We start from the raw sequence: 72,089 nt of genomic DNA, 5'->3' as shown, positions 1-72,089 counted from the left end.
GGTGGTGCTTGGTTTTCGGGGCCCCATACGCGGCTAGGCTCCCAAAAGGTCCCACACATGTGGTATCCCCGTATTTTGGGGTGCAATTCCACATATAACCATGGCATGTGTGAGCAATATGTCATTTAGTGACAGCTTTTTGTAAAAAATTTTTTTTTGTCATTATTCAATCACTTGGGATAAAAAAATTAAATATTCAATGGGCTCAACATACCTCTTAGCAATTTCGTTATGGTGTCTACTTTCCAAAATGGGGTCATTGGGGGGTTGTACTGCCCTGCCATTTTAGCACCTCAAGAAATGAGGTCAGTCATAAACTAAAATCTGCGTAAATTCAAGAAAATGTACCCTAGTTTGTAGACGCTATAACTTTTGCGCAAACCAATAAATATATGCTTATTGACATTTATTTACCAAAGACATATGGCTGAATACGGTGTTCTTCTGATCCTATTAGTATAGTACTGCAGGCAGCTGCAGTATTTACAAGTTAGGGTAGTGCGTCCTCTGCATAGTGTGCACCTAAAGCTACCTTAAGAAAATTAGTGGTGTTCTTCTGATCCTATTAGTACAGTACCACAGGCATCTGTAGTATTTACAAGTTAGGGTAGTGCGTCCTCTGCACAGTGTGCACCTAAATCTACCTAAACAAAATTAGTGGTGTTTTTCTGATCCTATTAGTACAGTACCACAGGCATCTGTAGTATTTACAAGTTAGGGTAGTGCGTCCTCTGCACAGTGTGCACCTAAAGCTACCTAAACAAAATTAGTGGTGTTTTTCTGATCCTATTAGTACAGTACCCCGGGCAGCTGCAGTATTTACAAGTTAGTATAGTGCGTCCTCTGCACAGTGTGCACCTAAAGCTACCTGAAGAAAATTAGTGGTGTTCTTCTGATCCTATTAATACCACAGGCAGGCAGCTACAGTATTTACAGTTAGTGCACTGTGTCCTCTGCACAGTGTGCACCTAAAGTTACCTGAAGAAAATTAGTGGTGTTCTTCTGATCCTATTAGTACAGTACCACAGGCAGCTACAGTATTTACTGTTAGTGTACTGTGTCCTCTGCACAGTGTGCACCTAAAGCTACCTGAAGACAATTGCTGGTGTTCTCATACTAATAATACTACAGGCAGGCAGTTGATTCTGCTAGCTGCAGTATCAGTATATATATACATCCCAGCTTTGTGCAGCTACATCTCACTGCAGGCCATTAGTATGTCTGGAAGGCCAACAAGGAGAGGCAGACAGTCACAAGCCAATAAAAGAGGGCAAGCAGGCTCTGTGTCTAGAGGCAACAGTGCTGGTCGTGGAGACGGTGCAACCTCATCAGCACGTGGCCGTGGGACACGCTTGTCCTTTTTTTCGGCAGCTGGCCGTATTAAGCCGCAACTTGCGGAAGACTTGGTAGAGTGGATGGCCAAGCTGTCCTCATCCTCCTCATCCTCTCTCACCCATGCTCAGGGTACTTTGTCTGGCAAAGCAGCTGCCAACGCAGCCTCTTCACTTGGCTCAATGGCATCAGTCACTCCTTCCCTAGCCCCACCATGTCCTCCTAAAGGAGTCCCCTGAACTGTTTGACCACAGTGTTGGGTACATGCTCCAGGAGGATGCCCAGCGTTTTGAAGGCTCTGATGATGGTACCCAGCTAGAGGAAGGCAGTAACGTGAGCCCAGAGAGAGGGGGTGCCCAAGAAGGACAGCAATCTGGCAGTCATGTTCCCCCAGCTGCAGCATACTGCCAGCTTTGCTCCAGTGATGAGGAGGGAGGGGATGATGAGGTCACTACAGAAAATTGTGAACCAAAAGAATGCCACGTGAGCACATGTGACGGTGACTGATAAGCAAAATAATAATACATATATGTGTTCAGTTCAAATAAACATCAAAAACAAATTTCAAATATAAAGTCCAAAACACCAAAGAAAAAATCTGTGATATCAGTGCGTAAGCAATGATGAGCAGGTGTTTTCTTGTACGTGCAGAAAAGCTTTAAACCCGGTAGCCTGGTAGATAAATGGACCGTAAAAGACCAGAGGTGCACGGAAGTTTGAAGACAGTGCCAGGACCATCACCAGAAAATATGGAGGCTTACCGGAAGTATTGGCCTGAAATAGCATATGCCATACAGGTCAAAGAGGCTTAGTGACCAACAGGTCTAGATGTATTATCCGGTCAGATGTCTTCATCACACAAACCGTGGGGGGAAGAATTGGTCCGCACGACTTCCACATTAATAGATATACCACCATAGGCCATGCGAAAGATTCGTATTGCATGTGAGGAATGAAAACACTCACATAGTATAATAACGTTTGAACTTGGATTTATTTAAAAAGTAACAGTAAAAACAGACTCACATTTTTTGCAGATAAAATTAGCGTATCAATCGTGTAGCGGTAGTCGTGAGGGGTCCACCCGACATGTTTCAACTAAAAAAGTCGTCTTCTGGGGTGAAGACGACCCCAAAAGACGACTTTTTTAGTTGAAACATGTCAGGTGGACCCCTCACGACTACCGCTACACGATTGATACGCTAATTTTATCTGCAAAAAATGTGAGTCTGTTTTTACTGTTACTTTTTAAATAAATCCAAGTTCAAATGTTATTATACTATGTGAGTGTTTTCATTCCTCACATGCAATACGAATCTTTCGCATGGCCTATGGTGGTATATCTATTAATGTGGAAGTCGTGCGGACCAATTCTTCCCCCCCACGGTTTGTGTGATGAAGACATCTGACCGGATAATACATCTAGACCTGTTGGTCACTAAGCCTCTTTGACCTGTATGGCATATGCTATTTCAGGCCAATACTTCCGGTAAGCCTCCATATTTTCTGGTGATGGTCCTGGCACTGTCTTCAAACTTCCGTGCACCTCTGGTCTTTTACGGTCCATTTATCTACCAGGCTACCGGGTTTAAAGCTTTTCTGCACGTACAAGAAAACACCTGCTCATCATTGCTTACGCACTGATATCACAGATTTTTTCTTTGGTGTTTTGGACTTTATATTTGAAATTTGTTTTTGATGTTTATTTGAACTGAACACATATATGTATTATTATTTTGCTTATCAGTCACCGTCACATGTGCTCACGTGGCATTCTTTTGGTTCACATTGTAATTTTGTGATGTCATTTAATGCTTAGTTTTTTATATTGTTTATATTTAACAATAGCGCCACACTTTGAATTTTCTGTTGTTATTTTTGTCCCTGAGTCTACGGGTGTGTTGGCTGCTTCTTTAGTTTGCTTTTAGCGTAGCGCTGTACCACATTTTACAAAAAAGATGATGAGGTCACTGACTTAATGTGGGTGCCTGATAGGAGAGAGGAGGAGGAGGCACATCACCAACGAGGCAGGATGCCCTCCAGGGGCCAGCTTAAGGGCAGCACACTGACTGCATCACACTGCAGAGCTCCACATGTGCAGGGCGCTGCTGTCTAAAAGTTCTTTGGTGTGTGCCTTTTTTGAGATGAGTGCATCAGATCCCACCGCTGCTATTTGCAACATATGTCTCAAGCATATCTCTCCTGGCCAAAACATCTCCCACTTGGGCACCACATGCTTGACCAGACATTTGTTGACCTGCCATGCAGTTCATTGGCAAGCGTATCTAAAAGACCCACACCAAAGAACAAAGAGGGCTTCTCCTTGCTCCTCATCAGCTGGGATCCTCTCTGAGACCTGCACTGAGAGGAATGAAGATGTAGAATTAGGTGTGTCACAGCCAAGTACTTGGGGGCAATCTGCTATCGGTACACCGACGTCAGATTGTACCAGGCAAATTTCCCTGTCCCAGCTGCTGCACCGCCGAAAGAAGTTCGCTCCCAGCCATCCACATGCCCATCGATTGAATGCTAGCTTGGCTAAATTGCTAGCACTTCAACTGCTGCCTTTTCAGTTGGTAGACTCTGTCCCCCTCCGTGAGTTTGTGGAATGTGCGGTTCCTCAGTGGCAGGTTCCCAAACGCCACTTTTTCTCACGGAAGGCGATTCTGGCTCTCTACCGGCATGTGGAAGGCAATGTCCATGCCTCGCTGGACAGGGCGGTCAGCGGTAAGGTGCATATTACCGCTGACTCATGGTCCAGCAGGCATGGACAGGGACATTACCTATCTTTCACCGCGCACTGGGTGACTCTTCTGGCAGCTGGGAAGGATGCAGGACAAGTTGCAGTAGTGTTGGAGATTTGTTCTGTCACCACGCCTCCAAAATACTACTAGTGGTGATTCTGCCACACCTCTCTCCTCCACCCCCTCCTCTTCTTCTTCCTCCATGGCCTCTTCCTGTGCTGATTTTACTTTGGACCCAGCGGTGCTCCGTAGGCGTTCAAGGGGCTACGCAAGCACGCAGGCCAAAAGATGTCATGTGGTGCTTGAGCCGTTGTGCTTGGGGGACAGGAGCCACACTGGGGCAGATATTCTGTCAGCTCTGCAGGGGCAGGTTCAGAGGTGGTTGATGCCATGCCAGCTTAAGGCAGATATGGTGGTTTGCGACAATGGCACCAACCTCCTCTCCACCCTCCGACGGGGACAACTGACCCATGTGCCCTGTTTGGCTCACGTGCTTAACTTGGTGGTGCAGCGGTTCTTGGGCAGGTACCTGGGCTTACAGGATGTCCTGAGGCAGGCCAGGAAAGTCTGTGTGTATTTCTGCAGGTCATATAATGCCAGTGCTTGGCTGGCTGACCTCCAAAAGGAATTTAACCTGCCCAAGAACCGCCTAATCTGTGACATGCCCACCAGGTGGAACTCAACGTTGGCCATGCTGCAGTGACTGCACACGCAGCAGAGGGCCATCAATGAGTACCTGTGCGACTATGGCACCAGGACAGGGTCAGGGGAGCTTGTTTTTTTTCCCCACGCCAGTGGGCCATGATCAGGGATGCATGCACTGTCCTGTCACCATTTGAGGAGGCCACGAGGATGGTGAGCAGTGACAGTGCAGGCTTCAGTGACACTGTCCCCCTTGTCCACCTGTTGGAGCACACGCTGTGTGGAATAATGGACAGGGCACTTGAGGCAGAACAGAGGCAGGAAGAGGAGGACTTCCTTAGCTCTCAAGGCCCCCTTTATCCAGACAGTGTTCCTGCATGCCCGCTGATCACACAGGAAGAGGAGGAGGAGGAAGGGGAGGATTGTGTCAGCATGGAGGTGGAGCCTGGCACTCAGCATCAGCAGCAGTCTTTAAGGGATCATTTACAGTCCAAAGAAACCCATGAACTTGTACGTGGCTGGGAGGAGGTGGTTGCAGATCATGTCATCCTTAGTGACCCAGAGGACTTTGGACTGAATGCCTTAGCAAACCTACGCTGCATGGCCTCCCTGATCCTGCAAAGCCTGCGTAAGGATACTTGTATTCGTGGTATCAAGGAGAGAGATCAATACTGGCTGGCAACCCTCCTTGATCCACGTTACAAGGGTAAGGTCCTTATCTTGCCGTCACAGAGGGAGCAGAGGATGAAATGAAATCTTCGGGAGGCCTTGCAGAAAGGTCTGTGCAACGCGTTCCCAGAGATTGGGAGGTTACAAACTCCTGTTCCTGGACAACGTGTTGCTGAGGATTCGGTCAGTCAAAGAAGGAGCGGTGGAGAAGGTGGCCGTCTGACCGATGCGTTCAGACAATTTTTTAGTCCGCAGCCCCAAGGTATGATCGGTTCCAGCAACCATCGCCAGCGTCAGTTTTACATGGTGCAGGAATACCTAGGGGTAAGATCTGACTTGGACACCTTTCCCACCGAAAATCCTCTGGGTTACTGGATCTTGAGGATGGATCACTGGCCAGAGCTTGCACAGTATGCAATTGAGCTACTGGCCTGTCCTGCATCCAGCGTTCTTTCGGAACACACATTCAGTGCTGCTGGAGGCTTTGTAACCGATCACAGGGTGCGTCTGTCCACCGACTCGGTCGATCGACTGACCTTCATAAAAATGAATCAGTCTTGGATCACCACCAGCTACTAAGCACCTGATGCTGATGTAACCAAATAATTTTTTTTGAAATGTCAGATCCCTTCAAGACTGCCTATGTTGATGCTGAGTGACTATTCTGTTTTGCTGAGTGACTATCCTCTTCCTCCTCAATGATCACGCTGATAGCTTGTAAGAATATTTTTGGTTCTGGGCGCCGCCACCAGTGGCTAAGGCCCAATTTTTCAGCCCCTGTTTACAATTTTTGATGCAATACTTTGCAGCAGGGCTCGTTCCTGCGCTCCGACTAGAGTATATGTGAGGGGTTGCAGTGTTGTGGCACCAGCACCAGTGCCTAAGGCCCAATTTTTCTGCCCCTGTTCAACAGGGGCATGTAATTACAATTCTTGATCTAATATTTCACAGCAGGGCCCTGTGAGGGTTTACAGTGTTGTGGCCACAACAACACCTAAGGCCCATATTTCTGCTGAGTATATAGGGCAGGCCCCTACTTTCAAACATCCAACTTACAAACAACTCCTACTTGCAAATGGAAGGAGACAACAGGAAGTGAGATGAAATCTACCCCTAGAAAGGGAAATTCTCTCCTGTAAGAGTTAATATGGGAAAAACATTTCTCCTTTCCACTGATGCTTTATCACCAACCCTTGTTTCACTAAAAACCCCAAATTGTCAAAATCCAATTGTCATTGGGACAGAAAGTGAGGTGAAATCTTCTGAAGAGGAGCACAGACAGCAAAACAAATGTCACAGGGGTGATAACCCTTCCCTATGTTTTCTAAAAAGCTTAAAAATAGATTTTTTGGCTGGAGCTACACTTTAAAAATGTACCAGTTCAAAATTACAAACAGATTCTACTTAACAACAAACCTACAGTCCCTGTCTTGTTTGCACCGCCTGTATACTGCTGTTCAGAGTATATAGGGCCTGGTGGCCCCACACCTTTCCTTTTTTAAATTTGGGTGCGGGGTTCCCCTTAATATCCATACAAGACCCAAAGGGTCTGGTAATGGACTGGGGGGTACCCATGCCGTTTGTCTCACTGATTTTCATCCATATTGCCAGGACCCGACATTACATTAAAGCCACAAGCAGTTTTATATGACTTTTATTACTTTAAAAAGGTCATTTTGTGCAGGGACTGTTCTAAACACGGGAAACACGCGCCACTTTACAGGCATACTATAGACACCCCCAGGTACGATATTTAAAGGAATATTTCACTTTTTTTCACTTTAAGCATCATTAAAATCACTGCTCCCGAAAAAACGGCAGTTTTTAAAAGTTTTTTTGCATTGATACATGTCCCCTGGGGCAGGACCCGGGTCCCCAAACCCTTTTTAGGACAATACCATGCAAATTAGCTTTCAATGGGGTTCTAACATTCGTGCAAATTTTCGGTCCATTTGCAGGTTCTGGTACAAACTGAACCGGGGGGTGTTCCGCTCATCCCTAGTGGCGATGTGTTGCATCAGAATCCTCACAAATTCGCTGTATTGTAATTCTCCGTCTTGGTTTTCATCCAAAGATTCAAAAGTCTTTATAACAAAATCCAGATCCTGATCCTAAGAAGCAGGAGTGTAACTAGAAATAGCAGGGCCCCAAAATGTGGTTTGGGGGCCCCCCTGCAAACAGCCCCCCCCCACAGCTGTCCTAGTGTCATTGCAGCGTGACCTGTGCCACATATAGCGTGACCTGTGCACAATGCAGCGTGACCTGTGCCCAATGCAGCGTGACCTGTGCACAATGAAGCGTGACCTGTGCCCAATGCAGTGTGACCTGTGCCCAGTGCAGTGTGACCTGTGCCCAATGCAGCGTGACCTGTGCCCAATGCAGCGTGACCTGTGCCCAATGCAGCATGACCTGTGCCCAATGCAGCGTGACCTGTGCCCCATACAGCGTGACTTGTGCCCAATGCAGCGTGACCTGTGCCCAATGCAGTGTGACCTGTGCCCCATACAGCATGATCTGTGCCCCATACAGCATGACCTGTGCCCCATACAGCATGACCTGTGCCCAGTGCAGCGTGACCTGTGCCCAATGCAGCGTGACCTGTGCCCAATGCAGCGTGACCTGTGCCCAATGCAGCGTGACCTGTGCCCAGTGCAGCGTGACCTGTGCCCCATACAGTGTGACCTGTGCCCCATACAGCGTGACCTGTGCCCCATACAGCGTGACCTGTGCCCCATACAGCGTGACCTGTGCCCAATACAGCATGACCTGTGCCCAATGAGAGCGTGACCTGTGCCCAATGCAGCGTGACCTGTGCCCAATGCAGCGTGACCTGTGCCTAATGCAGCATGACCTGTGCCCAATGCAGCGTGACCTGTGCCCAGTGCAGCGTGACCTGTGCCCCATACAGTGTGACCTGTGCCCCATACAGCGTGACCTGTGCCCCATACAGCGTGACCTGTGCCCCATACAGCGTGACCTGTGCCCAATACAGCATGACCTGTGCCCAATGAGAGCGTGACCTGTGCCCAATGAGAGCGTGACCTGTGCCCAATGCAGCGTGACCTGTGCCTAATGCAGCATGACCTGTGCCCAATACAGCATGACCTGTGCCCCATGCAGCGTGAACTGTGCCCCATACAGCGTGACCTGTGCCCAATACAGCGTGACCTGTGCCCAATACAGCATGACCTGTGCCCAATGCAGCGTGACCTGTGCCCAATGCAGCGTGACCTGTGCCCAATGCAGTGTGACCTGTGCCCAATGCAGCGTGACCTGTGCCTAATACAGCATGACCTGTGCCCCATACAGCATGACCTGTGCCCCATACAGGGTGACCTGTGCCCAATGCAGCGTGACCTGTGCCCAATGCAGTGTGACCTGTGCCCCATACAGCATGATCTGTGCCCCATACAGCATGACCTGTGCCCCATACAGCATGACCTGTGCCCAGTGCAGCGTGACCTGTGCCCAATGCAGCGTGACCTGTGCCCAATGCAGCGTGACCTGTGCCCAATGCAGCGTGACCTGTGCCCAGTGCAGCGTGACCTGTGCCCCATACAGTGTGACCTGTGCCCCATACAGCGTGACCTGTGCCCCATACAGCGTGACCTGTGCCCCATACAGCGTGACCTGTGCCCAATACAGCATGACCTGTGCCCAATGAGAGCGTGACCTGTGCCCAATGCAGCGTGACCTGTGCCCAATGCAGCGTGACCTGTGCCTAATGCAGCATGACCTGTGGCCAATGCAGCGTGACCTGTGCCCAGTGCAGCGTGACCTGTGCCCCATACAGTGTGACCTGTGCCCCATACAGCGTGACCTGTGCCCCATACAGCGTGACCTGTGCCCCATACAGCGTGACCTGTGCCCCATACAGCGTGACCTGTGCCCAATACAGCGTGACCTGTGCCCAATGAGAGCGTGACCTGTGCCCAATGAGAGCGTGACCTGTGCCCAATGCAGCGTGACCTGTGCCTAATGCAGCATGACCTGTGCCCAATACAGCATGACCTGTGCCCCATGCAGCGTGAACTGTGCCCCATACAGCGTGACCTGTGCCCAATACAGCGTGACCTGTGCCCAATACAGCATGACCTGTGCCCAATGCAGCGTGACCTGTGCCCAATGCAGCGTGACCTGTGCCCAATGCAGTGTGACCTGTGCCCAATGCAGCGTGACCTGTGCCTAATACAGCATGACCTGTGCCCCATACAGCATGACCTGTGCCCCATACAGGGTGACCTGTGCCCAATGCAGCGTGACCTGTGCCCCATACAGCGTGACCTGTGCCCAATGCAGCGTGACCTGTGCCCAATGCAGCGTGACCTGTGCCCCATACAGCGTGACCTGTGCCCCATACAGCTTGACCTGTGCCCCATACAGCGTGACCTGTGCCCAATGCAGCATGACCTGTGCCCAATGCAGCGTGACCTGTGCCCAATGCAGCGTGACCTGTGCCCAATACAGCATGACCTGTGCCCCATACAGCATGACCTGTGCCCCATACAGCGTGACCTGTGCCCAATGCAGCGTGACCTGTGCCTCATACAGGGTGACCTGTGCCCAATGCAGCGTGACCTGTGCACCATACAGCGTGACCTGTGCCCAACGCAGCGTGACCTGTGCCCAACGCAGCGTGACCTGTGCCCCATACAGCATGACCTGTGCCCCATACAGCATGACCTGTGCCCCATACAGTGTGACCTGTGCCCAATGCAGTGTGACCCGTGCCCCATACAGCGTGACCTGTGCCCCATACAACATGACCTGTGCCCCATGCAGCGTGACCTGTGCCCCATGCAGCGTGACCTGTGCCCCATATAGCATGACCTGTGCCCAATGCAGCATGACCTGTGCCCAATACAGCATTGCCTGTGCCGAATACAGCCTGGTCTGCCTGTGCCCCATACAGCCTCACCTGTGCAGAGGAAGAGGCAAGCCACCCAGATCAGCAGAGAGCTGAATTGCCAGATGTAATAGCTTTCATTTGAATTTCCCGTCTTCCTGGGGCTCATTGTCACATAGCCCCACCTCTTGGACTGACGCCTTTGATGACGTCACACGTCCCGCATTGGATTGGCGTTCTGTCTATCAAAGGCGCCGGGCCAAGAGGTGGAGCTATGTGACGTGAGCCCCGGGAACACTGGAAGTTCTAATGAAAGCTATTGCATCGGGCAATTCAGCTCTCTGCTGATCCGGGTGGCTTGCCTCTTCCTCTGCACAGTAGGGATGAGCCGAACACCCCCCTGTTCGGTTCGCACCAGAACATGCGAACAGGAAAAAAGTTCGTTCGAACATGCGAACACCGTTAAAGTCTATGGGACACGAACATGAATAATCAAAAGTGCTAATTTTCAAGGCTTATATGCAAGTTATTGTCATAAAAAGTGTTTGGGGACCTGGGTCCTGCCCCAGGGGACATGGATCAATGCAAAAAAAAGTTTTAAAAACGGCCGTTTTTTCAGGAGCAGTGATTTTAATAATGCTTAAAGTCAAACAATAAAAGTGTAATATCCCTTTAAATTTCGTACCTGGGGGGTGTCTATAGTGTGCCTGTAAAGGGGCGCATGTTTCCTGTGTTTAGAACAGTCTGACAGCAAAATGACATTTTGAAGGAAAAAACTCATTTAAAACTACCCGCGGCTATTGCATTGCCGACAATACACATAGAAGTTCATTGATAAAAACGGCATGGGAATTCCCCAAAGGGGAACCCCGAACCAAAATTAAAAAAAAAAAATGACGTGGGGGTCCCCCTAAATTCCATACCAGGCCCTTCAGGTCTGGTATGGATATTAAGGGGAACCCCGGCCAAAATTAAAAAAAAAAAATGACGTGGGGTTCCCCCTAAATTCCATACCAGACCCTTCAGGTCTGGTATGGATTTTAAGGGGAACCCCGCGCCAAAAAAAAAAAAAAAAACGGCGTGGGGTCCCCCCAAAAATCCATACCAGACCCTTATCCGAGCACGCAACCTGGCAGGCCGCAGGAAAAGAGGGGGGGACTAGAGTGCGGCCCCCCTCCCTCCTGAACCGTACCAGGCCACATGCCCTCAACATTGGGAGGGTGCTTTGGGGTAGCCCCCCAAAACACTTTGTCCCCATGTTGATGAGGACAAGGGCCTCATCCCCACAACCCTGGCCGGTGGTTGTGGGGGTCTGCGGGCGGGGGGCTTATCGGAATCTGGAAGCCCCCTTTAACAAGGTGACCCCCAGATCCCGGCCCCCCCCTGTGTGAAATGGTAAGGGGGTACATAAGTACCCCTACCATTTCACGAAAAAAGTGTCAAAAATGTTAAAAATGACAAGAGACAGTTTTTGACAATTCCTTTATTTAAATGCTTCTTCTTTCTTCTATCTTCCTTCATCTTCTGGTTCTTCTGGCTCTTCTGGTTCTTCTGGTTCTTCCTCCGGCGTTCTCGTCCAGCATCTCCTCCGCGGCGTCTTCTGTCTTCTTCTCCTCGGGCCGCTCCGCACCCATGGCATGGGGGGGAGGCTCCCGCTCTTCTCTTCTTCTTTTCTTCTTTTCTTCTTTTCTTCTCTTCTTCTCTTCTTCTCTTCTTCTTCATTTTCTTCTCCGGGCCGCTCCGCAATCCATGCTGGCATGGAGGGAGGCTCCCGCTGTGTGACGGCGCTCCTCGTCTGACAGTTCTTAAATAACGGGGGGGGCGGGGCCACCCGGTGACCCCGCCCCCCTCTGACGCACGGTGACTTGACGGGACTTCCCTGTGACGTCACGGGGAATGCCACAGGGAAGTCCCGTCAAGTCACCGTGCGTCAGAGGGGGGCGGGGTCACCGGGTGGCCCCGCCCCCCCCGTTATTTAAGAACTGTCAGGCGAGGAGCGCCGTCACACAGCGGGAGCCTCCCTCCATGCCAGCATGGATTGCGGAGCGGCCCGGAGAAGAAAATGAAGAAGAGAAGAAGAGAAGAAGAGAAGAAGAGAAGAAGAGAAGAAGAGAAGAGCGGGAGCCTCCCCCCCATGCCATGAGGAGAAGAAGACAGAAGACGCCGCGGAGGAGATGCTGGACGAGAACGCCGGAGGAAGAACCAGAAGAACCAGAAGAGCCAGAAGAACCAGAAGATGAAGCAAGATAGAAGAAAGAAGAAGCATTTAAATAAAGGAATTGTCAAAAACTGTCTCTTGTCATTTTTAACATTTTTGACACTTTTTTCGTGAAATGGTAGGGGTACTTATGTACCCCCTTACCATTTCACACAGGGGGGGGGCCGGGATCTGGGGGTCACCTTGTTAAAGGGGGCTTCCAGATTCCGATAAGCCCCCCGCCCGCAGACCCCCACAACCACCGGCCAGGGTTGTGGGGATGAGGCCCTTGTCCTCATCAACATGGGGACAAGGTGTTTTGGGGGGCTACCCCAAAGCACCCTCCCAATGTTGAGGGCATGTGGCCTGGTACGGTTCAGGAGGGAGGGGGGGCCGCACTCTTGTCCCCCCCTCTTTTCCTGCGGCCTGCCAGGTTGCGTGCTCGGATAAGGGTCTGGTATGGATTTTTGGGGGGACCCCACGCCGTTTTTTTTTTTTTTTTTTGGCGCGGGGTTCCCCTTAAAATCCATACCAGACCTGAAGGGTCTGGTATGGAATTTAGGGGGAACCCCACGTCATTTTTTTTTTTTTAATTTTGGCCGGGGTTCCCCTTAATATCCATACCAGACCTGAAGGGCCTGGTATGGAATTTAGGGGGACCCCCACGTCATTTTTTTTTTTAATTTTGGTTCGGGGTTCCCCTTTGGGGAATTCCCATGCCGTTTTTATCAATGAACTTCTATGTGTATTGTCGGCAATGCAATAGCCGCGGGTAGTTTTAAATGAGTTTTTTCCTTCAAAATGTCATTTTGCTGTCAGATTGTTCTAAACACAGGAAACATGCGCCCCTTTACAGGCACACTATAGACACCCCCCAGGTACGAAATTTAAAGGGATATTACACTTTTATTGATTGACTTTAAGTATTATTAAAATCACTGCTCCTGAAAAAACGGCCGTTTTTAAAACTTTTTTTTGCATTGATCCATGTCCCCTGGGGCAGGACCCAGGTCCCCAAACACTTTTTATGACAATAACTTGCATATTAGCCTTTAAAATTAGCACTTTTGATTTCTCCCATAGACTTTTAAAGGGTGTTCCGCGGCATTCGAATTTGCCGCGAACACCCCAAATTGTTCGCTGTTCGGTGAACTTGCGAACAGCCAATGTTCGAGTCGAACATGAGTTCGACTCGAACTCGAAGCTCATCCCTACTGCACAGGTGAGGCTGTATGGGGCACAGGCAGACCAGGCTGTATTGGGCACAGGCAATGCTGTATTGGGCACAGATCACAGCCTGCCTCTTCCTCTCATCTCTCTTCCCCTGGCTGGGAGACTGTGCTGGCGGTGCTCTCATCCTCACCGGGCCCCACTTGGCTGCGGGCCCCATAGCGCCCGCATGGGTCACTATGGTGGTAGTTACGCCCCTGCTGAGAAGACACAAAGTATCATTCCTCCATTATACTGAATACACAACGTTACATTGCACCCTTTTCATCCACCGAGCCTGGGAACTGCAAAATAGAAAGGGGGCTTCTCTGCTGAATAGTTCTCCTGGGGCCCCAGAACAATGACACCCTGATACTTGGGGGTCCCAGAACAATGACACCCTGACATTTTGGGGCCCCAGAACAATGACACCCTGACATTTTGGGGTCCCAGAACAATGACACCCTGACACTTGGGGGTCCCAGAACAATGACACCCTGACACTTGGGGGTCCCAGAACAATGACGCCCTGACACTTGGGGGCCCCAGAACAATGACACCCTGACATTTTGGGGTCCCAGAACAATGACACCCTGACACTTGGGGGTCCCAGAACAATGAAACTTGGGGGTCTATATTATAATGTAAATGGTTTTTCTTGCTTTGAGAGTATTCAGCTTCAGATATTCCTTCAGCGCATTTGCTTTTATAGCTTTCGTATTTCCTTCCTTGTTTAAGATCTTATTAAATTCTTCCACCAAACTCTGTATACTCCTCTCCGGAAACAGGACCTGTACAAACATATGAGGAGGTTCCATCATCTGATCTCCAACCTCCCCATCCACTAATATTATTATTATACATTTATATAGCACTGACATATACCGCAGTGCTGTAAAGAGATCACTGAGCCAATCACATCAGTCTCTTTACCAGAGGAGCTTACACTCTAATGTCCCCTCCCCCACAGTCACAGTTTTCTATGCCTCCTATTATAACAATTGTATTATTGTCCTCAGCAATGAGGAAAGGTAGGTACTCCCTCTAGTAACGGGGAGAGGTAGGTACTCCCCCTGGTAATCAGGAAAGGTAGGTACTCCTGGTAACGAGGAGAGGTAGGTACTCCCCTTGTATAACGAGGAAAGGTAGGTACTCACCTTGGTAATGCAGAGAGTTAGGTACTCCCCCTGGTAACGAGGAGAGGTAGGTACTCATCCTTGTAATGAGGAAAGGTAGGTGCTCATCCTTGTAATGAGGAAAGGTAGGTACTCATCCTGGTAGTGAGGAAAGATGAGCACAACTTTTTTTTTTCAGGGTATGTAAACCTATGAGCACAACTGTGTGTGTGTATATATATTTTATATATAAAAGGGAATATTGTATTATATATGATAAAATAATATATAATAATCTGTATAGAAAGAAAAATTATATATAAAGGGGTTATAACATAAATAATAATCTGTATAATAATATATACAATATATAGGGGCCACAAAAGGGGTGTCCGTGACTTCAAGGCACATTCCATTTAAAGGGAGACCTCACTGACTGTGTCGGGGTTCAAGGTTTGCCCACTGAGGGGCTCACACTTCCAAACTGCTCTGATAATCCCCTAGTTTCCCCCCCTTTTCTAAACCTTCCATCTTTTGAAGGGCTCCCCGAGTCTGGGAAAATCCAGTGTTCCTGGATCCTAGCTTCGCCCACTGGATGATGTCACCAGAGCCTGCACCCTGAACCAAAAAGCACTATAACAGTCCTGCTGAATTCACTGGTGTAGTGGATTTTATAAATGCACTGGATGGGTCCTTTCTGACTAGAGCATAGGTGCAGAACTTGCTGGAAAACCTTCATCCGGCAATTGGTTTTCCTCAGCTGCCAATGGGAATGAAGGAGTGCCACGAGGTATGGATGGGGGCGTATAGTCATGGTATGATCCATTGTTCCCCCCCACTGGTTGGAGGTTGTCACATTAATTAATGATGTAATGAGGATAGGGGGGAGGGGCACCTAAAACTTTCAGCATTGAAATGCGCCCCCTAGAGCGTGGTGCCTGAGGTTTCATCATGGGTCAGGTGCGTCGCGTCTACGCCAAAGGCAGTGCCACCAACATTGACAGCAGCGGTGTTCCAAGTGGTCGCTTCACTTAGGCTTGGTCCGCCCCATTGCGGCGTGGGAACGTGCGCTTTACCACAATGCAGTGCCAAGAACATGTTGCATGTCGAAATGCCACAGCACCATTCACATCTGTGCATTACTGGTACATGTGCGCAAAGTGTGAATGCGCAAAAAAAAGTTAAAGAATTGTTTATGGCACCCTAAAAGCGGGCAGCAGACGTGTGTTTTTTGTGTGCAACAAAATGCGTATCGAACTCGCCAAAAATGTGCGGTAAAACTAGTGCGGAGCTTGACACCTAAAAAGGTGCGGGGGTTGGATAGGAAGGAAGGAGCGCCCGGTGTCTACAGAAATGCAACTGCCATAGTATGGTTCATAGGTGTTTAATATCAGTGGTAACATGAACATCAAGCCAACGCGTTTCGGGGGAAAGGACTCCTCCTTCTTCAGGGCTGCATACTAGTGGATGGGAGTGATTCCCAGGATGGGTACATTAGTCAGAAGATTTTAGAAAGCCGGGGGTGCCGGCTATAGGTGCAGGGACAGCAATGAAAAGGGGCGGGGGCATTTTTGGCTCGTTTGTTGCATGCAGGGCGGGTCATTCAAGTGAACTGGCTGCCCTATGTGCTCTGGCGGGATGGTGGAAACCTGTGGAGTGCCCCTTTTACCATAAACAGACAAGGAATGTGAGAGAGGTGACGGCCACCACGTGAGATTTTGGGGTATTCGAGTTTTTTCTGCAGCCAAACACCTAGAAGAGTGGCATCCCAGCCATATGCCCAGACCACAGGACCGTACCACATTGTGGCCACTAGGTGGGGCTGAGTATCATAGAGAATAAGTATTCTCATCAGCTCCATCCAGTGTGAATGGGAGGATATCTGCATTATGGCCACTAGATGGCGCTGAATATAATAGGGAACAAGTATGCTCATCAGCACCATCTATTCTGCATGGGGGAATACCACATTATGGCCACTAGATGGCGCTGAGTATCATAAAGAATAAGTATGCTCATCAGTAGGGATGAACCGAACAACACCCTGTTCGGTTCGCACCAGAACTTGCGAACAGGCAATACATTCGTTCGAACACGCGAACACCGTTAAAGTCTATGGGAAACGAACATGAATAACCAAAAGTGCTCATTTTAAAGGCTTATATGCAAGTTATTGTCATAAAATGTGTTTGGGGACCTGGGTCCTGCCCCAGGGGACATGGATCAATGCAAAAAGAAGTTTTAAAAACGGACTTTTTTTGAGAGCAGTGATTTTAATAATACTTAAAGTGAAACAATAAAAGTGTAATATTCCTTTAAATTTCGTACCTGGGGGTGTCTATAGTATGCCTGTAAAGGGGCGCATGTTTCCCGTGTTTAGAACAGTCTGACTGCAAAATGACATTTCAAAGAAAAAAAGTCATTTAAAACTACTATCGCTAGTGCCGGCTATAATGAATTGTCGGTCCAGCAATACACATAAAAACAGCATGGAATTTCCCCACAGGGGAACCCCGAACCAGAATTAAAAAAGAAAATGGCGTGGGGTCCCCCTCAAAATCCATACCAGACCCTTATCCGAGCACACAACCTGGCAGGCCGCAGGAAAAGAGGGGGGATGAGAGAGCGCCCCCCCCTCCTGAACCATACCAGGCCACGTGCCCTCAACATTGGGAGGGTGCTTTGGGGTAGCCCCCCAAAACAACTTGTCCCCATGTTGTCCCCGGGCAAGGGTTGTGGGGGTCTGCGGGCAGGGGGGACCCCCAGATCCCGGCCCTCCTGTGTGAATTGGTAATGGGGTATAAATGTACTCCTACCATATCACAAAAAAGTGTCAAAAGGGTTAAAAAACACAAGAGACGGTTTTTGACAAGTCCTTTATTAATTTCTTCTTCTTTCCACTTCTTCCATCTTCTTTCTTCTGGTCTTCCTTCAGTGTTCTTCTTCTTCCTCCATCTTCTCTATCATCTTCTCTATCTTCTTCTTCCTCCACTCTTCTCGTCCTGCATCTTTCCCTGGCTCCTTCTCTGCTCTGTTCGCACGATCCGCCTCAGTTGGAGTCTTCCACCGTGTGACGCTTTGGTTCTTCTGACACTTCTTATATAATGGAGGGCAGGGCCACCCAGTGGCCCTGCCCTCCTCTGACGCACGGGGACTTCACGGGGACTTCCCTCTGGCTTTCCCCGTTTTGTCAGAGGGGGCGGGGGGTCACGTTTACCTAACTGGGTGATCCCGCCCCCTCTGACAACACGGGGAAAGTCACTGGCAAGGGTTGTGGGGATGAGGCCCTTCTCCCCATCAACATGGGGACAAGGTGCTTTGGGGGGGCTACCCCAAAGCACCCTCCCAATGTTGAGGGCATGTGACCTGGTACGGTTCAAGAGGGGGGCACTCTCTCCCCCCCTCTTTTCCTGCGGCCTGCCAGGTTGCATGCTCGGATAAGGGTCTGGTATGGATTTTGAGGGGGACCTGTGGGGAATTCCCATGCTGTTTTTATCAATGAACTTTTATGTGTATTGCTGGACCGACAATTCATTATAGCCGGCGCTAGCGATAGTAGTTTTACATGACTTTTTTTCCTTTAGAAATGCCATTTTGCTGCCAGACTGTTCTAAACACGGGAAACATGCGCCCCTTTACAGGCATACTATAGACACCCCCCCAGGTACGAAATTTAAAGGAATATTACACTTTTATTGTACTTTAAGCATTATTAAAATCACTGCTCCTGAAAAAACTGATGTTTTTAAAACTTTTTTTGCATTGATACATGTCCCCTGGGGCAGGACCCAGGTCCCCAAACACTTTTTATGACAATAACTTGCATATTAACCCTTAAAATTAGCACTTTTGATTTCTCCCATAGACTTTTAAAGGGTGTTCTGCGGCTTTCGAATTTGCTGCAAACACCCCAAATTGTTCGCTATTCGACAAACGGGCGAACAGCCAATGTTCGAGTCGAACTCATGTTCGACCCAAACATAAAGCCCATCCCTACTCATCAGCGCCATCTAATGTGAATTGGAGGAATACCGCATTATGGCCATTAGATGGCACTGAGTATCATAGGGAACAAGTATGCTCATCAGCACCATCTATTCTGAATGGGGGGAATACCACATTATGGCCACTAGATGGCACTGAGTATCTTAAGGAATAAAGTACACTCCTCAGCTCCATCTTGTGGTCATAATGATGTACTTTCCCCATCCACACTTTTTTTGGCACAGTTAGCCGAATTCAAGTTTAAAATAAGTCCAGACATAATTGTTTTTAAATGGGGAGCAAATGTATTAATTTATTATATAGCTGACCCCCCCCCCCACCCACCTTTGAACTGCACAATGAAGAACTATTTTGAGGTTCTGATCTCTGAATATGAAGAACAAATAACTTTCTCAGTGAAAAGCCTCAGAAAGAAGCTGCCATGATATAATTGCATGTTAGGTTGGGGGGGCAGCAACGTCCTCTGAGAGCAATTATACAGCATTATGTGGTCTGCAATCACTTCCATCTAAAGCTTCTCCCATTGATGATGACAGAAATCGGTCTGTTAGAATATTACAGATCCTCGGCTTTCATGGTCGCCCTTCTCTGGTTTACTAGATGTCATCAATATCCATATTCTGTGTCAGCATTGGATTGGATGACAGCCAGAGAACCGGCAACTTCTGGTTCACTTTAATGCTCCGAGGCTCCAATGCTGATGACGTGTCCCCACCCACCGACGCGTTTTACTCATTATGAGGCAAGTGAGCTGAGCATGGATATGAAACTTCATACGTAACGTTGGCACCAAACTGGCGTCAGATTCTGCGGACGGAGAGATTGTTTTAATTGCTCAAATTTATTATAATTATTATAGAAAAAAATCGGACAAAACTCCACCCTATAGCTCAATGAATGGAAGGATAATGGGCCGACTCAGAGAGAGAGACTCTGAGGCCATCTAGTGGTCAGTATGCAGAAGGCAGAAACCCTGTGTGGGGGAATATACAGTATATACCTCTCATTATATAGAGGAATCAACTATATTATATATACAGTATATACCTCTCATTATATAGAGGAATCAAATATATTATATATACAGTATATACCTCTCATTATATATAGGAATTAACTGCGGTATATGTCAGAGCTATATAAATGTATAATAATAATAGTGTGTGACTGTGGGGGAGGGGATATTAGAGTGTAAGCTCCTCTGGTACAGAGAATAATGTGATTGGCTCAGTGATCTCTGTACAGCACGGCGCTATATGTCAGAGCTATATACATACATATACATATTTGTATATATATATATATATATATATATATATATATATATATTTGAACAGCACATAGCTCGGTTGTAGTTTTGTACCAATGTAAGGTTATATATAAAGTAGAACAGCAGAGGGCGATGTTGTAGCATTGAATTACTGTAAGGTTATATATTAAAAGAGCCAAATACTGTCCATGATCATTTCTTTTTATTTGCAGTTACATTTTCAGGACACCCCTTTATCTTCTCAGTCCAAGCTGTACACTAGAACAGCAGAGGGCGCTTTTGTAACTTTGTACCAATGTAAGGTTCTATATAAAGTAGAACAGCAGAGGGCGATGTTGCTGCATTGAATAGTTTTTGGGTTTATATAATACAGCTGAGAACTTATGTGACAAACAGAGGGTACAACTCTTGCTGCAGCCATTACAGCTCCCAGTACCTGAAACATGTTAGGATTAGGAAGCCATGTAAAGTGCTGTAATAAGATTGGCTCATAGAGCAGAGCCCTCCCACTGTCATCCTGATTTCTGGTTCTCAGAATATGGAACAATACTAAATTATAATTTCTTTTGTCTGCAGAGATCCATTTATGGTTCTTGTTTCTGATTGGTTTCTGTGAGTTGATGGCTATTTCCACTCTTTTATATGAAGTCAGAGAAATAAACCAATAAAATCATTCGTAGGAAGCTGACCAGACGTAATGAGCTAAACAATATTTTTAGCACAAATACTGCAGACGAGACGAACATCATTTTCAAAAATTGTTACATTTATTGAAAGATTGCACAATCGTTGAACTCAGTAAATATTGCCCCTCCCCCTCCACCCAGGATGCTACTTTGATGGCATTGTGGTAAATGCCTTACCAAGCGGATTTACTTGGCGATGGCATTGGCCATGAAGCCCAATAAATGCATGAATTCCTCGAAAGTCACCTTCTTATCGTTGTTATCATCCATATTACTGAAGATTTCCTTCAGTTCATCATTCTTCACACGTCCCTGTAAGACAGAATTAGGGCACATTTTCATTTTAAATTTATTTTCTTTTTAATGATATTTTCCCACAGTAGTTTGTGTCTCTGCCCCTCCCACAATGGGGAGATTTCCTGCAGTAGATTGTGTCTCTGCCCCTCCCACAATGGGGAGATTTCCTGCAGTAGTTTGTGTCTCTGCCCCTCCCACAATGGTGAGATTTCCTGCAGTAGATTGTGTCTCTGCCCCTCCCACAATGGTGAGATTCCCTGCAGTAGTTTGTGTCTCTGCCCCTCCCACAATGGGGAGATTTCCCTGCAGTATTTTGTGTCTCTGCCCCTCCCACAATGGTGAGATTTCCTGCAGTAGTTTGTGTCTCTGCCCCTCCCACAATGGTGAGATTTCCTGCAGTAGTTTGTGTCTCTGCCCCTCCCACAATGGGCGGGATTTCCCTGCAGTAGTTTGTGTCTCTGCCCCTCCCACAATGGGCGGGATTTCCCTGCAGTAGTTTGTGTCTCTGCCCCTCTCACAATGGGGAGATTTCCTGCAGTAGTTTGTGTCTCTGCCCCTCCCACAATGGGGAGATTTCCCTGCAGTAGTTTGTGTCTCTGCCCCTCTCACAATGGGGAGATTTCCTGCAGTAGTTTGTGTCTCTGCCCCTCCCACAATGGGCGGGATTTCCCTGCAGTAGTTTGTGTCTCTGCCCCTCCCACAATGGGGAGATTTCCCTGCAGTAGTTTGTGTCTCTGCCCCTCCCACAATGGGGAGATTTCCCTGCAGTAGTTTGTGTCTCTGCCCCTCCCACAATGGGGAGGTTTTTTGCTCAGTGACACTCCCACAGCTTTCAGTGAACGTCTAATCTTGTAATCACGTGAGACAAATGTAAGGATGTGATTGGCTGCCCTCTGTGGTGTCCCCACCAATAGGTGTCACTTACAAAGAATGTGGGGAATTCGGCTCTGACCATGTCATACATCTTGTCGGTGCTAATCGTGTTCTGGTCTCCGCTACTCTTAGAGGCGTAACTGTGAAATTTCTTCACAATCAGGGCCAGGATATCGTCCAACATCAGGTTATCATCCTGGAAAGAGAAGAAAATGAGCGATCCCAACGAGATCCACCGAGATCACCAACCCCTCCCACAGTGAGGCCGGGGGAGAGAGACAGAGGGTGGGGTTACTGGGAGAGGGAGGGGTTACTGGGAGAGGGCGGGGTCACTGAAAGAGAGTGGGGTTACGGGGAGAGGGTGGGGTTATGGGGAGAGGGCGAGGTTACTGGGAGAGGGCATGATTACTGGAAGATAGGGTGCCCACATGTCCCGGATTGCCTGGGACAATCCGGCAATTAGCAGGTCTGTTCCGGGTCCTGGGCACCCTCATTCCGGGACAATACAGTGTCCCGGAATTGCCCTGGGACGATCTGTCACTGTCTCAGCCTGTGGTGGACCCCTTGCTGGCAGAGACCCTATTAACTTGATTCATCACCCGCTGGCTCAGTGAGCGAATAGTGCCGCTAAAACTTCAGTAAAGCGGTGCTAAAAATAGTGCCGCTTTACCGCTGACGCCCGGGCGTCGGCAGTGTGAAAGGGGTCTTATCCTCAGCCTTTCATGTTCTGCCACTTTTTCACCTACTAGTCCTCTGTATTCCAAGCAATCCTCTCAGCAGTGGCCCATCTCTTATCTGCAATGATCACAGCCTCAGAATCTTGCCAGCATTCCATTCTTTGCTCCTTCAACCTGCCAGGATTTTTTTTTCTCCACTGCAACGGTGTAACTACAGGGGTCGCCATTGCAACCCAGCCTCATACTCCAGCTTCCCTCTAAACCTGTATAGGAGGGGTGACATATAGAAGAACTGATGCCCTCCATGTTCTTCTCACAGCCACTGAATGCCTGCAGGTGGTAAAGGAGGAAAAGCGGGCATACAGTGGCTGCAAGAAGAACATGGAGGGCATCAGTTCTTCTATATGTTGCCCCTCCTATACAGTTTAATTCTGCTGCCCACAGGTCCCTCAACGTTCTCCTGGCCCCTCTGTGATCTTCTCCAGCAACTTCTCTGCTCTCTCCCACCCCCCCTTCTCCAACCCCCTGCTGTCTTCTGGTCCCACCTGTGCTCTTCTTCAGTCCCCCACCCCTGCTGTTCTCCAGACGCCCTTGAGCTGTTCTCCGCCCCCCTGCTGTTCTCCACTCCCCTCCTGTGCTGTTCTCTGATCTGAGGTCTGTTGTAAGCTTATATTATTATATGTATATAGATGGACTGAGGAGGGTGACAGGGACAGTGAACAGGAAAAAGGTAAAAAGGGCCCCTCCCCCCAGCACATTTATAAACCTCCACCTCTCTAATAGCACAAGTGGAAGGGAGGGGGTCAGTACTGTGGGGGGGTCTATACTTAGTGGAGAGGGGGGTACGTACTGAGGGAGGGGGTCTATACTTAGTGGAGAGGGGGGTACATACTGAGGGAGGGGGTCTATACTTAGTGGAGAGGGGGGTACGTACTGAGGGAGGGGTGTCTATACTTAGTGGAGAGGGGGGTACGTACTGAGGGAGGGGGTCTATACTTAGTGGAGAGGGGAGGTACATACTGAGGGAGGGGTGTCTATACTTAGTGGAGAGGGGGGTACGTACTGAGGGAGGGGGGTCTATACTTAGTGGAGAGGGGGGTACGTACTGAGGGAGGGGGGTCTATACTTAGTGGAGAGGGGGGTATGTACTGAGGGAGGGGGGTCTATACTTAGTGGAGAGGGGGGTACATACTGAGGGAGAGTTGTCTATACTTAGTGGAGAGGGGGGTACGTACTGAGGGAGGGGTGTCTATACTTAGTGGAGAGGGGGGTACGTACTGAGGGAGGGGTGTCTATACTTAGTGGAGAGGGGGGTACGTACTGAGGGAGGGGTGTCTATACTTAGTGGAGAGGGGGGTACGTACTGAGGGAGAGTTGTCTATACTTAGTGGAGAGGGGGGTACGTACGGAGGGAGGGGGGTCTATACTTAGTGGAGAGGTGGGTACGTACTGTCTATACTTAGTGGAGAGGGGGTACGTACTGAGGGAGGGGGGTATGTACTGAGGGAGGGGGGTCTATACTTAGTGGAGAGGGGTACGTACTGAGGGAGGGGGGTCTATACTTAGTAGAGAAGGGGGTACGTACTGAGGGAGGGTTGTCTATACTTAGTGGAGAGGGGGGTACGTACTGAGGGAGGGGGGTCTATACTTAGTGGAGAGTGTGACAGACCTAGCCAGAACAGAGGCTGTTGGAGAGGACTGTATGCAAGCCTGTTGCCTTTTGATTATGGGCCCTGGATTTTCAATGGAACAATACTCTTTGTGAGGTGAATGAGAAATCCAGGCTGAACTGTACTAATCGGACTCAGTCGTGTATATATGTATATATTGTATGGGGACTCCTAACTGTAGATTTGTGTCCCTGAAGAGGGAGGGGGGATTCCTCCAGCAGCCCCCTGCTGATAAGACTGATTCATTCTGTTGGGACACATCCTGTGAGGAGATGCTGGTGTCATCAACTCCAACTACCTGTGTTTATGTTAATTGAATGAGCTGATGACATTGTCACCTAGGCTGTATAAAGGATTAGATAATTAGCTCATGTTAATTAAGTTACAGTTGTATTGTTAGAGGAGGTTCCAACGGCATATAAAGTCTTGTAATTGCCGGTGGAACTTGGTAGCAAAAAGCAAGTGTCGCCTTGTTTGTGCTCAGAGAGGTTGGGATATCTGTATACAGACTGGGAGGAAGTGGTATATGACGGAAGCACTCAAGCGGAGTGTGGGACCTTCCGTGACAGAGAGGGGGGTACGTACTGAGGGAGGGGTGTCTATACTTAGTGGAGAGGGGGGTACGTACTGAGGGAGGGGTGTCTATACTTAGTGGAGAGGGGGGTACGTACTGAGGGAGGGGGTCTATACTTAGTGGAGAGGGGGGGTACGTACTGAGGGAGGGGGGTCTATACTTAGTGGAGGGGGGTACAAACTGAGGGAGGGGGTCTATACTTAGTGGAGAGGGGGTACGTACTGAGGGAGGGGGGTCTATACTTAGTGGAGAGGGGGGAACGTAGTGAGGGAGGGGTGTCTATACTTAGTGGAGAGGGGGGTACGTACTGAGGGAGGGGTGTCTATACTTAGTGGAGAGGGGGGTACGTACTGAGGGAGGGGGTCTATACTTAGTGGAGAGGGGGGTACGTACTGAGGGAGGGGGGTCTATACTTAGTGGAGAGGGGGGTATGTACTGAGGGAGGGGGGTCTATGCTTAGTGGAGAGGGGGTACTTACTGAGGGAGGGGGTCTATACTTAGTTGAGAGGGGGTACGTACTGAGGGAGGGGGGTCTATACTTAGTGGAGAGGGGGGTACGTACTGAGGGAGGGTTGTCTATACTTAGTGGAGAGGGGGGTACGTACCAAGGGAGGGGGGTCTATACTTAGTGGAGAAGGGGGTACGTACTGAGGGAGGGGTGTCTATACTAAGTGAAGAGGGGGGTACGTACCGAGGGAGTGGGGTCTATACTTAGTGGAGAGGGGGTACGTACTGAAGGAGGGGGGTCTATACTTAGTGGAGAGGGGGGTACGTACTGAGGGAGGGGGGTCTATACTTAGTGGAGAGGGGGGTACGTACTGAGGGAGGGGGGTCTATACTTAGTGGAGAGGGGGGTACGCACTGAGGGAGGGGGGTCTATACTTAGTGGAGAGGGGGGTATGTACTGAGGGAGGTGTGTCTATACTTAGTGGAGAGGGGGGTACGAACTGAGGGAGGGGGTCTATACTTAGTTGAGAGGGGGGTACGTACTGAGGGAGGGGGTCTATACTTAGTGGAGAGGGAGGTACGTACTGAGGGAGGGGGTCTATACTTAGTGGAGAGGGGGTACGTACTGAGGGAGGGGGGTCTATACTTAGTGGAGAGGGGGGTACGTACTGAGGGAGGGTTGTCTATACTTAGTGGAGAGGGGAGTACGTACCGAGGGAGGGGGGTCTATACTTAGTGGAGAGGGGGGTACGTACTGAGGGAGGGGGGTCTATACTTAGTGGAGAGGGGGGTACGTACTGAGGGAGGGGGTCTATGCTTAGTGGAGAGGGGGGTACGTACTGAGGGAGGGGGTCTATACTTAGTGGAGAGGGGGGTACGTACTGAGGGAGGGGGGTCTATACTTAGTGGAGAGGGGGGTACGTACTGAGGGAGGGGGGTCTATACTTAGTGGAGAGGGGGGTACGTACTGAGGGAGGGGGTCTATACTTAGTGGAGAGGGGGTACGTACTGAGGGAGGGGGGTCTATACTTAGTGGAGAGGGGGGTACGTACTGAGGGAGGGGTGTCTATACTTAGTGGAGAGGGGGGTACGTACTGAGGGACGGGTGTCTATACTTAGTGGAGAGGGGGGTACGTACTGAGGGAGGGGGTCTATACTTAGTGGAGAGGGGGGTACGTACTGAGGGAGGGGGATCTATACTTAGTGGAGAGGGGGGTCCGTACTGAGGGAGGGGGTCTATACTTAGTGGAGAGGTGGATCCGTACTGAGGGAGGGGTTTCTATACTTAGTGGAGAGGGGGGTATGTATTGAGGGAGAGGGTCTATACTTAATGTAATAATAAAAATACATTTCAAGCATGGTGTTGGGATGGGGGTCTATACTTAGTAGGGAGGGGGGTCTATACTTAGTGGAGAGGGGGTACGTACTGAGGGAGGGGGGTCTATAATTAGTGGAGAGGAGGGTCTGTACTGAGGGAGGGGGGTCTATACTTAGTGGAGAGGGGGGTACGTACTGAGGGAGGGGTGTCTATACTTAGTGGAGAGGGGGTACGTACTGAGGGAGGGGGGTCTATACTTAGTGGAGAGGGGGGTATGTACTGAGGGAGGGGTGTCTATACTTAGTGGAGAGGGGGGTACGTACTGAGGGAGGGGGGTCTATACTTAGTGGAGAGGGGAGTACGTACTGAGGGAGGGGGTCTATACTTAGTGGAGAGGGGGGTACGTACTGAGGGAGGGGGGTCTATACTTGGTGGAGAGGGGGGTACGTACTGAGGGAGGGGATCTATACTTAGTGGAGAGGGGGGTCTGTACTGAGGGAGGGGGGTCTATACTTAGTTGAGAGGGGGGTACGTACTGAGGGAGGGGGTCTATACTTAATGTAATAATAAAAATACATTTCAAGCATGGTGTTGGGATGGGGGTCTATACTTAGTAGGGAGGGGGGTCTATACTTAGTGGAGAGGGGGTACGTACTGAGGGAGGGGGGTCTATAATTAGTGGAGAGGAGGGTCTGTACTGAGGGAGGGGGGTCTATACTTAGTGGAGAGGGGGGTACGTACTGAGGGAGGGGTGTCTATACTTAGTGGAGAGGGGGGTACGTACTGAGGGAGGGGTGTCTATACTTAGTGGAGAGGGGGGTACGTACTGAGGGAGGGGTGTCTATACCTAGTGGAGAGGGGGGTACGTACTGAGGGAGGGGTGTCTATACTTAGTGGAGAGGGGGGTATGTACTGAGGGAGGGGGGTCTATACTTAGTGGAGAGGGGGATACGTACTGAGGGAGGGGGGTCTATACTTAGTGGAGAGGTGGCTATGTACTGAGGGAGGGGGTCTATACTTAATGTAATAATAAAAATACATTTCAAGCATGGTGTTGGGATGGGGGTCTATACTTAGTAGGGAGGGGGGTCTATACTTAGTGGAGAGGGGGGTACGTACTGAGGGAGGGGGGTCTATAATTAGTGTAGAGGAGGGTCTGTACTGAGGGAGGGGGGTCTATACTTAGTGGAGAGGGGGGTACGTACTGAGGGAGGGGTGTCTATACTTAGTGGAGAGGGGGTACGTACTGAGGGAGGGGGGTCTATACTTAGTGGAGAGGGGGGTACGTACTGAGGGAGGGGTGTCTATACTTAGTGGAGAGGGGGGTACGTACTGAGGGAGGGGGGTCTATACTTAGTGGAGAGGGGAGTACGTACTGAGGGAGGGGGTCTATACTTAGTGGAGAGGGGGGTACGTACTGAGGGAGGGGGGTCTATACTTGGTGGAGAGGGGGGTACGTACTGAGGGAGGAGATCTATACTTAGTGGAGAGGGGGGTCTGTACTGAGGGAGGGGGGTCTATACTTAGTGGAGAGGGGGGTACGTACTGAGGGAGGGGGTCTATACTTAATGTAATAATAAAAATACATTTCAAGCATGGTGTTGGGATGGGGGTCTATACTTAGTAGGGAGGGGGGTCTATACTTAGTGGAGAGGGGGGTACGTACTGAGGGAGGGGGGTCTATACTTAGTGGAGAGGAGGATCTGTACTGAGGGAGGGGGGTCTATACTTAGTGGAGAGGGGGGTACGTACTGAGGGAGGGGTGTCTATACTTAGCGGAGAGGGGGGTACGTACTGAGGGAGGGGTGTCTATACTTAGTGGAGAGGGGGGTACGTACTGAGGGAGGGGTGTCTATACTTAGTGGAGAGGGGGGTACGTACTGAGGGAGGGGTGTCTATACTTAGTGGAGAGGGGGTACGTACTGAGGGAGGGGGGTCTATACTTAGTGGAGAGGGGGGTACGTACTGAGGGAGGGGGGTCTATACTTGGTGGAAAGGGGTTACGTACTGAGGGAGGGGGATCTATACTTAGTGGAGAGGGGGGTCCGTACTGAGGGAGGGGGGTCTATACTTAGTGGAGAGGCGGGTACGTACTGAGGGAGGGGTGTCTATACTTGGTGGAGAGGGGGGTACGTACTGAGGGAGGGGGATCTATACTTAGTGGAGAGGGGGGTCCATACTGAGGGAGGGGGGTCTATACTTAGTGGAGAGGGGGGTACGTACTGAGGGAGGGGGGTCTATACTTAGTGGAGAGGGGGGTACGTACTGAGGGAGGGGGGTCCTTACTTAGTGGAGAGGGGGGTACGTACTGAGGGAGGGGGGTCTATACTTGGTGGAGAGGGGGGTACGTACTGAGGGAGGGGGATCTATACTTAGTGGAGAGGGGGTCCGTACTGAGGGAGGGGGGTCTATACTTAGTGGAGAGGGGGTCCGTACTGAGGGAGGGGAGTCTATACTTGGTGGAGAGGGGGGGTCCGTACTGAGGTAGGGGGATCTATACTTAGTGGAGAGGGGGGTACGTACTGTGGGAGGGGGGTCTATACTTGGTGGAGAGGGGGGGGTCCTTACTGAGGGAGGGGGATCTATACTTAGTGGAGAGGGGGGTCCGTACTTAGGGAGGGGGTCTATACTTAGTGGAGAGGTGGATCCGTACTGAGGGAGGGGTTTCTATACTTAGTGGAAAGGGGGGTATGTACTGAGGGAGGGGGTCTATACTTAATGTAATAATAAAAATACATTTCAAGCATGGTGTTGGGATGGGGGTCTATACTTAGTAGGGAGGGGGGTCTATACTTAGTGGAGAGGGGGGTACGTACTGAGGGAGGGGGGTCTATAATTAGTGGAGAGGAGGGTCTGTATTGAGGGAGGGGGGTCTATACTTAGTGGAGAGGGGGGTACGTACTGAGGCAGGGGTGTCTATACTTAGTGGAGAGGGGGTACGTACTGAGGGAGGGGGGTCTATACTTAGTGGAGAGGGGGGTACATACTGAGGGAGGGGTGTCTATACTTAGTGGAGAGGGGGGTACGTACTGAGGGAGGGGTGTCTATACTTAGTGGAGAGGGGGGTACGTACTGAGGGAGGGGTGTCTATACTTAGTGGAGAGGGGGTATGTACTGAGGGAGGGGGGTCTATACTTAGTGGAGAGGGGGGTACGTACTGAGGGAGGAGTGTCTATACTTAGTGGAGAGGGGAGGTACGTACTGAGGGAGGGGTGTCTATACTTAGTGGAGAGGGGGGTACGTACTGAGGGAGGGGTGTCTATACTTAGTGGAGAGGGGAGGTACGTACTGAGGGAGGGGTGTCTATACTTAGTGGAGAGGGGGGTACGTACTGAGGGAGGGGTGTCTATACTTAGTGGAGAGGGGGGTACGTACTGAGGGAGGGGTGTCTATACTTAGTGGAGAGGGGAGGTACGTACTGAGGGAGGGGTGTCTATACTTAGTGGAGAGGGGGGCACGTACTGAGGGAGGGGGGTCTATACTTAGTGGAGAGGGGGGTACGTACTGAGGGAGGGGGTCTATACTTAATGTAATAATAAAAATACATTTCAAGCATGGTGTTGGGATGGGGGTCTATACTTAGTAGGGAGGGGGGTCTATACTTAGTGGAGAGGGGGTACGTACTGAGGGAGGGGGGTCTATAATTAGTGGAGAGGAGGGTCTGTACTGAGGGAGGGGGGTCTATACTTAGTGGAGAGGGGGGTACGTACTGAGGGAGGGGTGTCTATACTTAGTGGAGAGGGGGGTACGTACTGAGGGAGGGGTGTCTATACTTAGTGGAGAGGGGGGTACGTACTGAGGGAGGGGTGTCTATACCTAGTGGAGAGGGGGGTACGTACTGAGGGAGGGGTGTCTATACTTAGTGGAGAGGGGGGTATGTACTGAGGGAGGGGGGTCTATACTTAGTGGAGAGGGGGATACGTACTGAGGGAGGGGGGTCTATACTTAGTGGAGAGGTGGCTATGTACTGAGGGAGGGGGTCTATACTTAATGTAATAATAAAAATACATTTCAAGCATGGTGTTGGGATGGGGGTCTATACTTAGTAGGGAGGGGGGTCTATACTTAGTGGAGAGGGGGGTACGTACTGAGGGAGGGGGGTCTATAATTAGTGGAGAGGAGGGTCTGTACTGAGGGAGGGGGGTCTATACTTAGTGGAGAGGGGGGTACGTACTGAGGGAGGGGTGTCTATACTTAGTGGAGAGGGGGTACGTACTGAGGGAGGGGGGTCTATACTTAGTGGAGAGGGGGGTACGTACTGAGGGAGGGGTGTCTATACTTAGTGGAGAGGGGGGTACGTACTGAGGGAGGGGGGTCTATACTTAGTGGAGAGGGGAGTACGTACTGAGGGAGGGGGTCTATACTTAGTGGAGAGGGGGGTACGTACTGAGGGAGGGGGGTCTATACTTGGTGGAGAGGGGGGTACGTACTGAGGGAGGGGATCTATAATTAGTGTAGAGGAGGGTCTGTACTGAGGGAGGGGGGTCTATACTTAGTTGAGAGGGGGGTACGTACTGAGGGAGGGGGTCTATACTTAATGTAATAATAAAAATACATTTCAAGCATGGTGTTGGGATGGGGGTCTATACTTAGTAGGGAGGGGGGTCTATACTTAGTGGAGAGGGGGGTACGTACTGAGGGAGGGGGGTCTATACTTAGTGGAGAGGAGGATCTGTACTGAGGGAGGGGGGTCTATACTTAGTGGAGAGGGGGGTACGTACTGAGGGAGGGGTGTCTATACTTAGTGGAGAGGGGGGTACGTACTGAGGGAGGGGTGTCTATACTTAGTGGAGAGGGGGGTACGTACTGAGGGAGGGGTGTCTATACTTAGTGGAGAGGGGGGTACGTACTGAGGGAGGGGTGTCTATACTTAGTGGAGAGGGGGTACGTACTGAGGGAGGGGGGTCTATACTTAGTGGAGAGGGGGGGTACGTACTGAGGGAGGGGGGTCTATACTTGGTGGAAAGGGGGGTACGTACTGAGGGAGGGGGATCTATACTTAGTGGAGAGGGGGGTCCGTACTGAGGGAGGGGGGTCTATACTTAGTGGAGAGGCGGGTACGTACTGAGGGAGGGGTGTCTATACTTGGTGGAGAGGGGGGTACGTACTGAGGGAGGGGGATCTATACTTAGTGGAGAGGGGGGTCCATACTGAGGGAGGGGGGTCTATACTTAGTGGAGAGGGGGGTACGTACTGAGGGAGGGGGGTCTATACTTAGTGGAGAGGGGGGGTACGTACTGAGGGAGGGGGGTCCTTACTTAGTGGAGAGGGGGGTACGTACTGAGGGAGGGGGGTCTATACTTGGTGGAGAGGGGGGTACGTACTGAGGGAGGGGGATCTATACTTAGTGGAGAGGGGGTCCGTACTGAGGGAGGGGGGTCTATACTTAGTGGAGAGGGGGTCCGTACTGAGGGAGGGGAGTCTATACTTGGTGGAGAGGGGGGGTCCGTACTGAGGGAGGGGGGTCTATACTTAGTGGAGAGGGGGTCCGTACTGAGGGAGGGGAGTCTATACTTGGTGGAGAGGGGGGGTACGTACTGTGGGAGGGGGGTCTATACTTGGTGGAGAGGGGGGGGTCCTTACTGAGGGAGGGGGATCTATACTTAGTGGAGAGGGGGGTCCGTACTTAGGGAGGGGGTCTATACTTAGTGGAGAGGTGGATCCGTACTGAGGGAGGGGTTTCTATACTTAGTGGAAAGGGGGGTATGTACTGAGGGAGGGGGTCTATACTTAATGTAATAATAAAAATACATTTCAAGCATGGTGTTGGGATGGGGGTCTATACTTAGTAGGGAGGGGGGTCTATACTTAGTGGAGAGGGGGGTACGTACTGAGGGAGGGGGGTCTATAATTAGTGGAGAGGAGGGTCTGTACTGAGGGAGGGGGGTCTATACTTAGTGGAGAGGGGGGTACGTACTGAGGCAGGGGTGTCTATACTTAGTGGAGAGGGGGTACGTACTGAGGGAGGGGGGTCTATACTTAGTGGAGAGGGGGGTACATACTGAGGGAGGGGTGTCTATACTTAGTGGAGAGGGGGGTACGTACTGAGGGAGGGGTGTCTATACTTAGTGGAGAGGGGGGTACGTACTGAGGGAGGGGTGTCTATACTTAGTGGAGAGGGGGTATGTACTGAGGGAGGGGGGTCTATACTTAGTGGAGAGGGGGGCACGTACTGAGGGAGGGGTGTCTATACTTAGTGGAGAGGGGGGTACATACTGAGGGAGGGGTGTCTATACTTAGTGGAGAGGGGGGTACGTACTGAGGGAGGGGTGTCTATACTTAGTGGAGAGGGGGGTACGTACTGAGGGAGGGGTGTCTATACTTAGTGGAGAGGGGGTATGTACTGAGGGAGGGGGGTCTATACTTAGTAGGGAGGGAGGTCTATACTTAGTGGAGAGGGGGGTACGTACTGAGGGAGGGGTGTCTATACTTAGTGGAGAGAGGGGTACGTACTGAGGGAGGGGTGTCTATACTTAGTGGAGAGGGGGTATGTACTGAGGGAGGGGGGTCTATACTTAGTGGAGAGGGGGGCACGTACTGAGGGAGGGGTGTCTATACTTAGTGGAGAGGGGGGTACATACTGAGGGAGGGGTGTCTATACTTAGTGGAGAGGGGGGTACGTACTGAGGGAGGGGTGTCTATACTTAGTGGAGAGGGGGGTACGTACTGAGGGAGGGGTGTCTATACTTAGTGGAGAGGGGGTATGTACTGAGGGAGGGGGGTCTATACTTAGTGGAGAGGGGGGCACGTACTGAGGGAGGGGTGTCTATACTTAGTGGAGAGGGGGTATGTACTGAGGGAGGGGTGTCTATACTTAGTGGAGAGGGGGTATGTACTGAGGGAGGGGGGTCTATACTTAGTGGAGAGGGGGGTACGTACTGAGGGAGGGGTGTCTATACTTAGTGGAGAGGGGGTATGTACTGAGGGAGGGGGGTCTATACTTAGTGGAGAGGGGGGCACGTACTGAGGGAGGGGGGTCTATACTTAGTGGAGAGGGGGGTACGTACTGAGGGGGGGGTGTCTATACTTAGTGGAGAGGCGGGTACGTACTGAGGGAGGGGTGTCTATACTTGGTGGAAAGGGGGGTACGTACTGAGGGAGGGGGATCTATACTTAGTGGAGAGGGGGGTCCGTACTGAGGGAGGGGGGTCTATACTTAGTGGAGAGGCGGGTACGTACTGAGGGAGGGGTGTCTATACTTGGTGGAGAGGGGGGTACGTACTGAGGGAGGGGGATCTATACTTAGTGGAGAGGGGGGTCCATACTGAGGGAGGGGGGTCTATACTTAGTGGAGAGGGGGGTACGTACTGAGGGAGGGGGGTCTATACTTAGTGGAGAGGGGGGTACGTACTGAGGGAGGGGGGTCCTTACTTAGTGGAGAGGGGGGTACGTACTGAGGGAGGGGGGTCTATACTTGGTGGAGAGGGGGGTACGTACTGAGGGAGGGGGATCTATACTTAGTGGAGAGGGGGTCCGTACTGAGGGAGGGGGGTCTATACTTAGTGGAGAGGGGGTCCGTACTGAGGGAGGGGAGTCTATACTTGGTGGAGAGGGGGGGTCCGTACTGAGGGAGGGGGATCTATACTTAGTGGAGAGGGGGGTACGTACTGTGGGAGGGGGGTCTATACTTGGTGGAGAGGGGGGGGTCCTTACTGAGGGAGGGGGATCTATACTTAGTGGAGAGGGGGGCACGTACTGAGGGAGGGGTGTCTATACTTAGTGGAGAGGGGGTATGTACTGAGGGAGGGGTGTCTATACTTAGTGGAGAGGGGGTATGTACTGAGGGAGGGGGGTCTATACTTAGTGGAGAGGGGGGTACGTACTGAGGGAGGGGTGTCTATACTTAGTGGAGAGGGGGTATGTACTGAGGGAGGGGGGTCTATACTTAGTGGAGAGGGGGGCACGTACTGAGGGAGGGGGTCTATACTTAGTGGAGAGGGGGGTACGTACTGAGGGAGGGGGATCTATACTTAGTGGAGAGGGGGGTACGTACTGAGGGAGGGGGTCTATACTTAGTGGAGAGGGGGTACGTACTGAGGGAGGGGGGTCTATACTTAGTGGAGAGGGGGGTACGTACTGAGGGAGGGGTGTCTATACTTAGTGGAGAGGGGGGTACGTACTGAGGGACGGGTGTCTATACTTAGTGGAGAGGGGGGTACGTACTGAGGGAGGGGGTCTATACTTAGTGGAGAGGGGGGTACGTACTGAGGGAGGGGGATCTATACTTAGTGGAGAGGGGGGTCCGTACTGAGGGAGGGGGTCTATACTTAGTGGAGAGGTGGATCCGTACTGAGGGAGGGGTTTCTATACTTAGTGGAGAGGGGGGTATGTATTGAGGGAGAGGGTCTATACTTAATGTAATAATAAAAATACATTTCAAGCATGGTGTTGGGATGGGGGTCTATACTTAGTAGGGAGGGGGGTCTATACTTAGTGGAGAGGGGGTACGTACTGAGGGAGGGGGGTCTATAATTAGTGGAGAGGAGGGTCTGTACTGAGGGAGGGGGGTCTATACTTAGTGGAGAGGGGGGTACGTACTGAGGGAGGGGTGTCTATACTTAGTGGAGAGGGGGTACGTACTGAGGGAGGGGGGTCTATACTTAGTGGAGAGGGGGGTATGTACTGAGGGAGGGGTGTCTATACTTAGTGGAGAGGGGGGTACGTACTGAGGGAGGGGGGTCTATACTTAGTGGAGAGGGGAGTACGTACTGAGGGAGGGGGTCTATACTTAGTGGAGAGGGGGGTACGTACTGAGGGAGGGGGGTCTATACTTGGTGGAGAGGGGGGTACGTACTGAGGGAGGGGATCTATACTTAGTGGAGAGGGGGGTCTGTACTGAGGGAGGGGGGTCTATACTTAGTTGAGAGGGGGGTACGTACTGAGGGAGGGGGTCTATACTTAATGTAATAATAAAAATACATTTCAAGCATGGTGTTGGGATGGGGGTCTATACTTAGTAGGGAGGGGGGTCTATACTTAGTGGAGAGGGGGTACGTACTGAGGGAGGGGGGTCTATAATTAGTGGAGAGGAGGGTCTGTACTGAGGGAGGGGGGTCTATACTTAGTGGAGAGGGGGGTACGTACTGAGGGAGGGGTGTCTATACTTAGTGGAGAGGGGGGTACGTACTGAGGGAGGGGTGTCTATACTTAGTGGAGAGGGGGGTACGTACTGAGGGAGGGGTGTCTATACCTAGTGGAGAGGGGGGTACGTACTGAGGGAGGGGTGTCTATACTTAGTGGAGAGGGGGGTATGTACTGAGGGAGGGGGGTCTATACTTAGTGGAGAGGGGGATACGTACTGAGGGAGGGGGGTCTATACTTAGTGGAGAGGTGGCTATGTACTGAGGGAGGGGGTCTATACTTAATGTAATAATAAAAATACATTTCAAGCATGGTGTTGGGATGGGGGTCTATCCTTAGTAGGGAGGGGGGTCTATACTTAGTGGAGAGGGGGGTACGTACTGAGGGAGGGGGGTCTATAATTAGTGTAGAGGAGGGTCTGTACTGAGGGAGGGGGGTCTATACTTAGTGGAGAGGGGGGTACGTACTGAGGGAGGGGTGTCTATACTTAGTGGAGAGGGGGTACGTACTGAGGGAGGGGGGTCTATACTTAGTGGAGAGGGGGGTACGTACTGAGGGAGGGGTGTCTATACTTAGTGGAGAGGGGGGTACGTACTGAGGGAGGGGGGTCTATACTTAGTGGAGAGGGGAGTACGTACTGAGGGAGGGGGTCTATACTTAGTGGAGAGGGGGGTACGTACTGAGGGAGGGGGGTCTATACTTGGTGGAGAGGGGGGTACGTACTGAGGGAGGAGATCTATACTTAGTGGAGAGGGGGGTCTGTACTGAGGGAGGGGGGTCTATACTTAGTGGAGAGGGGGGTACGTACTGAGGGAGGGGGTCTATACTTAATGTAATAATAAAAATACATTTCAAGCATGGTGTTGGGATGGGGGTCTATACTTAGTAGGGAGGGGGGTCTATACTTAGTGGAGAGGGGGGTACGTACTGAGGGAGGGGGGTCTATACTTAGTGGAGAGGAGGATCTGTACTGAGGGAGGGGGGTCTATACTTAGTGGAGAGGGGGGTACGTACTGAGGGAGGGGTGTCTATACTTAGTGGAGAGGGGGGTACGTACTGAGGGAGGGGTGTCTATACTTAGTGGAGAGGGGGGTACGTACTGAGGGAGGGGTGTCTATACTTAGTGGAGAGGGGGGTACGTACTGAGGGAGGGGTGTCTATACTTAGTGGAGAGGGGGTACGTACTGAGGGAGGGGGGTCTATACTTAGTGGAGAGGGGGGTACGTACTGAGGGAGGGGGGTCTATACTTGGTGGAAAGGGGTTACGTACTGAGGGAGGGGGATCTATACTTAGTGGAGAGGGGGGTCCGTACTGAGGGAGGGGGGTCTATACTTAGTGGAGAGGCGGGTACGTACTGAGGGAGGGGTGTCTATACTTGGTGGAGAGGGGGGTACGTACTGAGGGAGGGGGATCTATACTTAGTGGAGAGGGGGGTCCATACTGAGGGAGGGGGGTCTATACTTAGTGGAGAGGGGGGTACGTACTGAGGGAGGGGGGTCTATACTTAGTGGAGAGGGGGGTACGTACTGAGGGAGGGGGGTCCTTACTTAGTGGAGAGGGGGGTACGTACTGAGGGAGGGGGGTCTATACTTGGTGGAGAGGGGGGTACGTACTGAGGGAGGGGGATCTATACTTAGTGGAGAGGGGGTCCGTACTGAGGGAGGGGGGTCTATACTTAGTGGAGAGGGGGTCCGTACTGAGGGAGGGGAGTCTATACTTGGTGGAGAGGGGGGGTCCGTACTGAGGTAGGGGGATCTATACTTAGTGGAGAGGGGGGTACGTACTGTGGGAGGGGGGTCTATACTTGGTGGAGAGGGGGGGGTCCTTACTGAGGGAGGGGGATCTATACTTAGTGGAGAGGTGGATCCGTACTGAGGGAGGGGTTTCTATACTTAGTGGAAAGGGGGGTATGTACTGAGGGAGGGGGTCTATACTTAATGTAATAATAAAAATACATTTCAAGCATGGTGTTGGGATGGGGGTCTATACTTAGTAGGGAGGGGGGTCTATACTTAGTGGAGAGGGGGGTACGTACTGAGGGAGGGGGGTCTATAATTAGTGGAGAGGAGGGTCTGTATTGAGGGAGGGGGGTCTATACTTAGTGGAGAGGGGGGTACGTACTGAGGCAGGGGTGTCTATACTTAGTGGAGAGGGGGTACGTACTGAGGGAGGGGGGTCTATACTTAGTGGAGAGGGGGGTACATACTGAGGGAGGGGTGTCTATACTTAGTGGAGAGGGGGGTACGTACTGAGGGAGGGGTGTCTATACTTAGTGGAGAGGGGGGTACGTACTGAGGGAGGGGTGTCTATACTTAGTGGAGAGGGGGTATGTACTGAGGGAGGGGGGTCTATACTTAGTGGAGAGGGGGGTACGTACTGAGGGAGGAGTGTCTATACTTAGTGGAGAGGGGAGGTACGTACTGAGGGAGGGGTGTCTATACTTAGTGGAGAGGGGGGTACGTACTGAGGGAGGGGTGTCTATACTTAGTGGAGAGGGGAGGTACGTACTGAGGGAGGGGTGTCTATACTTAGTGGAGAGGGGGGTACGTACTGAGGGAGGGGTGTCTATACTTAGTGGAGAGGGGGGTACGTACTGAGGGAGGGGTGTCTATACTTAGTGGAGAGGGGAGGTACGTACTGAGGGAGGGGTGTCTATACTTAGTGGAGAGGGGGGCACGTACTGAGGGAGGGGGGTCTATACTTAGTGGAGAGGGGGGTACGTACTGAGGGAGGGGGTCTATACTTAATGTAATAATAAAAATACATTTCAAGCATGGTGTTGGGATGGGGGTCTATACTTAGTAGGGAGGGGGGTCTATACTTAGTGGAGAGGGGGTACGTACTGAGGGAGGGGGGTCTATAATTAGTGGAGAGGAGGGTCTGTACTGAGGGAGGGGGGTCTATACTTAGTGGAGAGGGGGGTACGTACTGAGGGAGGGGTGTCTATACTTAGTGGAGAGGGGGGTACGTACTGAGGGAGGGGTGTCTATACTTAGTGGAGAGGGGGGTACGTACTGAGGGAGGGGTGTCTATACCTAGTGGAGAGGGGGGTACGTACTGAGGGAGGGGTGTCTATACTTAGTGGAGAGGGGGGTATGTACTGAGGGAGGGGGGTCTATACTTAGTGGAGAGGGGGATACGTACTGAGGGAGGGGGGTCTATACTTAGTGGAGAGGTGGCTATGTACTGAGGGAGGGGGTCTATACTTAATGTAATAATAAAAATACATTTCAAGCATGGTGTTGGGATGGGGGTCTATACTTAGTAGGGAGGGGGGTCTATACTTAGTGGAGAGGGGGGTACGTACTGAGGGAGGGGGGTCTATAATTAGTGGAGAGGAGGGTCTGTACTGAGGGAGGGGGGTCTATACTTAGTGGAGAGGGGGGTACGTACTGAGGGAGGGGTGTCTATACTTAGTGGAGAGGGGGTACGTACTGAGGGAGGGGGGTCTATACTTAGTGGAGAGGGGGGTACGTACTGAGGGAGGGGTGTCTATACTTAGTGGAGAGGGGGGTACGTACTGAGGGAGGGGGGTCTATACTTAGTGGAGAGGGGAGTACGTACTGAGGGAGGGGGTCTATACTTAGTGGAGAGGGGGGTACGTACTGAGGGAGGGGGGTCTATACTTGGTGGAGAGGGGGGTACGTACTGAGGGAGGAGATCTATACTTAGTGGAGAGGGGGGTCTGTACTGAGGGAGGGGGGTCTATACTTAGTTGAGAGGGGGGTACGTACTGAGGGAGGGGGTCTATACCTAATGTAATAATAAAAATACATTTCAAGCATGGTGTTGGGATGGGGGTCTATACTTAGTAGGGAGGGGGGTCTATACTTAGTGGAGAGGGGGGTACGTACTGAGGGAGGGGGGTCTATACTTAGTGGAGAGGAGGATCTGTACTGAGGGAGGGGGGTCTATACTTAGTGGAGAGGGGGGTACGTACTGAGGGAGGGGTGTCTATACTTAGTGGAGAGGGGGGTACGTACTGAGGGAGGGGTGTCTATACTTAGTGGAGAGGGGGGTACGTACTGAGGGAGGGGTGTCTATACTTAGTGGAGAGGGGGGTACGTACTGAGGGAGGGGTGTCTATACTTAGTGGAGAGGGGGTACGTACTGAGGGAGGGGGGTCTATACTTAGTGGAGAGGGGGGGTACGTACTGAGGGAGGGGGGTCTATACTTGGTGGAAAGGGGGGTACGTACTGAGGGAGGGGGATCTATACTTAGTGGAGAGGGGGGTCCGTACTGAGGGAGGGGGGTCTATACTTAGTGGAGAGGCGGGTACGTACTGAGGGAGGGGTGTCTATACTTGGTGGAGAGGGGGGTACGTACTGAGGGAGGGGGATCTATACTTAGTGGAGAGGGGGGTCCATACTGAGGGAGGGGGGTCTATACTTAGTGGAGAGGGGGGTACGTACTGAGGGAGGGGGGTCTATACTTAGTGGAGAGGGGGGGTACGTACTGAGGGAGGGGGGTCCTTACTTAGTGGAGAGGGGGGTACGTACTGAGGGAGGGGGGTCTATACTTGGTGGAGAGGGGGGTACGTACTGAGGGAGGGGGATCTATACTTAGTGGAGAGGGGGTCCGTACTGAGGGAGGGGGGTCTATACTTAGTGGAGAGGGGGTCCGTACTGAGGGAGGGGAGTCTATACTTGGTGGAGAGGGGGGGTCCGTACTGAGGGAGGGGGGTCTATACTTAGTGGAGAGGGGGTCCGTACTGAGGGAGGGGAGTCTATACTTGGTGGAGAGGGGGGGTACGTACTGTGGGAGGGGGGTCTATACTTGGTGGAGAGGGGGGGGTCCTTACTGAGGGAGGGGGATCTATACTTAGTGGAGAGGGGGGTCCGTACTTAGGGAGGGGGTCTATACTTAGTGGAGAGGTGGATCCGTACTGAGGGAGGGGTTTCTATACTTAGTGGAAAGGGGGGTATGTACTGAGGGAGGGGGTCTATACTTAATGTAATAATAAAAATACATTTCAAGCATGGTGTTGGGATGGGGGTCTATACTTAGTAGGGAGGGGGGTCTATACTTAGTGGAGAGGGGGGTACGTACTGAGGGAGGGGGGTCTATAATTAGTGGAGAGGAGGGTCTGTACTGAGGGAGGGGGGTCTATACTTAGTGGAGAGGGGGGTACGTACTGAGGCAGGGGTGTCTATACTTAGTGGAGAGGGGGTACGTACTGAGGGAGGGGGGTCTATACTTAGTGGAGAGGGGGGTACATACTGAGGGAGGGGTGTCTATACTTAGTGGAGAGGGGGGTACGTACTGAGGGAGGGGTGTCTATACTTAGTGGAGAGGGGGGTACGTACTGAGGGAGGGGTGTCTATACTTAGTGGAGAGGGGGTATGTACTGAGGGAGGGGGGTCTATACTTAGTGGAGAGGGGGGCACGTACTGAGGGAGGGGTGTCTATACTTAGTGGAGAGGGGGGTACATACTGAGGGAGGGGTGTCTATACTTAGTGGAGAGGGGGGTACGTACTGAGGGAGGGGTGTCTATACTTAGTGGAGAGGGGGGTACGTACTGAGGGAGGGGTGTCTATACTTAGTGGAGAGGGGGTATGTACTGAGGGAGGGGGGTCTATACTTAGTAGGGAGGGAGGTCTATACTTAGTGGAGAGGGGGGTACGTACTGAGGGAGGGGTGTCTATACTTAGTGGAGAGGGGGGTACGTACTGAGGGAGGGGTGTCTATACTTAGTGGAGAGGGGGTATGTACTGAGGGAGGGGGGTCTATACTTAGTGGAGAGGGGGGCACGTACTGAGGGAGGGGTGTCTATACTTAGTGGAGAGGGGGGTACATACTGAGGGAGGGGTGTCTATACTTAGTGGAGAGGGGGGTACGTACTGAGGGAGGGGTGTCTATACTTAGTGGAGAGGGGGGTACGTACTGAGGGAGGGGTGTCTATACTTAGTGGAGAGGGGGTATGTACTGAGGGAGGGGGGTCTATACTTAGTGGAGAGGGGGGCACGTACTGAGGGAGGGGTGTCTATACTTAGTGGAGAGGGGGTATGTACTGAGGGAGGGGTGTCTATACTTAGTGGAGAGGGGGTATGTACTGAGGGAGGGGGGTCTATACTTAGTGGAGAGGGGGGTACGTACTGAGGGAGGGGTGTCTATACTTAGTGGAGAGGGGGTATGTACTGAGGGAGGGGGGTCTATACTTAGTGGAGAGGGGGGCACGTACTGAGGGAGGGGGGTCTATACTTAGTGGAGAGGGGGGTACGTACTGAGGGGGGGTGTCTATACTTAGTGGAGAGGCGGGTACGTACTGAGGGAGGGGTGTCTATACTTGGTGGAAAGGGGGGTACGTACTGAGGGAGGGGGATCTATACTTAGTGGAGAGGGGGGTCCGTACTGAGGGAGGGGGGTCTATACTTAGTGGAGAGGCGGGTACGTACTGAGGGAGGGGTGTCTATACTTGGTGGAGAGGGGGGTACGTACTGAGGGAGGGGGATCTATACTTAGTGGAGAGGGGGGTCCATACTGAGGGAGGGGGGTCTATACTTAGTGGAGAGGGGGGTACGTACTGAGGGAGGGGGGTCTATACTTAGTGGAGAGGGGGGTACGTACTGAGGGAGGGGGGTCCTTACTTAGTGGAGAGGGGGGTACGTACTGAGGGAGGGGGGTCTATACTTGGTGGAGAGGGGGGTACGTACTGAGGGAGGGGGATCTATACTTAGTGGAGAGGGGGTCCGTACTGAGGGAGGGGGGTCTATACTTAGTGGAGAGGGGGTCCGTACTGAGGGAGGGGAGTCTATACTTGGTGGAGAGGGGGGGTCCGTACTGAGGGAGGGGGATCTATACTTAGTGGAGAGGGGGGTACGTACTGTGGGAGGGGGGTCTATACTTGGTGGAGAGGGGGGGGTCCTTACTGAGGGAGGGGGATCTATACTTAGTGGAGAGGGGGGCACGTACTGAGGGAGGGGTGTCTATACTTAGTGGAGAGGGGGTATGTACTGAGGGAGGGGTGTCTATACTTAGTGGAGAGGGGGTATGTACTGAGGGAGGGGGGTCTATACTTAGTGGAGAGGGGGGTACGTACTGAGGGAGGGGTGTCTATACTTAGTGGAGAGGGGGTATGTACTGAGGGAGGGGGGTCTATACTTAGTGGAGAGGGGGGCACGTACTGAGGGAGGGGGGTCTATACTTAGTGGAGAGGGGGGTACGTACTGAGGGGGGGGTGTCTATACTTAGTGGAGAGGCGGGTACGTACTGAGGGAGGGGTGTCTATACTTGGTGGAAAGGGGGGTACGTACTGAGGGAGGGGGATCTATACTTAGTGGAGAGGGGGGTCCGTACTGAGGGAGGGGGGTCTATACTTAGTGGAGAGGCGGGTACGTACTGAGGGAGGGGTGTCTATACTTGGTGGAGAGGGGGGTACGTACTGAGGGAGGGGGATCTATACTTAGTGGAGAGGGGGGTCCATACTGAGGGAGGGGGGTCTATACTTAGTGGAGAGGGGGGTACGTACTGAGGGAGGGGGGTCTATACTTAGTGGAGAGGGGGGGTACGTACTGAGGGAGGGGGGAGGGGGGTCCTTACTTAGTGGAGAGGGGGGTACGTACTGAGGGAGGGGGGTCTATACTTGGTGGAGAGGGGGGTACGTACTGAGGGAGGGGGATCTATACTTAGTGGAGAGGGGGTCCGTACTGAGGGAGGGGGGTCTATACTTAGTGGAGAGGGGGTCCGTACTGAGGGAGGGGAGTCTATACTTGGTGGAGAGGGGGGGTCCGTACTGAGGGAGGGGGATCTATACTTAGTGGAGAGGGGGGTACGTACTGTGGGAGGGGGGTCTATACTTGGTGGAGAGGGGGGGGTCCTTACTGAGGGAGGGGGATCTATACTTAGTGGAGAGGGGGGTCCGTACTTAGGGAGGGGGTCTATACTTAGTGGAGAGGTGGATCCGTACTGAGGGAGGGGTTTCTATACTTAGTGGAAAGGGGGGTATGTACTGAGGGAGGGGGTCTATACTTAATGTAATAATAAAAATACATTTCAAGCATGGTGTTGGGATGGGGGTCTATACTTAGTAGGGAGGGGGGTCTATACTTAGTGGAGAGGGGGGTACGTACTGAGGGAGGGGGGTCTATAATTAGTGGAGAGGAGGGTCTGTACTGAGGGAGGGGGGTCTATACTTAGTGGAGAGGGGGGTACGTACTGAGGCAGGGGTATCTATACTTAGTGGAGAGGGGGTACGTACTGAGGGAGGGGGGTCTATACTTAGTGGAGAGGGGGGTACATACTGAGGGAGGGGTGTCTATACTTAGTGGAGAGGGGGGTACGTACTGAGGGAGGGGTGTCTATACTTAGTGGAGAGGGGGGTACGTACTGAGGGAGGGGTGTCTATACTTAGTGGAGAGGGGGTATGTACTGAGGGAGGGGGGTCTATACTTAGTGGAGAGGGGGGTACGTACTGAGGGAGGGGTGTCTATACTTAGTGGAGAGGGGAGGTACGTACTGAGGGAGGGGTGTCTATACTTAGTGGAGAGGGGGGTACGTACTGAGGGAGGGGTGTCTATACTTAGTGGAGAGGGGAGGTACGTACTGAGGGAGGGGTGTCTATACTTAGTGGAGAGGGGGGTACGTACTGAGGGAGGGGTGTCTATACTTAGTGGAGAGGGGGGTACGTACTGAGGGAGGGGTGTCTATACTTAGTGGAGAGGGGGGTACGTACTGAGGGAGGGGGTCTATACTTAATGTAATAATAAAAATACATTTCAAGCATGGTGTTGGGATGGGGGTCTATACTTAGTGGAGAGGGGGGTACGTACTGAGGGAGGGGTGTCTATACTTAGTGGAGAGGGGGGTACGTACTGAGGGAGGGGTGTCTATACTTAGTGGAGAGGGGGTATGTACTGAGGGAGGGGGGTCTATACTTAGTGGAGAGGGGGGCACGTACTGAGGGAGGGGTGTCTATACTTAGTGGAGAGGGGGTATGTACTGAGGGAGGGGGGTCTATACTTAGTGGAGAGGGGAGGTACGTACTGAGGGAGGGGTGTCTATACTTAGTGGAGAGGGGGTATGTACTGAGGGAGGGGGGTCTATACTTAGTGGAGAGGGGAGGTACGTACTGAGGGAGGGGTGTCTATACTTAGTGGAGAGGGGGGTACGTACTGAGGGAGGGGGTCTATACTTAATGTAATAATAAAAATACATTTCAAGCATGGTGTTGGGATGGGGGTCTATACTTAGTAGGGAGGGGGGTCTATACTTAGTGGAGAGGGGGGCACGTACTGAGGGAGGGGGATCTATACTTAGTGGAGAGGGGGGTACGTACTGAGGGAGGGGTGTCTATACTTAGTGGAGAGGGGGGTACGTACTGAGGGAGGGGTGTCTATACTTAGTGGAGAGGGGGTATGTACTGAGGGAGGGGGGTCTATACTTAGTGGAGAGGGGGGCACGTACTGAGGGAGGGGTGTCTATACTTAGTGGAGAGGGGGGTACATACTGAGGGAGGGGTGTCTATACTTAGTGGAGAGGGGGGTACGTACTGAGGGAGGGGTGTCTATACTTAGTGGAGAGGGGGGTACGTACTGAGGGAGGGGGGTCTATACTTAGTGGAGAGGGGGGTACGTACTGAGGGAGGGGGGTCTATACTTAGTGGAGAGGGGGGTACGTACTGAGGGAGGGGTGTCTATACTTAGTGGAGAGGGGGTATGTACTGAGGGAGGGGGGTCTATACTTAGTGGAGAGGGGGTATGTACTGAGGGAGGGGGGTCTATACTTAGTGGAGAGGGGGGTACGTACTGAGGGAGGGGTGTCTATACTTAGTGGAGAGGGGGGTACGTACTGAGGGAGGGGTGTCTATACTTAGTGGAGAGGGGGTACGTACTGAGGGAGGGGTGTCTATACTTAGTGGAGAGGGGGTACGTACTGAGGGAGGGGTGTCTATACTTAGTGGAGAGGGGGGTACGTACTGAGGGAGGGGTGTCTATACTTAGTGGAGAGGGGGTATGTACTGAGGGAGGGGGGTCTATACTTAGTGGAGAGGGGGGCACGTACTGAGGGAGGGGGGTCTATACTTAGTGGAGAGGGGGGTACGTACTGAGGGAGGGGTGTCTATACTTAGTGGAGAGGGGGTACGTACTGAGGGAGGGGTGTCTATACTTAGTGGAGAGGGGGGTACGTACTGAGGGAGGGGTGTCTATACTTAGTGGAGAGGGGGTATGTACTGAGGGAGGGGGGTCTATACTTAGTGGAGAGGGGGGCACGTACTGAGGGAGGGGGGTCTATACTTAGTGGAGAGGGGGGTACGTACTGAGGGAGGGGGGTCTATACTTAATGTAATAATAAAAATACATTTCAAGCATGGTGTTGGGATGATATAAGTGCTAAAACCAGCCATTCACCCGACAAATCACTCGCCGACGAAATGCCGTCAACCAGGAGACTACGTTCAACACAAAGCTCCCCGATCTCACTACCAGCCGGACTCCTCTTCATCAATTGTTATTTTAGCCCTCCAAGTATCATAAAACACAAAAGCCATGGAGCTTCCTCTGCTCTGCTTGGCCCTGGCACAAAGTCTGGGGGGGTGTCAGGTACAAAGTCTGGGGGGGTGTCAGGCACAAAGTCTGGGGGGGTGTCAGGCACAAAGTCTGGGGGGGTGTCAGGCACAAAGTCTGGGGGGGTGTGAGGCACAAAGTCTGGGGGGGTGTCAGGCATCAGGTCCGCCCATCTGCTGCTTTGTGTTGCCAAATAAAATGTAATGAATATCTTATTGTTTGATTTTAGTGACTTTGGTTCCGCCTTGTCCTCTCTCTGCTGTCTATAGGTGGGCGTTTCTCTCCGGTTGCTCCGCCTCCTCTGCAGCAGCCAGGGGGCGGCTAACATTTTTCTAATTGTGTCCATCCAGTCTTGTGATTTACACTGCGTGCTGCGTAGCTGAAGGGGGAGGGAGTGACACCACTATCTGCAGCTCTGAGACTCCCTGTGAGATTTGGATTCCTGTAACACTCCCCATTGCCCATCACACTGCCCCCAGCACCTGAAACATGTTAGCTTGTCAGCATTATGCAATGATTCTGTAGATTTCAAGCTTCACTATTTACTGCAGACTCAGATCCTTCTGTGAGATCTTCACCCGATCGTCTGGAATGGTTTATCTCATTCGACAGTCAATAAACAACAATATTTGTTCAGCCAATCACAGGTCACTGAGATCAGACTAGCATACGATGAGCTCTGATTGGCTGCCTGAGCTGCATTCTTACTAAAGATTTCAATATTCAAAGCTCTCCGGCGGATGTGTCGTGTTCTGTAAATAGCGGAAGGGACGCCGACCCCCAATTATTATCTCATGTCTCCTATGTGCCTATGAAAGGACACCACGGGGGTGGGGAGGGGGAGGGGATAACATGAGTGGAGGGCGGAGATCCCTATATATGGATTTTGTTACATCTTTAATCTGCATCTGTGCAAAATTGTATTATTATTGTTTTATTATCAATATTTGTATTATTATTAATATTGTAATATTTTGTATTATTGTATTGTTGTTGATTTTATCATGTTAATATTAATAGCATCATTATTTATATTATGTTTAATATTATATAATTGTTATTAACATTATTATTGTTTTTTTATTATTATTATTATCAATATTTTTATTCAGTTTTTTTTATTATTATTGTATTATCGTTGTTATAATATTTTTGTATTATATTATATTATATAATAGTTTTTAAATTTTTTTTTTATTATTATCAATAGTTGTATTAGTAATATTGTATTTTTTTAATTATTGTATTACCATTGTTGCTGTAGTATTGTGTTTTAATATTAATAGCATTATTATCAATATTTTTTATTATATAATTATTTTTTATTGTTTTTATTGTTATCAATATTTTTATGAATTTTGTAGTATTTTTATGATTGTATTATCGTTGTTATTATTTTTTTATATGATATAATTGTTGTTTTTATCATTATCAATATTTTTATTAGTAACATTGTATTTTATTTTATTATTGTATTATCATAGCTGTATTTTTATTATGCTATAATATTAATATCATTGTCAATATTTTTAATATTATATAATTAATATTATCATTATTGATATTATTAAAATCATTTTTAATTCTTTTTGTAGTATTTCTTATTATTGCATTATTGTAAATATTATTTTTAATATTATATAATTATTTTTTTATTAACATTATTATCAATATTTTTTTTTTTTTTTTTATTATTGTTGTACTATTTTATTATGTTGTAATAATATCATCATTATCAATATTTTTGATATTATATAATTGTTGTTTTTATTATCCATATTTTTATTATTGTATTATCGTTATTATTATTATATTATGTTGTAATATTATCATTATTATCAATATTATTTTTAATATTATATAATTGCTGTTGTGGGTTGGTTTGTTTGTTTGTTTAATTTTTATAATTTATCTATATTTTTTATTTATATATTTTTTTCATTATATTTTTGTTATCTTATTATTTTATTATGTTTTAATATTATCGATATTATATAATATTATTGTTATTATCATTATTAATATTTTTTATTATTAATATTGTAGTTTTTTTAATTATTATTTTGTATTGTCCTTGTTAATAAAATCATTTATTATTATGTTGTAATATTAATATCATTATCAATATTAGTTTAAATATTTTATTGTTATTATTTTTCTATTTGCTCGGCTGGCAAGAAATTGGCTTCTACAGGGTGTAATATTCATGGCGTCATAAATGTAAACTATGTCTACCTCTGACTAGGGATGAGCCGAACACCCCCCTGTTCGGTTCGCACCAGAACATGCGAACAGGCAAAAAATTCGTTCGAACACGCGAACACCGTTAAAGTCTATGGGACACGAACATGAAAAATCAAAAGTGCTACTTTTAAAGGCTAATATGCAAGTTATTGTCGTAAAAAGTGTTTGGGGACCCGTGTCCTGCCCCAGGGGACATGGATCAATGCAAAAAAAAGTTTTAAAAACAATAAAAGTGTAATATCCCTTTAAATTTCGTACCTGGGTGGTGTCTATAGTGTGCCTGTAAAGGGGTGCATGTTTCCTGTGTTTAGAACAGTCTGACAGCAAAATGACATTTCAAAGGAAAAAAAGTCATTTAAAACTACTCACGGCTATTAATGAATTGCTGGTCCGACAATACACATAGAAGTTCAATGATAAAAACGGCATGGGAATTCCCCACAGGGGAACCCCAAACCAAAATTTATAAAAAAATAACGTGGGGGGTCCGCCTAAATTCCATACCTGGCCCTTCAGGTCTGGTATGGATATTAAGGGGAACCCCACCAAAATTAAAAAAAAAAATGGAGTGGGGTCCCCCCAAAAATCCATACCAGACCCTTATCCGAACACGCAACCTGGCAGGCCGCAGGAAAAGGGGGGACGAGAGAGCGCTCCCCCCTCCTTAACTGTACCAGGCCACATGCCCTCAACATTGGGAGGGTGCTTTGGAGTAGCCCCCCAAAACACCTTATCCCCATGTTGATGAGAACAAGGGCCTCATCCCCACAACCGGTGGTTGTGGGGGTCTGCGGGCGGGGGGCTTATCGGAATCTGGAAGCCCCCTTTAACAAGGGGACCCCAAGATCCTGGCCCTCCCCCCCGTGTGAAATGGTAAGGGGGTACAAAAGTACCCCTAACATTTCACAAAAAAATGTCAAAAATGTTAAAAATGACAAGAGACTGTTTTTGACAATTCCTTTATTTAAATGCTTCTTCTTTCTTCTTTCTTCTGTCTTCTATCTTCCTTCGGTTTCTTCTTCCATCTTCTTCTTCTGGTTCTTCTTGTTCTTCTGGTTCTTCATCCGATCTTCTCATCCGGCATCTTCCTCAGCGGCGCCTTCTTCACTTCATCTTCTTTCCTCGGGCCGCTCCGCATCCACGATTGGACGGGAGGCTCCCGCTGTGTGACACTTCTCCTCTTCTGACGGTTCTTAAATAACGGAGGGCGGGTGATCCCGCCCCCCCTCTGATGCACGGGGACTTTCCTGTGGCATTCCCCGTGACATCAGAAGGGGGTGGGGTCACCCGCCCTCCGTTATTTAAGAACTGTCAGAAGAGAAGCGTCACACAGTGGGATCCTCCCGTCCAAACGTGGATGCGGAGCGGCCCAAGGAAAGAAGATGAAGTGAAGAAGGCGCAGCTGAGGAAGATGCCGGATGAGAAGAGCAGATGAAGAACCAGAAGAACAAGAAGAACCAGAAGAAGAAGATGGAGGAAGAAACAGAAGGAAGATAGAAGAAAGAAGATAGAAGAAAGAAGAAGCATTTAAATTAAGGAATTGTCAAAAACTGTCTCTTGTAATTTTTAAAATTTTTGACAGTTTTTTGTAAAATGGTAGTGGTACTTTTGTACCCCCTTACCATTTCACACAGGGGGGGCGGGATCTGGGGGCCCCCTTGTTAAAGGGGGCTTCCAGATTCCGATAAGCCCCCCCGCCCGCAGACCCCCACAACCACCGGCCAAGGGTTGTGGGGATGAGGCCCCTGTCCTCATCAACATGGGGATAACGTGCTTTGGGGGGCTACCCCAAAGCACCCTCCCAATGTTGAGGGCATGTGGCCTGGTACAGTTCAGGAGGGGGGGCGCTCTCTCGTCCCCCCTCTTTTCCTGCAGCCTGCCAGGTTCCGTGCTCGGATAAGGGTCTGGTATGGATTTTTGGGAGGAATTGTCAAAAACTGTCTCTTGTCATTTTTAACATTTTTTTGTGAAATGGTAGGGGTACTTTTGTACCCCCTTACCAATTCAGCCGGTGTGGTACCTGTTATAATTTGATGCCCAATATATACCCAGACAGGACAGCGCCACACCCAGGGGAGCCACCTGATGAGAGATGAGCCAAGGATTTGGGGAGGAGGTATCGCCCTTCCTCCTCCTCCTCTCCTCATTGGCTCCCCTCTCCTCACAAACTCTCCGAAATATTAGTAAAACTATTCAGGTTGTGGTCCCTTAGGGGAAGAATTTGTGGGTAGTGTTGAGTACTCAGGGGTTCTCATCCATGTAGGTTTGGAGGTTCTGGGGTAGTCCAGGTGGAAAGGAGAGGACTGGTTTTCATTTGGCATCTGGCTGAGAGAGATTGAGCCGGGTGAGCTTAGGACTAAGCCATGGTTGGTGGGCTGCAAAAAAAACCTCCTTGGAATCCCTGAAGCCAACGGGGAAACCCCAAAACCCCAGGAGGGGCCAGTATGGTGACGGTGAACCTTTGGCTTGTTCTACAATTTTGAAGCAGGGTTATCGACTATCTCGTGTTTTCTATTTGCTGAAGATTGTAGTGATATAGTATAGTAGGTAGATAATTAATTAGTAGTTATTATAATGATGATGTAAGTAATCTTTCCACAGCAACCCAATTCTTCCAGAGAGATGCACTTTATTGAATTCCAACACAGAACAAAGTCTTGCAACAGATGATAAAATCCAATAGAGTAAATATGACAATGTTAGTAAATATCCGAGCCTTCAGAGTCCCATGTTTCCTAGACCTGTGCCTTCATAATCACAGACCCCCAGTGAATAGACTGAACGCCATGTTATATTCACTATACACTGAATGGCTGAGCAATTTGATTGGCCGTTTCCATTTAGGCCTTTGATCTGCTTCTGTCTTTCAGAGTGACAGACAATGACCCCTCGCCGTAAACAGCTGTCCTCATAAACTGCCCTAATTTGTATTCTTGTATATTAACATCAATGAGTATTTATGTAATTAGATTAACAGATACCAATGTGGCCTGCCTAGAATGGACTTGTCCTAGAATGCCAATGACGTCACTCCCCACACGTCGCTCTAATGAAAATCCATTGAACAGCTGATGACTCCAGGAGAGGCCGGCTGTACAAGACAAGTCCGCCCCCCTGATCACATCATTGACATTATCCCCTCTGTTTAATTAACCTTTTCAGATGTGGGTCTCTTAGAATGTTTCCTCCAATTGGCTCTTCAACCTGTCCCTCAGGGTGGCTCATAGTATCCCCATTGGAGTACTTCTATCGTAAGTGGAGGGGAATTTGTTTTTTTCTCTTTTGTCCTGCTTATTTTCTATTTTGGGCCCTTTAGTCCCCCTTACCTACCTCCGTCCCCCTTATCTGTGGGGGGTGTATAGGGGGTTTGTCTTCATTGTACAATTTTTTGTCCTCTTTTTGATTATGGATCCGATTACAACTTCTACCATATCATTCGTTGAAAGGTAGTCTCATCATTAGTTCATATTTCTCCTTCTAGACGCTCCCTGTTGCGATCTTGGGTTTCTCCAAACTACTTTGATGCCTTAATTGGATTATAATATCTGGGGGCTCCTTTGCATGTTTAAAGGCCAATACAGACTATATGGATGTCGGATCTTGCACGGTAACTTTGTTTGGCACGTAAGATTTGGCATATCCCTGGGAGGACCATACAAACCTGTCAGTCCTGTAAAGCATTTGAATTGTTGTTTGTAAAAAAAATGTTTTGTACTGATATTATATTTTTGCAATTCTAGAAATGGCAAATTGTCCCTGATGAAAACTATAATTTTTCATATCCTCGAAACGCCTCAGACTGTAATTGCCATAACTGCTAATTACCATAAATGATTTTGTTATTACTTTTTTGTATGATATATGTTTTTTTGTTGTGATCAATCTTTTTTTAAAAAATTTGTACTTTAAATAAATTCTACTTTTAACATATTTTTCTAATAAGAATTTCCTTCAAATTCATTTTTAACTGCCTTTAAAATCCCATCACTGAGGTTCAGCCTTTTTCTACATATTCAGGGATGTTGGCAATTTTTTTGCATCATTATTTGGTAGTCACTTTTTCTCAATAGTTCGTTCCTTTCTCCCAGTTGGTTCCATTACCCCCCACTCCCCTGCATGGATCACACAGCAAACAGTCTTGAACAAAAAGAACGTTAACTTTATTCTTTCCCATAGCACGTTGCAGAAAGAATGTAAAACAAAGTCTTTTAGAAATATGACCTGCCTTAATCATCTGGTTCCTGTAATGGACTGCACATCTTCTCCCTCCTGTTTACCACTACTTCCCAACCGACACAGAATCTTCAACTTAAGTCCCAAGAACAGTCCCCGGACCGGCACCCTCAGCCTATGAAGATAACTGTTTCTCTGGCCATGCTCTCACGTGTACATTGAAGTGACCATCCATGATTACCATGTGGGATCTTCTACCAGCTCTTTTCCTCTGTTGGGGGTAGCAGCCTCTCTTTTTTAAATGTAAAGGTTCCCACAGTAGTTTCCTTCATCCTTCCCCCTCTAAGGCAGATTTCTTTCTCCAAAAGGGGAGAGTTCTTTAACTGTATCACCGACTACATTCCGCACTCCTTTGCTGTGCTCTTCCCATCAGCAAGCACGAAGCCCCCAGGAAGCATGTGACCCACAGTTATATAGGCCTCTTAGCCCCTGCCCATACCAATTAATGATAGGCTAAGGGTGACCTATACCACTAACTACATCCTGTGATAGAACAACCTGTCCTCCAGCACCTCTCACTGGTCAGACTAGGCGTCACTTTACCAGAATGCAGGTGGTCACACCCCCCCATCCTACACTATCATTCCTCCCCAATAAATCAAACCCAGCCAGACTAATACCAAACAGGGTATTGCCTGAAATTTACACTAAGTCTAAATCACAATTCTAATCTTTTTGCCTCTATACACCACCACTAGGGATGAGCTGAACACCCCCTGGTTCGGTTCGCACCAGAACTTGCGAACAGACCAAAACTTCGCAGGAGCGTTAGAACCCTATTGAAGTCTAATGGGACTCGAACTTTCAAAATCAAAAGTGCTCATTTTAAAGGCTAATTTGCATGGTATTGTCCTAAAAAGTTTGGGGACCTGGGTCCTACCCCAGGGGACATGTATCAATGCAAAAAAAAGTTTTAAAAACGGCCGTTTTTTTGGGAGCAGTGATTTTAATAATGCTTAAAGTGAAATAATAAAAGTGTAATATTCCTTTAAATTTCATACCTGGGGGGTGTCTATAGTATGCCTGTAAAGGGGCGCATGTTTCCTGTGTTTAGAACAGTCTAACAGCAAAATAATATTTCAAAGGAAAAAAAGTCATGGATTTTAAGGGGAACCCCGCGTCAAAATGAAAAAAAAAAAATTGGCTTGGGGTCCCCCCAAAAATCCATACCAGACCCTTATCTGAGCACGCAACCTGGCAGGCAGCAGGAAAAGAGGGGGGGACGAGAGAGCACCCCCACTCCTGAACCATACCAGGCCACAAGCCCTCAACATTGGGAGGGTGCTTTGGGGTAGCCCTCCAAAGCACCTTGTCCCCATGTTGATGAGGACAAGGGCCTCATCCCCACAACCCTTGGCTGGTGGTTGTGGGGGTCTGCGGGCAGGGGCTTATCAAAATTTGGAAGCCCCCTTTAACAAGGGGACCCCCAGATCCTGGCCCCCTGTGTGAAATGGTAAGGGGGTACAAAAGTACCCCTACCATTTCTCAAAAAAAGGTGACGCCGCCCCCCTCTGACACACGGGGTCTTGACGTCAGAGGGGGTCACCTGTTACGTAATGGGTGACCCCGCCCCCTCTGACGTCACGGGGAATGCCACAGGGAAGTCCCCGTCAAGTCCCCATGTGTCAGAGGGGGGGGCGGGGTCACCGGGTGGCCCCGCCCTCCGCTATTTAAGAACCGTCAGAAGACGAGAAGCGTCACACAGCAGGAGCCTCCCATCATGGATGCGGAGAGGCCCGAGAAGAAGAAGAAGGGAAGAAGACGCCGCGGAGGAAGATGCCAGATGAGAACACCCGAGCAAGAAGCAGAGGATCGGAGGAAGAAGAAGATGGAGGAAGAAACCGAAGGAAGATAGAAGAAAGAGGATAGAAGAAAGAAGAAGCATTTAAATAAAGGAATTGTCAAAAACTGTCTCTTGTAATTTTTAACATTTTTGACAGTTTTTTTGTGAAATGGTAGCGGTACTTTTGTACCCCCTTACCATTTCACACAGGGGGGGCGGGATCTGGGGGCCCCCTTGTTAAAGGGGGCTTCCAGATTCCGATAAGCCCCCCGCCCGCAGACCCCCACAACCACCGGCCAAGGGTTGTGGGGATGAGGCCCCTGTCCTCATCAACATGGGGACAACGTGCTTTGGGGGGCTACCCCAAAGCACCCTCCCAATTTTGAGGGCATGTGGTCTGGTATGGTTCAGGAGGGGGGGTGCTCTCTCGTCCCCCCTCTTTTCCTGCGGCCTGCCAGGTTCCGTTCTCGGATAAGGGTCTGGTATGGATTTTTGGGGGGACCCCACCCCAATTTTTTAAAATTTTGGCCGGGGTTCCCCTTAAAATCCATACCAGACCTGAAGGGCCTGGTATGGAATTTAGGGGGACCCCCACGCCAGTTTTTTTAAAATTTTGGTTCGGGGTTCCTCTGTTGGGAAATCCCATGCAGTTTTTATCAATTAACTTTATGTGTATTGTCGGACCGGCAATTCATTAATAGCCGCGAGTAGTTTTAAATGACTTTTTTTCCTTTGAAATGTCATTTTGCTGTCAGACTGTTCTAAACATGGGAAACATGCACCCCTTTACAGGCATACTATAGACACCCCCCAGGTATGAAATTTAAAGGAATATTACACTTTTAATGTTTCACTTTAAGCATTATTAAAATCACAGCTGTTTTTAAAACTTTTTTTGGCATTGATCCATGTCCCCTGGGGCAGGACCCAGGTCCCCAAACACTTTTTATGACAATACCATGCATATAAGCCTTTAAAATTAGCACTTTTGATTTCTCCCATAGACTTTTAAAGGGTGTTCCACGGCTTTCAAATTTGCTGCGAACACCCCAAATTGTTTGACTCGAACTCGAAGCTCATCCCTAACCACCACAATGGATTTGAAATGAAACTAACAAGATGTGCTTTAACTGCAGACTTTCAGCTTTAATTTGAGGGTATTTACATCCTAATCAGGTGAACGGTGTAGGAATTACAAGTTTGTATTTGTGCCTCCCACTTTTTAAGGTGCAAAAAGTAATAGGACAATTGGCTGCTCAGCTGTTCCATGGCCAGGTGTGTGTTATTCCCTCATTATCCCATTTACAAGGAGCAGATAAAAGGTCCAGAGTTCATTTCAAGTGTGCTATTTGCATTTGGAATCTGTTGCTGTCAACTCTCAATATGAGATGCAAACAGCTGTCACTATCAGTGAAGCAAGCCATCATTAGGCTGAAAAAACAAAACAAACCCATCAGAGAGATAGCAAAAACATTAGGTGTGGCCAAACCAACTGTTTGGAACATCCTTAAAAAGAAAGAACGCACTGGTGAGTTCAACAACACCAAAAGACCCGGAAGTCCATGGAAAACAAATGTGGTGGATGACCGAAGAATTTTTTCCTTGGTGAAGAAAACACCCTTCGCAACAGTTGGCCAGATCAAGAACACTCTCCAGGAGGTAGGTGTATGTGTGTCAAAGTCAACAATCAAGAGAAGACTTCACCAGAGTGAATACAGAGGGTTCACCACAAGATGTAAACCATTGGTGAGCCTCAAAAACAGTAAGGCCAGATTAGAGTTTGCCAAACAACATCTAAAAAAGCCTTCACAGTTCTGGAACAACATCCTATGGACAGATGAGACCAAGATCAACTTATACCAGAGTGATGGGAAGAGAAGAATATGGAGAAGGAAAGGAACTGCACATGATCCAAAGCATACCACCTCATCAGTGAAGCATGGTGGTGGTAGTGTCATGGCGTGGGCATGTATGGCTGCCAATGGAACTGGTTCTCTTGTATTTATTGATGATGTGACTGTGGACAAAATCAGCAGGATGAATTTTGAAGTGTTTTGGCCAATATTATCTGCTCATATTCCGCAAAATGCTTCAGAACTCATTGGACGGCGCTTCACAGTGCAGATGGACAATGACCCGAAGCATACTGCGAAAGCAACCAAAGAGTTTTTTAAGGGAAAGAAGTGGAATGTTATGCAATGGCCAAATCAATCACCTGACCTGAATCCGATTGAGCATGCATTTCACTTGCTGAAGACAAAACTGAAGGGAAAATGCCCCAAGAACAAGCAGGAACTGAAGACAGTTGCAGTAGAAGCCTGGCAGAGCATGACCAGGGAAGATACCCAGCGTCTGGCGATGTCTATGCGTTCCAGACTTCAGGCTGTAATTGACTGCAAAGGACTTGCAACCAAGTATTAAAAAGTGAAAGTTTGATGGATGATTGTTAATCTGTCCCATTACTTTAGGTCCCTTAAAAAGTGGGAGGGACATATACAAACTGTTGTAATTCCAACACCGTTCACCTGATTTGGATGAAAACACACTCAAATTAAAGTTGAAAGTCTGCAGTTAAAGCACATCTTGTTTGTTTCATTTCAAATCCATTGTGGTGGTGTATAGAGCCAAAAAAAAAATTAGAATTGTGTCCATGTCCCAATATTTATGGACCTGACTATATATATATATATATATATATATATATATATATATATATATATATATGGATGAGCCGAACACCCCCCGGTTCGGTTAGCACCAGAACCTGCTAACGGACCGAAAATTCACGCGAACGTTAGAACCCCATTGACGTCTATGGGATTTGAACGTTCAAAATCAAAAGTGCTAATTTTAAAGGCTAATTTGCATGGTATTGTCCTAAAAAGGGTTTGGGGACCCGGGTCCTACCCCAGGGGACATGTATCAATGCAAAAAAAACTTTTAAAAACGGACGTTTTTTCGGGAACAGTGATTTTAATGATGCTTAAAGTTAAAAAAAAAGTGAAATATTCCTTTAAATATCGTACCTGGGGGGTGTCTATAGTATGCCTGTAAAGTGGTGCGTGTTTCCCGTGTTTAGAACAGTCCCTGCACAAAATGTCATTTTTAAAGGAAAAAAAGTCATTTAAAACTGTTTGCGGCTTTAATGTAATGTGGGGTCCTGGCAATATGGATGAAAATCAGTGAGACAAACAGCATGGGTACCCCCCAGTCCATTACGAGGCCCTTTGGGTCTTGTATGGATATTAAGGGGAACCCCGCACCTAAATTAAAAAAAGGAAAGGTGTGGGGCCACCAAGCCCTATATACTCTGAACAGCAGTATACAGGCGGTGCAAACAAGACAGGGACTGTAGGTTTGTTGTTAAGTAGAATCTGTTTGTAATTTTGAACTGGTACATTTTTAGCGTGTTTAGTTCCAGCCAAACAATCTATTTTAAGCTTTTTGGAAAACATAGGGAAGGGTTATCACCCCTGTGACATTTGTTTTGCTGTCTGTGCTCCTCTTCAGAAGATTTCACCTCATTTTTTGTCCCAATGACAAATGTTTTTTGAAAATTTGGGGTTTTTTGTGAAACAAGGATTGGTGATAAAGCATCAGTGGAAAGGAGAAACGTTTTTCCCATATTAACTCTTACAGGAGAGCATTTCCCTTCTTATGAGGTAGATTTCATCTCACTTCCTATAGTCTCCTTCCGTTTGCAAGTAGGAGTCGTTTGTAAGTTGGATGTTTGAAAGTAGGGTCCTGCCCTATATACTCAGCAGAAATTTGGGCCTTAGGTGTTGTTGTGGCCACAACACTGTAAGCCCTCACAGGGCCCTGCTGTGAAATATTAGATCAAGAATTGTAATTACATGCCCCTGTTGAACAGGGGCTGAAAAATTGGGCCTTAGGCACTGGTGCTGGTGCCACAACACTGCAACCCCTCACAGATACTCTAGTTGAAATGCAGAAACGAGCCCTGCTGCAAAGTATTGCATCAAAAATTGTAATTACACTCCCCTGTTAAACAGAGGCTGAAAAATTGAGCCTTAGGCACTGGTGGTGGCGCCCAGAACCAAAAATGTTCTTACAAGCTATCAGCATGATCATTGAGGAGGAAGAGGATAATTACTCAGGATAGTCACTCAGCATCAGCATAGGCAGTCTTTGAAGGGATCTGAGATTTAAAAAAAAATTATTCGGTTACATCAGCATCAGGTGCTTGGAAGCTGGTGGTGATCCAAGACTGATTCATTTTTATGAAGGTCAGTCGATCAACTGAGTCGGTGGACAGTGGCACCCTGTGATCGGTTACAAAGCCTCCAGCAGCACTGAATGTGCGTTCTGAAAGAACGCTGGATGCAGGACAGGCCAGTAGCTCAATTGTATACTGTGCAAGCTCTGGCCAGTGATCCATCCTCAAGACCCAGTAACCCAGAGGATTTTCGGTGGGAAAGGTGTCCAAGTCAGATCTTACCCCTAGGTATTCCTGCATCATGTAAAACAGACGCTGGCGATGGTTGCTGGAACCGATCATACCTTGGGGCTGCGGACCAAAAAATTGTCTGAACGCATCGGTCAGACGGCCACCTTCTCCACCGCTCTTTCTTTGACTGACCGAAGCCTCAGCAACACGTTGTCCAGAAACAGGAGTTTGTAACCTCCCAGTCTCTGGGAACGCGTTGCACAGACCTTTCTGCAAGGCATCCTGAAGATGTTTCATACTCTGCTCCCTCTGCGATGGCAAGATAAGGTCCGCAACCTTACCCTTGTAACGTGGATCAAGGAGGGTTGCCAGCCAGTATTGGTCCTTCTCCTTGATACCACGAATACGAGGATCCTTCTGCAGGCTTTGCAGGATCAGGGAGGCCATGCAGCGTAGGTTTGCTGAGGCAGTCGGTCCGGAGTCCTCTGGGTCATTAAGGATGACATGGTCCGCAGCCACCTCCTCCCAGTCATGTACAAGTTCATGTGTTTCTTGGGACTGATCCCTTAAAGACTGCTGCTGATGCTGAGTGCCAGGCTCCACCTCCATACTGACACAATCCTCCTCCTCGTCCTCGTCCTCTTCCTGTGTGATCGACGGGCACGCAGGAACACTGTCTGGATGAAGGGGGCCTTGAGAGCTAAGGAAGTCCTCCTTTTCCTGCCTCTGTTCTGCCTCAAGTGCCCTGTCCATTATTCCACGCAGTGTGTGCTCCAACAGGTGGACAAGGGGGACAGTGTCACTGATGCATGCACTGTCACTGCTCACCATCCTCGTGGCCTCCTCAAATGGTGACAGGAGAGTGTATGCATCCCTGATCATGGCCCACTGGCGTGGGGAAAAAAACCAAGCTCCCCTGACCCTGTCCTGATGCCATAGTCGCACAGGTACTCATTGATGGCCCTCTGCTGCATGTGCAGCCGCTGCAGCATGGCCAATGTTGAGTTCCACCTGGTGGGCATGTCACAGATTAGGCGGTTCTTGGGCAGGTTAAACTCCTTTTGGAGCTCTGCCAGCCGAGCACTGGCATTATATGACCGGCGGAAATGCACACAGACTTTCCTGGCCTGCCTCAGGACATCCTGTAAGCCCGGGTACCTGCCCAAGAACCGCTGCACCACCAAGTTACGGACGTGAGCCAAACAGGGCACATGGGTCATTTGTCCATGTCGGAGGGCAGAGAGGAGGTTGGTGCCGTTGTCGCAAACCACCATTCCTGCCTTAAGTTGGCGTGGCGTCAACCACCTCTGAACCTGCCCCTGCAGAGCTGATAGAACCTCTGCCCCAGTGTGGCTCCTGTCCCCCAAGCACACCAGCTCAAGCACCGCATGGCATCTTTTGGCCTGCATACTTGCGTAGCCCCTTGAACGGCTACGGAGCACCGCTGGTTCTGAGGACAAAGCACAGGAAGAGGCCATGGAGGAAGAAGAAGAGGAGGGGTGGAGGAGAGAGGTGTGTCACAATCATTAGTAGTGGCATTTTGGAGGCGTGGTGGCGGAACAACCTCCAACACTACTGCACCTTGTCCTGCATCCTTCCCAGCTGCCAGCAGAGTCACCCAATGCGCAGTGAAACTTAGCTAACGTCCCTGTCCATGCCTGCTGGACCATGAATCAACAGTAATATGCACCTTACCGCTGACCGCCCTGTCCAGCGAGGCCAAGACATTGCCTTCCACATGCCGGTAGAGAGCCGGAATCGCCTTCTGTGAGAAAAAGTGGCGTTTGGGAACCTGCCACTGAGGAACCGCACATTCCACAAACTCACGGAAGGGGACAGAGTCTACCAACTGAAAAGGCAGCAGTTGAAGTGCTAGCAATTTTGCCAAGCTAGCATTCAACCGCTGGGCATGTGGATGGCTGGGAGTGAACTTGTTTCGGTGGTGCAGCAGCTGCGGCAGGGAAATTTGCCTGGTACAATCTGACGTCGGTGTACCGAAAGCAGATTGCCCACAAGTACTTGGCTGTGACACACCTAATTCTACACCTTCATTCCTCTCAGTGCAGGTCTCAGAGAGGACTGAAGGTATAGTGGGGTTGGAGATCTCAGCTGATGAGGAGCAAGGAGAGGTCCTGTTTGTTCTTTGGTGTGGGTCTTTTAAATATGTTTGCCAACGAACTGTATGGCAGGTCAACATATGTCTGGTCAAGCATGTGGTGCCCAAGCGGGAGATGTTTTGGCCACGCGAGATAGGCTTGAGACATATGTTGCAAATAGCAACGGTGCGATCTGATGCACTCGTCTCAAAAAAGGTCCACACCAAAGAACTTTTTTAATAATGCGCAGAGTCTGCAGCGCCCTGCACATGTGGAGCTTTGGGGTGTGATGCAGTCAGTGTGCTGCCCTTAGGCTGGCCCCTGGAGGGCATCCTGCCTCGTTGGTGATTTGCCACCTCCTCCTCCTCCTCTCTCCTATCAGGCACCCACATTGAGTCAGTGACCTCATCATCCCCTCCCTCCTCATCACTGGAGCAAACCTGGCAGTATGCTGCAGCAGGGGGAGCATGACTGCCAGATTGCTGTCCTTCTTGGGCACCCACTCTGTCCGTGCTTACGTTACTGCCTTCATCTAGCTCAGTATCATCATCAGAGCCTTCCAAATGCTGGGCATCCTCCTAGAGCATGTACTCAACACTGTGGTCAACCAGTTCGAGGGACTCCTCAGGAGGACATGGTGGGGCTAGGGAAGGAGTCACTGATGACATTGAACTGAGGGAAGAGGCCGCTGCTTTGCCAGACAAAGTAATCTGAGCATGGGTGAGAGAGGATGAGGAGGATGAGGACGGCTTGGTCATCCACTCGACCAAGTCTTCCGCATGTTGCGGCTCAACACGGCCAGCTGCCGAAACAAAGGCCAAGCGTGTCCCATGGCCACGTGCTGATGAGGATGCACCGTCTCCATGACCAGCACTCTTGCCTCTAGACACAGAGCCTGCTTGCCCTCTTTTATTGGCTTGTGACTGTCTGCCTCTCCTTGTTGGCCTTCCAGACATACTAATGGCCTGTAGCTGCACTAAGCTGGGATATATATATATATATATATATATATATATATATATATATATATACTGATACTGCAGCTAGCGAAATCAACTGCCTGCCTGTAGTATGAGAATACCACCAACCTTCTACAGGTAGCTTTAACTGAACACTGTGCAGAGCTCGCAAAAAACTAACTTGTAGCTTATTTAGCTGCTTGCAGTAGTGATAGGATCAGGAAAACACCACCAACCTTCTACAGGTAGCTTTAGCTGAACACTGTGCAGAGTTCGCAAAAAAATAACTTGTAGTTTTAGCTGAACACTGTGAGCAGGACGCACTACACTAACTTGTAGCTTTAGCTGAACACTGTGCAGAGGTCTCACTACACTAACTTGTAGTTTTAGCTGAATACTGTGAGCAGGACGCACTACACTAACTTGCAGTTTTAGCTGAACACTGTGTGGAGGACGCACTACACTAACTTGTAGCTTTAGCTGAACACTGTGCAGAGGTCTCACTACACTAACTTGTAGCTTTAGCTGAACACTGTGCAGAGGTCTCACTACACTAACTTGTAGTTTTAGCTGAACACTGTGAGGAGGATGCACTACACTAACTTGTAGCTTTAGCTGAACACTGTGCAGAGATCGCATTACACTAACTTGTAGTTTTAGCTGAACACTGTGAGCAGGACACACTACAATAACTTGTAGCTTTAGCTGAACACTGTGCAGAGGTCTCACTACACTTACTTGTAGTTTTAGCTGAACACTGTGAGCAGGACGCACTACACTAACTTGTAGCTTTAGCTGAACACTGTGAGGAGGACGCACTACACTAACTTGTAGCTTTAGCTGAACACTGTGCACTACACTAACTTGTAGTTTTAGCTGAACACTGTGCAGAGGTCACACTAAATTAACTTGTAGCTTTAACTGAACACTGTGAGGAGGACGCACTACACTAACTGTAAATAGTCTAGCTGCCTGACTGTGGTACTAATAGGATCAAAAGAACTCCAGCAATTTTCTTCAGGTAGCTGTAAATACTGTAACAAGACAAGCCTGCCTGTCAGTAGGAAGATAACAGGAACGGATCTAGCTAAACTGAATACAGTGTATATATGTATATATATATATATATATATATATATATACAACACCTGGGATGCATATATATACACAATACACTATAAGTGCAGCTAACTCACTGACTGTCCTGCCTAATCTAGCTAACTCAAATGAAATTACACTGTCTGTCTCTCTCTATCTAAGCACGCCGGAACACACTACACAGGGCCGCCGTGCAGGCGGCCTTATATAGTGTGGGGTGTGTTCTAAACCCCCTGAGCCATAATTGGCCAAAGCCACCCTGGCTTTGGCCAATTACAGCTCTCTCTACCGACGGCGCTGTGATTGACCAAGCATGCGGGTCATAGTGCATGCTTGGCCAATCATCAGCCAGCAATGCACTGCGATGCCGCAGTGAATTATGGGCCGTGACGCACCACACGAATTTGGCGCGAACAGCCCATAACATTCGCAATTCGAACAGCGAAGCTCATCCATATATATATATATATATATATATATATATATATATATATATATACTGTATATACTCGAGTATAAGCTATCCCGAATATAAGCCGAGGCACCTCATTTTACCACAAAAAACTGGGAAAAAATATTGACTCGAGTATAAGCCTAGGGTGAGAAATGCTCAGCTACTGTAATTGGAAAAGAGGGTCAACAATGCCCATTTTCAGCCTCACTGTGCCCATTTGCAGCCATAGGTCCCCCAACTTCAAACTCGGTAGTTTAGGGTTCCTAGATTCCCCCTATCTGCAGCCAAAATTTGGGGTCTCTGGACCCAGAGGGTCCCAAAATGACATTGCTGCAGATGGACACAGTTGACCGAATTTGGGGCCCCATATCTCAGGGCCACTTGGTGCTAGGAACCCCAAATTAAGCTGGGGTTGCTAGCACCAAGTGGCCCCGAGATACGGGGCCCCAAATTTGGTTCGGAAAATGTCAAACACTTTTCAGCAGCAGAGAATGACATTTTCCGAACCGACTTTGGGGCCCTGTATTTCAGGCCACTTGGGGCTAGGAACCCCAGCTTTGAATATGTTGTAGTGCTAGTTCCACTGGGTTTGCACACCAAATGTGGGGTTCCTAGCACCAAGTGACCCCGAAATACAGGGCCCCAAAGTTGGTTTGGAAAATGTCATTCTCTGCTGCAGGAAAGTGCTTGACTCAAGTATAAGCCGAGGGAGGAATTTTCAGCACAAAAAAAATGTGCTGAAAAACTCGGCTTATACTCGAGTATATACGGTGTATATATAGATATACAGCTATATATCTAGATATATATATATATATATATATATCTAGATATATATATATATGTATCTAGATATATATATATCTAGATCGATCTATCTATCTATCTATCTATCTATCTATCTATCTATCTATCTATCTATCTATCTATCTATCTATCTATCTATCATGTATCTATCTATCTATCTATCTATCTATCTATCTATCTATCTATCTATCTATCTATCTATCTATCTATCTATCTATCTATCTATAGATATAGATAGATATCTATATATAGATATATCTATATATCTATCTATCTATAGATAGATAGATATATAGATATATCTATATCTATATATCTATATATATATATATAGATATATATATATATATATATCTATATATATATTTACATACATATATATACATATACAAAACACACTACATATATCCCCACTTGGATCGGTTCGAATCAGAATCGATTCAGAACCAAACTGCTCAGACATCCCTGGCTCTTAAGATTGAAGCCATCTCTATGCTTTCCTTATTTTTCTGGATTGTTCTTAGTTTTCTTCTACCACAACAATATAAACCAAACAAAAAACATATTAATATAAATTGAATAAACACAAAAATCATGGACAGAGTTCTCAATATCGGCTGAGTAAAAGTGTTATTGGGTATGCTCCACCAAGGCTCCTAAAATTCTTTAGCACTTTGTATATATATGTGTGTATGTATTTTATATATGGTGTTATATGTATATATATATATATATATATATATATATATATATATATATATATATATATATATATATATATATATATGTGTGCATTTTATATATGGTGTTATATGTAGGCATTCTAGGACAAGTCCATTCTAGGCAGGCCACATTGGTATCTGTTAATCTAATTACACAAATACTTGTTGATGTTAATATACAAGAATACAAATTAGGGCAGTTTATGACGACAGCTGTTTACGGCGAGGGGTCATTGTCTGTCACTCTGACTATACTATATCACTACAACGAGGAGAGGTAGATACTCCCCCTGGTAGTGAGCAGAGGTAGGTCCTCATCCTTGTAATGAGGAAAGGTAGGTACTCCCCCTGGTAACGAGGAAATGTAGGTACTCCCCCTGTATAATGAGGAGAGGTAGGTACTCCCCCTGTATAATGAGGAAAGGTAGGCAGTCCCCTTGTACAATGAGGAAAGGTAGGTACTCACCTTGGTGCTGTAGGCAGAGAAGAGACTCAGAAAGATCAGAAGACAGAACATTTTGTTGGTGGGTTTGAGGATTGCAGTCTGGGGAGAAGAGAACACAATGATGATGGGTGAGGACGGGTAATATAAACTCTCTATAGGTAATATAACTTACCATGGTGATCGATGTGACGGCACACACTATGCTGGGTACAGGTGTGAGGAGACTTTTATATGAAGTGAAATCTGGTCAGACCCTCCTCTCCCCACCCCCTTTATGTGTATTATATTCCTTGTGTGGACACACCCAGCTCTGTACTGATACCTCTATACAGGTGATCCACACTCCAATGACTTGTCCTGCGACTTGGGACTGCAAAGTCACATGATAAGTCATTCCCCATGATTTCCAATGACAACCATTCATATTAGTACGACTTCAAGTCATGCCGACTTCAAAGTAGTCCCTGCACTACTTTGGTCAGACTTTAATGCGAGTTACACAGGCATTCCCTAAAACCTCGGCCACAAAATTGCATGACTTTGGAGTCACGGTAGTATGAAAGGGGCCTAACTAGCTTGCTAAAACATTCTTCTCACCACTGAGCCCAGCTCTATCTCCACAGGAAGGAACCTTTTATAGTGTGGGGTGAGACTATGAGCACTGAGCCATGATTGGGCAAAGTCATAACTTTGCCCAATCAGAGCTCTCACAGTGCTCTTTGCCCTGACTGGGCAAAGCCTTGCACCTGACCGCTGGTCAGGTGAATTTCTTCAGCCAATCAGCTGCTAAAAACACACTGTGCGGCACGCAAGTGCATTGTGGGGCGCTCGGTGGGAGAACATGCAAACACCCGAAAGGGCGATGTTTGGGGCTGAACTGATGCTTGACCCGAACAGCTCATCTAAACACCATGATCTACAGAACAAGCAGGAGAATAAGAGGACTTGGTTGGGGTCAATTGACTCCCAGTTGGCTTATGTTCCAGTGTTGGTGTCTTTTCTTTTGCCGGCAGCCACATCTGGGTTTTACCTGGAGTGTGGTGGCTGCATCATATGACACATCACGGGTGGAGTTGCCACCTCATCCCTTTAAACCCAAACACCTTTGAATCACACAGGTTCTGAGGCTAATTAAATGAAGATAAGGCACCAAGTGAGTTTAATTACCACCTTAATCAGCCACAGAACCTGTAATTAATATGTGTTCGGGTTTAAAAGGATGAGGTGGCAACCATAATCACGGGACTGCATCCTCTATTTAAAATCAAGTGGGACGTTCTGTTAGTCCTTGAGCAATGGAGTCCATGTTCCTCTAGAACTTTTGTGCCTGCAGCTCCCCTAAAAGGTACTGAAGCGTTCCTCTACAACTGTTATGCCCCGTACACACGGTCGGATTTTCCGATGGACATTGTCCGATCGGAGCGTGTTGTCGGAAATTCCGACCGTGTGTGGGCGCCATCGGACATTTTCCATCGGATTTTCCGACACACAAAGTTGGACAGCAGGAGATAAAATTTTCCGGCAACAAAATCCGATCGCGTCAATTCCGACCGTGTGTGGCCTGTTCCGACGCACAAAGTGCCACGCATGCTCAGAAGAAATTCCGACACGGGACAGCTCGTTCTGGTAAACTTAGCGTTCGCAATGGATACAGCACTTTCGTCACGCTGCAATGTTCAAAATGGTTTAATACAGCGCACTCTCTTCTTCTTTATAATGTGACAAGAATTAAGTAGTTTTGCTGCTCATATTCACACACACTTCTCACAAAGTTTTATTTGTGTTTTTTTAGTGGGAATCCCTAAATATATTGTTATTAGTTGTCACATCTGACAGTTTTATATTTTTTATGTTTTTTTTTTTTTTTTTGATTTTAAGCCTTTTTTTTTCTTTAATGTTTGGATTTTTTCCAAGGCTGATCTTTGTTCAATGTTATTTTTATTTTTACTCCAGAATATTTTTGTGTGTGTTTTGTGTGTCAAGTTACCCCAACACCATTGATATCTTTTATTATTTAATCTCAAGGAGATTGTTTGTTGTTGGTGACCCTTGTTCATTTCACATTGTATATTTGAAATGTACCTGAATCCTCACAAACCAACTGTCATTTTTGAAGTAAAACACATAGGAGAGTATAATTCAAAACAAAAATCCTTTATTAAGGGATCAGAACCAAACAAAGAGGAAGGCAACACTGGATCAACAGGAGAAATTAGTGAAGCCTGGGACCCCCACGGCAGACATCAATTCTTAAACATCAAAATTGGTGGCCTGAGGAGTCCATATGTAAGGGAGGGCAGTCTGGTCCGGGATTCACAGAGACTCGGATAGCAGCAGATGACATCTGTGTCCCCAGGCTGTGGTACCACAAGAGGCTGCATTTTTTGGCCGACCAGACTGGACCCAGGGCAATCACTCTCTGGTCTTCCTTTCACACTTCCTTCCGGGCTGTGGCTGTGCAGTTGGAGATGTGGCAGGAGGAGGAGTAGGACCTGGAGGAGGAGGAGGACCTGCAGGAGGAGGAGGAGGACCATCCCAAAGCTGTGTGTGAGGTGTAATTTGGCCCCTCACACCTTTCGCCAGAGCCTCAGATATGAGGGCCTCACACATGGCTTTTTGGCCCTCCTCCATCCTCTGCATTTTATATGCTATGAATGCAGCAATGTTCTCCTGCCTGGTGTGTGGTGCTCCCAGGACCTCTGTAGCCCTACAAAAAAATCTGATAGCCGCCTCCTCTAGGGCACTCCTCCTACTGCCACTTTCTCTTTCCAGGGGGGATGGAGGGACCTGCAGATCAGCCAGCCGGCTCGGCCCGGCCACCTCCTGGCTGAGACTTCCCTGTGTATGAAAAAGGGACATGGTTTAATGTTTTGCATCATCAATCACAATCCTAAATTAGTACTCCCAACTAACATATAGTTCACATCATTGATTGGACAAGCAGAAATATTTAGAGGAATGCTATACCTGGCTCAATCTGGGCTCCTCTACATGTGGCCTGGAAGGCCCAGGTTGGGCGTCAGAAGCCTCAGCCGGAGGGGAAGGAAGCGTGGAAGGAAGACTGGAGAGGGATGGCCTGGGTTCAGTCTGGCCTGCCAGAATGTGCAGCCTGTCGTAGTACAACATCCTGGGGACATAGATGTCACCTGCTGCTCCGGATCTCTGCGAGTTAAGGACTTTATTGCGCTCCCTCAGATATGTGCTCCTCAGGCCACCAATGAAAATCTTTAAAAAAGTGATGTCTGCCGTGGGGATCACCTGCTTCACAATTTCACACAATTGCTCCAGTGCTGCCTTCCTCTTTGCTTGGTTCTTGTAATGGGGGTGTTTAATCTCCCACAGACAGGGCAGCTCCCTTAGCATCTCTATGAAGACTGAAATGAAGTCCTTATCTTTCAGGACCATATCCATGTTCACTGCAAGACACAACACAAGACAAAGCCTAATGTCACACCAAACTCTCCTAATCTTGTTACAATATAGGCCTCAATCTATAGAAGCAGTATAGGTCCAAGTTTGTCTCTTACCTTCGTTCTTACGATCGCCGCGTCCAATGCTCCTTCCTCCGCTCACAGATCAAACGTAATACGCACGCGTGTTACGCTTTATATACACTGCGCATGCGTGTAACTCCGCCCGCCCCTAACGTTCTTTCTAGTGTATTCCCCGCCCCTTTTCGTTCGGCGCAGTGGTGGAAGAGCATGATGGCGGACATACAGCAGGTGTGGGCTAATTGTAGCAACGAGGAGGAGGAGGAGGAAAGGGCGGATCCAGGCACATCCCGATCCAGAAGGAGACGTTTTAAGGCCACAAATATGTCGTTTGGGGAGATGTTGGAGATGGTCGACATCATGAGGAAGTCCGACTATGACGGAAAATATGGTCCTTACCCCAACCCGAACATCCGAAAGGCCAAGATCATGGCGAAAGTGGTCAGGAGTCTTGAGCGGAATTTCGGGGTACGAAGGTCTAAAGATCAGCTCAGAAAGCGGTGGTCGGACCTGAAGTTGAGAGAGCCAGAGCAGTACCGAAAGATCCGGAGAGTGCTGCAAAAAAGTAAGTAGTTGTGCTGTGTTCCTATTCTTTCTGTCTTTATTACGTTCGTTCTGCTCCATATGCTTTTATTAGTTGTAACGTTTCCAAAGGTCAACTTTAATGTTCATGGGCACATTATTCGTTCGTATCAAACATTTTTCTTTCGGCCTCTAGAACACCATTGTTTAGGCCATATGCATTTTCACACATTTTTGGGGGCCTACTTTGATGCCAAATATTTGTTTGTGTAGATGGGTTTGTTACTAGAATGAAATGCAAACTAGATTGTGTGTAAGGAGAGGACACTGAGCAGCTGTTTTCACATCTGGACACTGGAGCACTAGTGTGGGACACAAGAACACCATTTTTATTAGGGGGGGCCACACAGGTGCTCCAGTGTATACTATAGGGGGGGTTACATCTGTGAAGCTTGTACCAAACAGGTAAAGTATTGCAGCTTGACAAAGGGCAATAAAAAATATACATCTTGGAACTCTGCTAAAATAGACAATTGTACCCCACTTCCAAGCAATGTTTCCTATTTCTATAGTTCTGCCATCAAATATCTGTGTGCTAATTATACCATTTTTGTTTTACATAGGGGATAAAAGACTCGGAGGACACCCCTCATCCCAGGAGACCAGAGACCCCCCCCTCTGGAAGAAGGGGAAATACCCCCAACCCAAGAAGCTGAGCAGGAGGAAGAAGAAGATGTGGTGGAGATTGGCACCACAACAGGTGAGTGTCTGCGACCACAGACTCAGGTAAAAGAGATGGCTGGTGGCAGATTTTTTAGACCTTTTTTTTTGTTCTTTATCTCTTTTTAGGTGATCGTGATCCAGAACGCTTTACATCTGAAAGTGCCCAGATACTGATCGGGGAGATCATGGGGTGTAATCTCCAATTGCAAAACATCCAGCAACAAATCACTGATGTTATTAAAAAAAATAATAACATCATTGATGTTTTGGGGCGAATTTAAACCCCACAAAATCACCTGTTTTATCGTACCAAACTTTTTAAAATGTTTAGAAAAGCCAAATTTGGAGGATGCACACAGTGTGCCAACATGTGCTATCTGCCATCACGGGAGATCAATGGACGCGTTTTGGGGGTGCAACCCCTTCCTCAATTATAAAGTAGCGTTGAGGAAGGGCTTGCTCCCCCCAAACACGTCCCTTGATCCCCCCTGATGGCAGATAGCACATGTTGACATTCGTAAATTGATGTGCATCTTCCAAATTTGGCTTTTCCAGGGGTGATTTCCCCCCATCTGAACGCTATATCAAACCCAGTTCCTAAATACTGATGTCTGATATAGCCTTCAGGTTTTACCTAATGTGAACTTTGTAAGTTCAAGTTTTTTGGCTTTCTTGTTGGTTTTACACAGGCCTGTTTTATCTGAAATGGATATTTTTATTTTTCATAATGCTACTGCAAACATTGTTATACAACAAACATGTTGGTTTGTTTTAAAAACCTTTGGGAAATGCACATGTGATTGTGCAGGTATAAAAAAGTGCCTTACTCAAGAATGTGTGGATTATTGTCTCAACACTACAACACTTTTGGGGTGATATAATTGTTGTTTTATGCAAAAATGGGGGTTATTTCCTAAGGGCAAATCCTCTTTGCACTACAAGTGCAGGTTCAGTGCAGTTGCAAGTGCACTTGTAGTGAAATGTGTTTTTGCATTTAGGAAGTACCAGCCAACACTGTTTTTTATAAGGTTACCCAATCACGACATTTTCTGCACTCAACACATTTCTGTCAGGGTCAGCTAAAACAAACACAAGCAGTAAATGTCCACCAAGAATTTCTTTTGGTTGTTTTTTATTTGAAAAAGGTGTCACAGATTGTCTGGCATATTGATAGCCCCCCTACCCGCAAAGAACTCCAGGTAGCGTAACCGGACATCACGGGCATTCAGGGAGGGCAAGCCAGGACGGCCACTTTCAAGCGCCGTCAGTGTTGATGGATTAGGGATTCCGGCCTCAGGCCCAACTGAGCCAGCATAGTTGGCTAAATGTTTTCTTAAAAAATTATGGAGAACACAGCAGGCAAGTATTATATGGTTCAGTTTATACTCCGCCATATGGATGGGTGTCATAAATAATCGGAACCGGCTGGCCAGGATTCCAAATGTGTTCTCCACCACTCTTCGGGCTCTGGCCAGCCGGTAATTAAAAACCCTCTGTTCCGGGGTGAGGGTCCTCATCGGGAATGGCCGCATCAGGTGGTCCCCCAGCGCAAATGCTTCATCAGCAACGAACACAAATGGGAGACCTTCAACATTGTCCTCTGGAGGTGGCAAGTCCAAGCCGCCATTCTGGAGACGCCTGTAGAACTCCGTCTGGGCGATCACTCCACCATCGGACATCCGGCCATTCTTCCCCACGTCCACATACAAGAACTCATAATTAGCCGACACCACCGCCAACATCACTATACTATTAAACCCCTTGTAATTATAATAGTACGACCCCGAGTTGGGTGGTGGGGCGATGTGGACGTGTTTCCCATCAATTGCCCCTCCGCAGTTAGGAAAGTCCCACCGCTGGGCAAAGTGGGAGGCCACAGTCTGCCATTCCTGTGGCGTTGAAGGAAACTGTTGAGGAAAAAAAAATAAACCTTACTATTTTTTCACA

General features: G+C 48.7%; 1 protein-coding gene across 1 annotated transcript; it reads right to left on the bottom strand.

Moving 5' to 3' along the window:
* Window positions 1–20,821: 20,821 nt before the first annotated feature.
* Window positions 20,822–65,656, bottom strand: LOC141117601 (protein S100-A6-like). Its single transcript, XM_073610532.1, has 4 exons — window positions 65,579–65,656; window positions 65,428–65,505; window positions 21,938–22,081; window positions 20,822–21,027 (listed from the first exon to the last, which is right to left on the bottom strand). Exons 1-4 carry the CDS (start codon window positions 65,579–65,581, stop codon window positions 20,902–20,904), a joined length of 351 nt encoding a protein of 116 aa, XP_073466633.1. The 5' UTR covers window positions 65,582–65,656; the 3' UTR covers window positions 20,822–20,901.
* Window positions 65,657–72,089: the final 6,433 nt, after the last annotated feature.

Source organism: Aquarana catesbeiana, linkage group LG13, assembly GCF_042186555.1.
Source record: "Aquarana catesbeiana isolate 2022-GZ linkage group LG13, ASM4218655v1, whole genome shotgun sequence".
Lineage (NCBI taxonomy): Eukaryota > Metazoa > Chordata > Amphibia > Anura > Ranidae > Aquarana > Aquarana catesbeiana.
Note: the sequence above shows the minus strand (reverse complement) of the source record. Positions and strands in the feature narration are given on the sequence as shown.

What these genes read in the sequence shown, in the direction of transcription:
- LOC141117601 (XM_073610532.1), bottom strand. An exon ending in TCTCTGCCTACAGCACCAAG is followed by an intron (nt 22,082 to 65,427) that starts GTGAGTACCTAC and finishes TTCTCTTTCCAG; the next exon opens with GATGATAACCTGATGTTGGA. An exon ending in CCGAATTCCCCACATTCTTT is followed by an intron (nt 21,028 to 21,937) that starts GTAAGTGACACC and finishes TCTGTCTTACAG; the next exon opens with GGACGTGTGAAGAATGATGA.